The 70,682-nt window shown below is 34.6% G+C and overlaps 7 protein-coding genes and 1 long non-coding RNA gene across 12 annotated transcripts; 5 read left to right on the top strand and 3 right to left on the bottom strand.

The window, feature by feature from the left end:
* The first annotated feature begins 16,555 nt into the window (after positions 1-16,555).
* LOC145031121 (uncharacterized) lies at positions 16,556-18,553 on the top strand. Of its 2 annotated transcripts, none has more exons than XM_078979632.1 (6): positions 16,556-16,801; positions 16,898-16,991; positions 17,150-17,217; positions 17,442-17,498; positions 17,973-18,194; positions 18,301-18,553. In XM_078979632.1, exons 1-6 carry the CDS (start codon positions 16,697-16,699, stop codon positions 18,385-18,387), a joined length of 633 nt encoding a protein of 210 aa, XP_078835758.1. In that variant the 5' UTR covers positions 16,556-16,696; the 3' UTR covers positions 18,388-18,553. The 2 variants fall into 2 exon arrangements, with proteins under 2 accessions (XP_078835758.1, XP_078835749.1); XM_078979623.1 differs by having other exon boundaries at positions 18,297-18,553.
* A 10,834-nt stretch (positions 18,554-29,387) lies between these two features.
* LOC144996946 (dormancy-associated protein homolog 4-like) lies at positions 29,388-30,444 on the top strand. The gene is made up of 3 exons (XM_078956752.1): positions 29,388-29,827; positions 29,941-30,034; positions 30,123-30,444. Exons 1-3 carry the CDS (start codon positions 29,581-29,583, stop codon positions 30,148-30,150), a joined length of 369 nt encoding a protein of 122 aa, XP_078812878.1. The 5' UTR covers positions 29,388-29,580; the 3' UTR covers positions 30,151-30,444.
* An 83-nt stretch (positions 30,445-30,527) lies between these two features.
* Positions 30,528-31,334, bottom strand: LOC145004424 (uncharacterized). Its single transcript, XM_078963342.1, has 4 exons — positions 31,266-31,334; positions 31,086-31,172; positions 30,882-31,001; positions 30,528-30,780 (listed from the first exon to the last, which is right to left on the bottom strand). The coding sequence occupies exons 1-4, from the start codon at positions 31,332-31,334 to the stop codon at positions 30,655-30,657; spliced, it is 402 nt and encodes a 133-aa protein (XP_078819468.1). The 3' UTR covers positions 30,528-30,654.
* Positions 31,335-35,375: 4,041 nt separating this feature from the next.
* On the top strand, positions 35,376-40,527 carry LOC145004414 (ABC transporter B family member 19-like). Its single transcript, XM_078963331.1, has 8 exons — positions 35,376-36,410; positions 36,493-36,547; positions 36,624-36,799; positions 36,891-37,055; positions 37,137-37,432; positions 37,507-37,823; positions 37,907-40,029; positions 40,105-40,527. Exons 1-8 carry the CDS (start codon positions 35,376-35,378, stop codon positions 40,450-40,452), a joined length of 4,515 nt encoding a protein of 1,504 aa, XP_078819457.1. The 3' UTR covers positions 40,453-40,527.
* Positions 40,528-41,400: 873 nt separating this feature from the next.
* On the bottom strand, positions 41,401-45,625 carry LOC145031115 (uncharacterized). Its single transcript, XR_013676855.1, has 7 exons — positions 44,468-45,625; positions 44,316-44,356; positions 44,077-44,209; positions 43,809-43,887; positions 42,990-43,026; positions 42,427-42,517; positions 41,401-42,033 (listed from the first exon to the last, which is right to left on the bottom strand). It is a non-coding gene; the product is annotated as an uncharacterized LOC145031115 (long non-coding RNA).
* LOC145031105 (protein CORTICAL MICROTUBULE DISORDERING 1) lies at positions 45,533-47,268 on the top strand. The gene is made up of 3 exons (XM_078979606.1): positions 45,533-46,281; positions 46,362-46,453; positions 46,540-47,268. The coding sequence occupies exons 1-3, from the start codon at positions 45,616-45,618 to the stop codon at positions 47,216-47,218; spliced, it is 1,437 nt and encodes a 478-aa protein (XP_078835732.1). The 5' UTR covers positions 45,533-45,615; the 3' UTR covers positions 47,219-47,268.
* Positions 47,269-64,820: 17,552 nt separating this feature from the next.
* LOC145031089 (25.3 kDa vesicle transport protein SEC22-1) lies at positions 64,821-66,679 on the top strand. 3 transcript variants are annotated; one of them, XM_078979594.1, is made up of 6 exons: positions 64,821-65,034; positions 65,451-65,653; positions 65,734-65,894; positions 65,976-66,122; positions 66,212-66,288; positions 66,387-66,679. In XM_078979594.1, the coding sequence occupies exons 2-6, from the start codon at positions 65,466-65,468 to the stop codon at positions 66,468-66,470; spliced, it is 657 nt and encodes a 218-aa protein (XP_078835720.1). In that variant the 5' UTR covers positions 64,821-65,034; positions 65,451-65,465; the 3' UTR covers positions 66,471-66,679. The 3 variants fall into 3 exon arrangements, with proteins under 3 accessions (XP_078835720.1, XP_078835711.1, XP_078835702.1); XM_078979585.1 differs by having other exon boundaries at positions 65,420-65,653; XM_078979576.1 differs by having other exon boundaries at positions 65,340-65,653.
* A 35-nt stretch (positions 66,680-66,714) lies between these two features.
* On the bottom strand, positions 66,715-70,392 carry LOC145031077 (protein PHYTOCHROME-DEPENDENT LATE-FLOWERING-like). Of its 2 annotated transcripts, XM_078979557.1 has the most exons (11): positions 69,935-70,392; positions 69,481-69,523; positions 69,319-69,383; positions 69,165-69,248; positions 68,998-69,078; positions 68,778-68,927; positions 68,120-68,697; positions 67,774-68,003; positions 67,562-67,704; positions 67,443-67,481; positions 66,715-67,371 (listed from the first exon to the last, which is right to left on the bottom strand). In XM_078979557.1, the coding sequence occupies exons 1-11, from the start codon at positions 70,085-70,087 to the stop codon at positions 66,847-66,849; spliced, it is 2,091 nt and encodes a 696-aa protein (XP_078835683.1). In that variant the 5' UTR covers positions 70,088-70,392; the 3' UTR covers positions 66,715-66,846. The 2 variants fall into 2 exon arrangements, with proteins under 2 accessions (XP_078835683.1, XP_078835690.1); XM_078979564.1 differs by lacking the exon at positions 67,443-67,481.
* Positions 70,393-70,682: the final 290 nt, after the last annotated feature.

The raw sequence follows: 70,682 nt of genomic DNA, 5'->3' as shown, positions 1-70,682 counted from the left end.
GATCTGCTGAGGATTACGGCTTCTGCAAGCCGTAGTGCTGTCCGATCATCTTCTGAACAAGTGCGTGTATACTACCTTTCATAAATGCAATAATAATACAAGTATGGTTTGAGTGTATTAAGTTTATTGTCGTTTATACGTGTGAATGCGTTGTTACTTTCTCATAACGTATAACTATGAAGTATTTTATACGAGATACGTGTTATGTGTATATTTTGTTGTTATGTGTGTGAATGTATATTCACTTTCTTCTATCTTACAGATCTGATTATTTCTATATGAAATACGTGTTATGTGTGTGTGCCTCATCTGTTATATGGAAAATGTATTGATCAAGCATGCTATACAGGTTTTGAAAATATGTATAAAAATGTATGTTTTTATCTACTAATATGTTGGGTAGAACATGGGTAGATAGTTGGTGTGTAATAAACAGATGAGAGGCCTCGTTGTTGTTTTGATCCAGTCATCTAGCGCAATTTAGATGACAACCACGAACTTTTCTAGACAGTCAAGTGGAACGCTAGCAGGCTCATAATCTGTAGGTGTTAATGAACTTGGGTGTTCATTCGTTGTATTCCATCCCCCTCATGGTTGCCTTATTTGACTTATATTGCTGAGGAACCCCCGCAACATGTGTTGTCACCCCGATGAAAATATTCTTAGATTAGGTCCCTTGTGTTAGTTATTTTAGGGACATAAAGTGAGAATAACGGGAATGGGTAATCTGGGTTATTATTGGTTGATAATAATTAATTTAATTATTTATTGTGGGTTGAAAACCCTATATGCTCACCAGGCTCCCAAGCCTGACCCACTCAGTTTTATTTGTATTACAGGAAGTGGCGCAAGGGCGTAAGATGGATGAACCATCAAGTTGTTTTGTTTACAAGTCTGTATATGTAAATATTTGTTGAATGACTTGTAATGTTATCGTTTATGCTTGTTGGTCTATATCGGAACATGACACCCCGAGTTTTGATTATATAATGAAAAATACATTTCTTTTATGAAATGCTTTGGTAAACATTGTTTTATCATGTTTTGTTTTTGGGAACAAATTCCGCAACTCTTTCAAATCAAAAGGATTTACTCTGAATCTATTTTAAAAGCATAAATGAAAATCGGTCTTTTTTGGCCGAGATTTTGGGGATGTCACAGTTGGTATCAGAGCATTAGTTTAAGCGAACTAGGAAATCGTAGGATTTCTAGACTTAAACTTAGAATGCTAAGTGGAATTTTGAGATGTGTGTCTGTTATGTTTTAGACACGAGCACTAGTTTATTTTAGGAAAGTTGCCTAAAATGCTTTTATGTGCTAAATGTTATATGTTGCCATATATGATATTATTTGTTCGGATCTATGGTCTGTTGCCGACCGGATCTAGAAACCTTATGTGTGTAGGATTCTAAGCGTACGTCTACGATATTAGAGCTAGCATGTAAACATTTCGGAGTGATAAGGATGATTTGATTATCTATCATGATTGAGGATCTAATTTCACCTTATTCGGTGTGTAGATCAAAATGGTGAGAACAAGAAGTGGAGTTGGAAATGCTGACGAAACCAGAAATCAACCACCAGTGATTGAACAAAGACCTGTTGTAGCAGCAGCACCTGAGCCAATTACAATGGCTGGTGTGCAAATGATGATTCAAACAATGTTGGATCGTCAGATGGATGAAACTAGACGGTTGCTTCATCAGAATCGTGAAGAACTGTCAATCCATGTGGAAGAGCCTGAATTAAATGAAGGGCACTCGGAAGGTGGAAACTTTAGTGGGTCTATTGGTCAAGCCAACCCACCGATAGTTAGACAAGACAACCATGATTGAAGGAATGATGGAATGGGATGCAAGTACAAGGAATTTCTAACTTGAAAACCATCGACCTTCAATGGAAAGGAGGATCCGACAGGAGTGATGGATAGGATCTCTGAAATGGAGTTACCCTTCATGACTTGTGGCTGCAGAGGCAAGTTGCAGACTATCTATGCAGTACGTCAATTCCGAGGTGGATCCGTTCATTGGTGGAACACTCTAGGGAAGACTTTAAGCCCAAATGAGTCACTACAATTGTCATGGGCAGAGTTCTTGGTGCAGTTCAAGCGCAAGTTCTGCTCGGCTCAAAATCTGTTGGAATTGGAGAACAAGTTTCTGACACTAACGAAAGGCAGTATGTCAGTTGATGAATACACAAATCACTTCACCGATAAGATGGAGTTTTCCTTGCGTATCGTTCCAGACGAGCTGACAAAGGTGGACCGGTATGCGAAGGGACTTTTATGGGAGTACGAGGTGCCAGTACGTCAGGCACTTACTCTAGAGGCAGCTATCTGGGCTGCCAAGTTTGTGGAGAACATGATCAAGGGGAGAACCACCGACAAGGCTGATGTTGGTGAGAAAAGAAAGTTTGAGGGAACATCTGGTTCCAGTAAGAAGGGAAAATTTTCGAAATCTGATTCGAAAAAGTTTGGAGGAAAAGGAGGCGAAGCAAAGTGGTGTGAAAAGTGTAAGAAAAAGCACTTTGGGAAATGTAGCGAGGATGTGACCTGCTACAAGTGTGGAAAGGTTGGACATTTTGCCAATGAATGTCCGAACAACAAAAGGATGTGTTTTGGTTGTAATGAAGAGGGGCACATTTTGAAAGATTGTCCGAAGAAGAAGGAGGCAGCTAAGCCCAACATTCCACCAAAGCCGAAGGCGAGAGCATTCCAAATGACACTGGAAGCTGCTAAGGATGAAGCTGATGTCGCTTCAGGTACCTTTCTCGTTAACAATTTGCCTGCCCAAATTTTATTTGATTCTGGAGCCAACTACTCCTTTATATCGCATGAATTTGGTAGAAAACTAGCTTTGCCTGTTGATAGACTAGATAATGCTTTATTAGTCGAAGTTGCTAGTGGCAAGTTTGTATCTGTTAGCCATCGTATGAAAAAAACATCTTAATCGACTTGAATGGGAATAAGTTCCGCGAGGAATTATTGCCTATCGAACTTAATGGTTTCGACATCGTGTTGGGAATGGATTGGCTCAGCGCCAATGATGCCGAAATTTTATGCAAGAAGAAGATTGTTAAAGTAAACCCGCCTGGAAAAGATTCGTTTATGGTGTATGGGGACAAACGCCGAGTAAATTCTGGGATCATTTCTCTAATGAAAGCCAGAAAGTGTTTGACCAAGGGATGTACATCGTATTTAGCATTTGTGATTGATGCTAAGAAAGAAAAGAAGGTGATGCAGAGCATTCCAGTGGTGTGTGATTATCCGAAAGTATTTCCCGAAGATCTTCCTGGATTACCGCCCGATCGACAAGTAGAATTTCGTATTGACTTGTTGCCCGGAACCACGCCAATAGCAAAAGCACCTTATCGATTAGCACCGACGGAGATGAAGGAGCTGATGATGCAACTTCAGGAGTTATTGGACAAAGGTTTCATTAGACCTAGTTCATCACCCTGGGGAGCTCCGGTGTTATTCGTGAAAAAGAAAGATGGAAGCATGAGAATGTGCATTGATTACCGAGAGCTGAATAAGGCAACAATAAAGAATAAATATCCGTTACCAAGGATTGATGACCTATTTGATCAATTGCAAGGTTCGAGCTATTTCTCGAAGATCGATCTAAGGTCAGGATATCATCAGCTGAAAGTAAGAGAGCAGGATATAGAGAAGACTGCGTTCAGAACTAGATATGGACACTACGAGTTCTTGGTTATGTCATTTGGACTAACCAATGCTCCGGCAACATTCATGGATTTAATGAACAGAGTTTGTAATCCGTTCCTTGATAAATCTGTGATAGTGTTCATAGACGACATTCTGATTTACTCAAAAAGCCAGGAGGAGCATGGCAGACACTTGCAAGAAGTGTTAGAAGTCTTGAAGAAGGAGAAGTTGTATGCCAAGTTCTCCAAATGTGATTTTTGGATTCGTGAAGTCCAATTCTTGGGTCATGTGGTCAACCAAGAAGGGATAATGGTTGATCCAGCAAAGATTGAAGTTGTAATGAAGTGGGAACAACCGAAGAGTCCCACGGAGATTCGAAGCTTCTTAGGATTAGCCGGATATTACCGAAGGTTTATCCAAGGCTTTTCTTCGATTGCTACTCCATTGACAGCTTTGACCCACAAAGGAGCTACTTATGCTTGGAGTGAGAAGCATAAAGAAGCATTCGAGAAGCTAAAGAAGAAGCTATGCGAGGCACCGATACTTTCTCTACCCGATGGAGTTGAAGACTTCGCTGTTTATAGCGATGCGTCTGGGGTTGGATTGGGTTGTGTTTTAACCCAAAGAGAAAAGGTGATAGCATATGCGTCTCGACAGCTGAAGGAGCATGAAAAGAATTACCCGACTCATGATTTGGAGTTGGCAGCGGTAGTTTTCGCTCTGAAAATATGGAGGCATTACCTCTATGGCACGAAGTGCAAACTTTTCACTGATCATAAGAGTCTCCAATATCTCTTCAATAAGAAAGAATTGAATATGAGGCAACGACGCTGTCTAGAGTTACTCAAGGACTACGACTGTGAGATACTTTACCATCCCAGTAAAGCTAATGTAGTTGCTAATGCTCTCAGTCGGAAAGTCAATCTTGAAAGGAAAAGGCCAAGAGCGTTGAGAATTGAAGTTGTCTCGACCATTGTGGAAAGTATAAAGAAAGCTCAAGAGGAAGCTTCTGAGAAAAATGACCGAAACGAGGAACGTTTGGGCAAAACGTTGGTGTTCGGTGTAAATAGTCATGGACTGAAGGTGTTCCAAGATCGGATTTGGATACCTAAGACAGGAGGAATCAGAGATCTTCTGATAGAAGAAGCTCACAAGACCATGTACTCGATTCATCCCGGTAGCACTAAAATGTATAGGGACCTGAAACCCTACTACTGGTGGCCGACGATGAAGATTGATGTTGCAAGGTATGTGGCCGAGTGTGTGACTTGTGCGAGAGTCAAGACACAACATCAGAAACTGTATGGGAGTTTAGAACCTTTGCCTGTGCCTATGGGTAAATGGGAAGACATTGCTATGGATTTTGTCACTAAACTACCCAGAACAAAGAATGGTCACGACATGATTTGGGTGGTCGTTGATCGATTCACTAAGAGTGCGCATTTCATAGCAGCCAGGGAGAAATGGTCTATGGAAAAGCTTGCGAATTCTTATGTGAAGGAAATTGTAAGACTTCACGGTGTTCCGCTAACAATGGTGTCGGATCGTGATAGTCGTTTCACCTCAAGGTTTTGGAAATGTCTACAAGAGGAAATGGGTACCAAGTTATGTTTAAGTACAGCTTACCATCCGCAGACTGATGGTCAGAGTGAAAGAACAATACAAACACTTGAAGATATGCTGAGAGCATGTACCTTGGAATTCCTAGGTAATTGGGATGAACAATTACAATTGGTAGAATTTTCCTATAACAATAGTTTTCACTCGAGCATTAAGATGGCACCTTACCAAGCTTTGTATGGAAAAAGTGTCGTACGCCGTCTTGTTGGCTTGAGGCTGGGGAAAAGCAGTTTATGGGACCGGAGATGGTTCATCAAACTGCTGAAAAGTTGAAAATAATTAGGGAAAGAATGCTAGCGGCTCAGGATCGTCAAAAGAGCTATGCTGACAAAAAGCGAAGACCGATGACTTTTGAAGTTGGGGATTCGGTTTTTCTTAAAGTCTCGTTGTGGAAAGGACTTATAAGATTTGGTAAAAGGGGAAAGTTAAGTCCAAGGTTTATTGGACCGTTTAAAGTTCTTCAGAGGATTGGGAACCAAGCTTACAAGCTCGAACTACCAGAAGAACTGAATGGAATTCATAACACTTTTCATGTGTGTTATTTACGAAAGTTCACGGGGGAAGTTCCTGACATGATTCCACTTTCGGAGTTGAGGATCGATGAGAACAAAAGGTTGATTGAAGAACCAGAGGAAATTGTTGACCAAAAGACTAAGAAGTCGCGACGCAAGATGGTCGAGTTAGTGCTTGTCCGATGGAAACACACGAATGGGCCGAATCTCACCTGGGAGACGGAGAGTGATATGATGGGTCGCTATCCGCATTTGTTTGTTGATGTGTGATTCCATGGACGAAATCATTCTAAGGTGGAGAGAATTGTAACGCCTGTGTTTCCAGGCTTGCTATTTTTAGCAATGTGATAGTCTAGGTTAACCTTTGTAACCCATTTTGAAATAATAAGATTGTATTATTTGAGTATTATGTGATTTGTGCTTAATTGCTTAATTATGTGATTTGATTAATTAAGAATAAAAATAAGCATCAAAATTTAAGTGTAAAATAAACTTGATATCTTTAGATAATGTTGTAGTAGTTGAAACAAGGTTTCCGAAGATATAAAGAATGCCGAAATCCGAGTTATAACGAGGAAGTTATGACCTGTCGAAGTTTCGCGACAGAACCGGCACCGCTGAATAACGTAAAAAGTGAAATTTACGTTAGAGCGATATTTAGCCTTAGTGATCTAAACGAGAATTGAAGACCTCGTTGTTAGTATCAAAGCAATAAAAAGTTAGGCGAGAACGGACGTCAAACGAAGAAGTTATGAATTTATAACGAAATTTTCTGTCCCGGCCTATTAAAAATAAATAATAAAAATAAAGTCAAAATTAGCCAACGGAGTCTAAACGAAAGTTGTAGAGCGTAGTCTCACCTTCACGTGGATATAAAGAACGTCGAAAACGGAGTTCGTATGAAGAAGATATGAATTTTCGAAGTTTATTAAATAATTAATAATTAAATTTAATTATTTAATTTCGGTATTATCCGAAGGCAAGTCACAAATCTGATCCGAGGTACGCCCCGCGTACAGCCAGAGTGTCGACACTTCGGATGATACATGCAGTGACACATTTCGGAGCCTGTACGCCCCGCGTACGAGGGGGTTCCAGCCTCCTATAAATAGGATGCGAGGGGTCCGGGTTTAATTGCTAATTTCCTCTCGTTTTTGTGCCGAAGCTCTGCGTTTTTACCCCCGAAGCCATCCCGAAGCCCTGGTAATATTCCCGAGCCCCGAGATCCCGAAGATCCCGAGAAGTGCGGTTTCCGAGCCGAAGCTCTGCCCGCGATAAGTTCGATTTTCGTAGAGATCTTCCAGATCTGTTGAGGATTACGACTTCTGCAAGCCGTAGTGCTGTCCGATCATCTTCTGATCAAGTGAGTGTGTACTACCTTCATAAACGCAATAATAATACAAGTATGGTTTGATTGTATTAAGTTTATTGTCGTTTATACGTGTGAATGCGTTGTTACTTTCTCCTAACGTATAACTATGAAGTATTTTATACGAGATACATGTTATGTGTATATTTTGTTGTTATGTGTGTGAATGTATATTCACTTTCTTCTATCTTACAGATCTGATAATTTCTATATGAAATAAGTGTTATGTGTGTGTGCCTCATTTGTTATATGGAAAATGTATTGATTAAGCATGCTATACAGGTTTTGAAAATATGTATAAAAATGTATGTTTTTATCTACTAATATGTTGGGTAGAACATGGGTAGATAGTTGGTGTGTAATAAACAGATGAGAGGCCTCGTTGTTGTTTTGATCCAGTCATCTAGTGGAATTTAGATGACAACCACGAACTTTTCTAGACAGTCAAGTGGAACGCTAGCAGGCTCATAATCTGTAGGTGTTAATGAACTTGGGTGTTCATTCGTTGTATTCCATCCCCCTCATGGTTGCCTTATTTGACTTATATTGCTGAGGAACCCCCGCAACATGTGTTGTCACCCCGATGAAAATATTCTTAGATTAGGTCCCTTGTGTTAGTTATTTTAGGGACATAAAGTGAGAATAACGGGAATGAGTAATCTGGGTTATTGTTGGTTGATAATAATTAATTTAATTATTTATTGTGGGTTGAAAACCCTATATGCTCACCAGGCTCCCAAGCCTGACCCACTCAGTTTTATTTGTATTACATGAAGTGGCGCAAGGGCGTAAGATGGATGAACCATCAAGTTGTTTTGTTTACAAGTCTGTATATGTAAATATTTGTTGAATGACTTGTAATGTTATCGTTTATGCTTGTTGGTCTATATCGAAACATGACACCCCGAGTTTTGATTATATAATGAAAAATACATTTCTTTTATGAAATGCTTTGGTAAACATTGTTTTATCATGTTTTGTTTTTGGGAACAAATTCCGCAACTCTTTCAAATCAAAAGGATTTACTCTGAATCTATTTTAAAAGCATAAATGAAAATCGGTCTTTTCTGGCCGAGATTTTGGGGATGTCACATCCCACCCCATCGATCCTCACAAGGACACAATCTAAACTCTCGTATCTAAAATTTTCCTCTTTACCTGATCCCTACTCACGGATCTAAAATTATCCTCTTCACCCGATCCATACTCACAGATCTAAAACTAACCTTTTCACCTAATCCATACTTACGGATCTAAAACTAACCTTTTCCCCTGATCCACACTCACGGATCTAAAACTAACCTCCTAAGATGATCCATACTCCCGGATCAATAATTGTACCCAATCCATACTCCCAGAATAGGGACAATTAACTATACCTTAGTTCTGATCTAATCCATACTCCCGGATCAATAACTGTGTCGAATCCATACTCCCGGACTAGGGACAATTAACTTAGTCTTAATCCATACTCCCGGACTAATAACAAGTTTTATCTCTTTACCTGAGCCATGCTCCCGGATCTAAAACTAACTTCTTGGTTTAATCCATACTTAAGGATCTAAACCTAGTCTCTTAATCCCATTATCCAAGTCATCCTTTTATCATACACCAACTATCTCATGTACCCATGTTCTACCCAATATATTTGTAGATATAAAATACATATATAGTTTAACTCATTTAAAAACTATATAAAACATCCATTCCACACTCATCTCAAATAAACAACAATATATAAACACATAACACATATTTTATAACATATACTTCATATTTATGTGTTAGAAGAAAGTAACCACACACTCACTTGATTAGAAGATGATCGGACAGCACTACGACTTGTAGAAGTAGTATTGTTCGGTAGATCTGGAAGATCTTCACAAAAACCGGGCTTCTCGCGGGTAGAGCTTCGGCTCGGGAATCTCACTTCTCGGAATCTTCGGGCTTCGGGACTTGATTCGGGTCTCGGGATGAAACCGGGGCTTTGGGGGTACTTCGAGATGACTATAGAGGGTATTGGGAGTAAGAGAGAGGAGTTGGAGCAACCCCAAACTTGGCTGGCCCTTCAGATTTATTTATAGGGTAAAATTTGCCCTTGTCACGTCGTGGTACGGTTTACCACGTCGTGGTGGCTGACAGTTTTGGGGTTTCGCGCCTCGAACTTCAGAAATTCATAACTTTCGCATATGAACTCCGTTTTCGACGTTCTTTATATCGACGTGTAGGTGAGAATATGATTTACAACTCTTGTTTAGACTCCGTTGGCTAATTTTGACTTTATTTTTAATGTATTATAAATATATTACTTTTATATTATTTTTAGTAGGCCGGGACAGGAAAACTCCGTTATAAATTCACAACTTCTTCATTTGACGTCCGTTTCTACCTATCTTTTTATCGTTTCACTACTATAGATGAGATCTTCGATTCTTATTTAGATTGTTTCGGCTAAAAATCACTTTATCTTAAATCGAGGATTCGGTTTCGGACGTACTTTTTATGCACACTTTCAGTTTAACGTATTCTACGACTTTTTTTAGATCAATAAGGCTAAATATTGCTCTTACGTAAATTCACTTTTTACGTCATTCTGCGTCGTGCCGGTTCTGTCGCGAAACTTTGACGGGTCATAACTTCTTCGTTATAACTCGGATTTTGGCGTTCTTTATATCACGGAATCCTTGTAACATATACTACAACTTAGTTAAGATTAATCCTTCTAAATAATCTTCCATAAAAAAGTTATTTTTAACACTTATCGTCTCTAAATTGACTAGTCCGGATCTACGGGCGTTACATAAACCTAAAACCACATTTGAGAAATTTAAGTTGGGTCCTACTAGTCACCATCTCATCTCTCATCATCATCAACTTTTATTTACTTTCCATCTTTAGTGATATTGACGTCTTCATCATCCCTTATTTTTTCAGACCTTTAACTTTGACGAACCAACCCACAACCTACTGTCTCTTCATTGAATTTTCCACTACCACAACCTAATAGAAGGGTGATGGTGTTGGTTCACTGGAGTTGAATGACTGAAAAAAGAAGGGATAGTGAAGACGTTGATATCATTAAAGATGGAAAGGAAAGAGAAGTTGAGGATGATGACAAATAGAATGGTGACTGGTTGGATCAAGCTTACATTTCTTGAATGTGGTTTCTGGTTTAGCGTAAGAAGATACAAATATGTGGGGTCTATTAATTTTTTTAAAAATATAAAAAATAAATACATAAATAAGAAAATTATTTAAAAAATAAATTAAAAAATGGTACAATAATGTTTTGAGGTAAGACAATGACCAAACACACAACAAAAATAAACGGTAGGGATCATCCAAGTTAAAAAAAATAGTCAGGGACCAAACACACAAATTAACCAAACTACAAGGACCATTTGTGTAATTTACTCTTACATTTTCGGTGTGTTAACATATGGGTAACTATCTTTTTTTATGCACATTTAGGTAACGAACTTTTTAGAAGTGTTCACATATGACTGGTTATGACCGGATGTAACCTGCTACAGCCGGTCATAATGGTTATATGTGAACACTTCCAAGAATTTTGTTACCTAGATATGTACAAAAAAAATAGTTACCTATACGTGAACAAACCAAAAAGTTAATTACTATTAAGTCAATTTCCCATTTAACAAAAACACAACCATATAGCCTACATAGTAAAAAAAATCGGACTTCAACTTTCATCATGCATAGAGACAATTTTGTAATTGACTCAAAATAATTATACGAATGAAAATTCATTAGTGTAGGTGTATTCTAACAATTTTGTAATTTACTTAAAATAATTTTACAAATGAAAATTCATTAGTGTAGGTGTATTCTAACATTCATCTCTAGCCATCAATCTCTCTCACACAAACATGCACGGTCTTCTTTCATTACTAAACACTATCTTGTGATCATTGATTCATTATTTAATTTTATTGAAAACTGACTTTTTTTTTTTTTTTTCTTCCGAATGCTATATATGATACTTATTATTCATATATGAAATGCAAAATTATATACTCCATATCCGCATATATGCCTTCTAAAGTACCTTATGCATTAGTACTGCACCGAGCATAACAATTAACATGACATGTGGATTGATAGAGGCTGGACATACATATTGATATATTTTTTTTTCCTTCTTTTATGAAAAATAGTAGAGCATGTAAGATCTAGATTACTCAAGAGATTTTGTATATCCTAAGAAGCTGAAATATAATCTTACTTCTACATTTAAGGATCCGTTCCGTTTGTCAGACTAGCTGAAAAACCTAGTTGGTAATTGATAAGTGAAGGGCGGACCTAGGAGGTGTCCATGGTGGCACCGACAATCCCACACTTTTCTGGCGGCAGTGAAATTTTTTTCAAAAATATTATTTTTTCTACTACCGTGCAACCTCTACTGCAAAATCCTGCGTCCGCTCCTTTGATAAGTTAACTTATGAATCGATAGTGTTTAGTAAAAAATAGTAAAGTTAGATTGTAAATGTAAAATGATATAAATACACATTTAGATATAAAATTAAAAACTAACATTATATATAACTAATGACATATTTGGAATATTGTTGAAAAAACTCCATGAGCTTCTTTAAATCTATTTCAAAATAGTTATCCAAAACTAACTTATAAGCTAATTTATAAGTTAGTTTATAAACAAGTTATTTTTGTGGTTTTAACAAAACATCAATTTACAATAAACTAGTGTATTTTTGTAGTTAAAAGTTACCCGATCAATTAACAACAGTTTTTCATATGAACTAATGAACATGATTTTGGGTAATGTGAGGAGTGTCTAAATGAGATGCATCTGTAGCTTGCTCGCAACTTGCGGATTGATAGCTGCATATCCAAGTTGCATCACACTTTTATTTCTTTTATTTTCCAAAAAAGAAAACCACGTACGTTTCTTTATTGGCAAGTGGGCTTCTTCAAGTCTCTAATGTGAACGACTTTATACTATTTAAAAACAGAACTTTCTAGTCTCAAAAGTCAAGACAAATTATTAGGAGTAAAGAAATTGTAACATCAATTATTTCAAAATAAAAGGTTTACTTTTATTTATTGAGTATTATTATGTTAGATTATTAGACTATAATATCTAACTAGGTTATAACATGTAGAAACTACTACCAATATGTTTAAAATTATTATATTAAATAAAAAATGTTAAAAATTTTCATCATATCATCGATTGTAATTAATTATGAATTAATTTTTTTGAGTAAAATAAACAAAATACTTTATCATATATTTCGAAAATATCATCAGGAAAAAAATATTGTATTTTCAAAATTTGAATTGAAATCGATTTGTAACAAAAAAAAATGTAGAAATCATAGAAAAATATCACATGTCAAAAATGCATGCTAGAAAATTGACATTTTGCATTTTTAGGTTTCGTTTATATGAATAGGTAGATAACCATTATTTTCAAATCGTATTAGAATAGGTAGATAACCATTCATTACGTGGAAACCACGGTCGTTTATTATAATAGGTAGATAATCATTAGTAGATGGCCTACAAAGAAAGATATCTATAGGTTTTTAATTTTTAACCCAACCAAACACTCTTAACTCTTAAGTCTAATATTAATATGTAATTGCACAAATGAATAATTTTAGGAATTTACTATACGGTATGAGATTGCATAAATAACAACCCTATATGACATATCCCAGTGTTATGGTCAAACTGCATGAGTAAAAATTTACTTTTCCTCAAAATCCGTTTTAGGAATTTACTATTCAGTAAATATCAACATACTTCTATTATTCCATTTTCTAGCAAAATAATAACATTTTTTGATATAAAGGTTGTGTCAGTTTTGATTTCCCTTCCTTTCCCGAGTATGATTGATAAACATGGGATTCGAATTTATTGTTCTAGAATTTTAACATCAAACCACACAAACATTGAGGTTGACACAACTAAGATAGGTAGTTTTTTTAAATGTTATGTTGTAATATGAAAAATATGAAAATTGGATGCTATAGTGAAGCTAGAGTAGCTAAAGGAACACATTTAAAGCCGAAAATTGTAAAAATATTTGTAGGTGAGTTAATCTACCAAATTACAGCAATGTCATCAAAATTAAAAAGTAACTTTCATTGTTATAATCAAACAGTTTTCCAAAGTACAATGGCTTAATAAGAAAGACTATTATTGGAAACAATAAGATATTGGTGTTATATCTCTCATAACCTATATATATATAGTTGGAGTTAAACTCAAGTCTGAAGTCTAGTGAGTTGATGGAAACAAATTATGGAGAAAAGAAGTTAGAAACAGGGGAAGGGGAAAAAGAGCACATAATTGGTGAAGTTAGAAATAGAGGAAAACAAATTATATATAAATGTGGTTTATAGTCAAATAAAGTATTTATTTACAAATAGTATAGGATAATAAAATAGAAGTATAAACATAACCCACAATACGTTTTTATATGCTTTACTGCTTTAAGCTTATGGTCTAACTTTATCTTTAAACTTATCGCTCCATATGCTCCATTTCATGTAACTTTAAAATTAGTAATTTGATAAAACTTTTATTCTTTTGCATCTAAATCCCCATTGGCACATTGTAATAACTATCGACATGGGTGTAAAGCACAAAGACATCCAATATAAATAACACCAAAGGAAATAAATTTCAATTTTCATTGATTTTGATCGGTTGTTTTCTAAAGATATCCGCATAAAAAGGCAAGAATATGAAGCCCTTAAGACCTTATGAGTAAGACAATAACATGAACTAAAAAATAGAAACAACAAAATATCTTTATACATGTTAATCATCATTAGAAAATAGGAAATAAAGAAAATAATGAGTAATAGGTTTTGAATTGCATATCAATTTAAGATTTATAAATTACCAAAATAAGATAGCAGGGAAGAGTCCGACTGTGGCTCTTAAAAATCATCAAGGGTTGATGATCCAGTGTACACATATACCTAAAACAAATGTCCAAAAAACCTATGACCTATCCAAAACTATATGAGATTACAATTTAGAATATGAGAAAAACATGGGAAAATAAATACAATTTATGTAAATGTTACCATCAAAAGGTAATGGTGATTGTCGCTCTTTAGAATTATCTCCGTTACAGTTGGTAGGGGTTCATTGAGTAATAGCGCTCGCCAAAGTGTTTGGAAAACTGATTGTTAACTACAATTAGCAAGAATTATCAATAATAGAGAAATCAAATACTAATGTTTTAATAATTGCAATCAACAAACAATAAGAAACAAAAAACAAATAATAGGGTGAATAGAACAACAAACAATTTCCCCCATAGTGATTAGGGTTTCTACGTTATACCCATATGGGCTTCTATAGCAGCACAAGAGTGGTGAAATTTTATTAAAAAAAGCCTAAATAGGGGGACAAATATAAGCACTGGATTCAAAATTTTCGCTTAGAGAAACAAAGAAATTAAATAGAAAATCACATGAAAAAGATGATAGATGGAGAGAGAAAAAAAGTTGAGATACATAAATTAAAGAGAAACCTTATATGAGCATTCACCTCTGTGTCTTAAAACAATTTCGGTTCTATAAAACAAAGTCTACAAAATTTTGTTAATAGCAATCCAAATCTGACCGATATATATATATATATATATATATATATATATATATATATATATATATATATATATATATATATATATATATATATATATATATATATATATAACCTAATATAATTCATGTTCGAAATTAAACATGTAACCAAGCCATACAATCCATGGTGGTCGTAAATGAATTTCGAGAGATCGACGTTAGAATTTGGTTAAAGACTAAAGCAAGTGGCTGGCTGGAAGTATCATCAGCGGTGTGAGAATCATGTGGCAAGTCGATTTCTTAGGGTTTTTAGAAAGAAAAGGAGGCAACAATGATATTTATGGAGAAGATTTTTCTTTTCTTCCACAAAATTTGGGATATTGGGTATAAAAGAAATACTAATTGCTATTCAGATGGAAAGTCTATTAATAAACTCTGTCAAACTTCAAATTTAGAATTAATTTGTTGATTTATAGGGGAGTATACAACAAGTTGGAACGAAATAATGACCAAGAAATAAGCAGGAATTAAAGGGAAAGCTTCATAAGAAGATCCCAAGAGGCAAAATAGAAGTGTAAAAAAAGGACATGTGGCATGTGGTAAGTTTTATTTATTAGAAAAGATAGATTCTAGAAAAACACATATGATTAAAAGAGCTCATAATCCATTTTTAACGAGGTTCTAAATAACATGAGACCTCACGTGAATTTGATGACAATGTCAAAGTTAAACAATGACGATCCTTGACGAACAATAACGTTTTTCAAGACGTGACTATTTTATATACATTAAAAGATAAATCATATAATTATTGAATTTTATCAAATATATCAATTTTTTAAAAGTGTTATATTAATATTTAATATAAAAAAAGTAACATAAACTCAATTATTTTAGGCCTAATAAAAAAAAACAAAAAATTCGTGCTTTGGAAAAAAAAAACTCGTGCCATAATGCGATAAGGCGCACATTGATAGTTATTTGGGCGTTACGCTTAACAAACCCGCCTTAAACGTTTTCATAACAACTATATCATGTTTTGCGTCATGACACACTTTAAAATGCACCGTGTTTTTTAGAACCATGTTTTTTTTTTTAATATCCTGAACAGTTTCTTGGTTAAGAAAATCTTGATTTAACTGGATGATGTTAACTGATTGATCATTTCAAAGGCTTAATTTCTCTTAATATAATTTGGTTGTTCAATTTTATTATAAATTTAAAAATTTTAAAAATTCTATGAAAAAAGAAACAATTGATATATAATTTGGTTGTTCAATTATAACCTTTGAAAGTTCAGTGTTTCATTATTAAACAATTAAATCTGAATATCTAAATACATCATGAGATGATTCGCCAAGATTATACTTCAAGTATTCTAATCATCTTTCATTTCAAAATCATAAAAAATAAAAAACAACTAATAAATTAGTGTCTCCTATCAACCTAGGAATTCAACATTCATGTCAATTGCTTTAAATGGTCCTACACCAACTTCCAACCTTTTCCATACAATTAAACTTAGTGAAAACAGAAGTTTCTCGAGAGAAAGGGCCCCACACAATTACACCCCAAAAATATCTTAACCCCAGAAATCAACGCAAACCGTTGATCTATTCCAATCCAATAGCCCTAATCCTACAAAAAAACTCTACCTTTATGTACACTCTTCTCTTCTGCAACTTGACATATATATATATTTATAGCTTCTTTCTCGAGTGTTCTTGCGACATTCAGCGTACATACCATTCATGGGTGGTGGGTTGGTTGATGCTGACTCATTTCGTCTGCTCTTTATCCCCATATAAGCTTTCCATTGTTTCCGTGTTTTACTCGGTCAAAGATGCTCAGCAGCCTATAACAGCTCTCTGTTATTTCAAGAAGCCAAACGATTGAATTCTGTATCTTTATTTAGAGTATTTCATTGATTTGTAAAATGGGTGAAAATGGTGTAAAAAGTAATGATTTTTATCAAGTTTTGGGATTAGAGAAGGGATGCACCGAAGCAGAGCTCAAGAACGCTTACAAGAAGCTTGCACTGGTTAGAACTTTTATTTTCGAGATATTTTCTCAAATAAATCTTTTACTTGAATACTTTGTATTCTCAAATTATGTGTTTTTTTTTTTTTTTTTACAGAGGTGGCATCCAGATCGTTGTTTGGCGTTTGGTGATTCCAAGCACGTGGAAGAGGCAAAGAAGAAGTTCCAAGATATACAAGAAGCCTATTCTGGTAATTTCCATATGTACTCGTTTTGCTCATGATGTTAGAGATCGATTTGGATTACGTAAAGATGTTTATACTTAAAAAAGACGGATTCTTTTTGAGGTTTTTATAATTGAGTTTCAGAAGTTGTTGACTTACTTCCTTCATATTTTTCTGTTTCATAGTGCTTTCAAATGCCAACAAAAGATTCATGTACGATGTAGGAGTTTATGATAGTGATGATGACGAAAATGTAAGTTCCTCGTTGGACACAATTCATACACAATGTTCCTTTAACTTTTAACCTGAAACTGGGCCACCATACAAAAGAAAGAATTGTTTAATGAGAAGAATTATGATTGGATCTCAAAACATTTTGATACAAGAAACTTTCCATTCGAGTTACATTTCCTAATCTTGAAATTGCCCATAAGAATCAAGATTGTGTAGTTTACTGATAAATGAAACTGGAAGCAGGGGATGGCTGATTTCTTGAGCGAAATGGCAGTTCTGATGAGTCAAAACAAACCTGCTGTAAGTTTACTTTTTTCTACCACTTTTACGATTGAACCTTTTTGGAACCAAAATTAATGGTGGAATAAGCTTCCCACACTTTAGTGATGATAAAATGGTCCTTAATTAGTTGTCGAAACGTAATATAAAGATGGAGGGTGAGGGTAAATTGGTCCAAAACTCCAAACTTTTGGTTCATTGCAATCTTAATTTTAGTAGGCCTTTTAAAGGGTAGTTGGTGGTATACACCTTTTAGCCATTATAGTATAGTAGGCCCTTCTTGATGTTAACTCAAACTATTCATGTCTCTTGCTTGTTATGTTAAATCAACTTAATTTGTAAACCGAATATATTGTGGTCCAAGAGGGTGAGCCTGTGTTCTTCTAGTAAACACTCTTGATATGAAAGATTGAAAGTGACGTGCTTTTGTCAGAATCTTGATTTAAAAAAAAAAAAAAAATACAAAATTTGAAATTGGTTTATGGTGTAAAACAGGAAAATGGGGAGGAGGCTTTTCAGGAACTAAAGGATTTGTTTGAGGAGATGTTTGAAAGTGATATTGAATCACTTAGCTCTTCTTCTCAATCAGGAAGTGCGACTTCTCATTCGTCTTTGTTTTCAAGTTGTGGTGAAAGTTTGACTTCTAACAAGCGAGGTTCCTCAGAGATGTCAAATACCAAGGTTGAAGATGCTCAGTTTCAAGGATTTTGCATAGGGGTTGGTGTACACTATTCTTGGTTTTTTTTTAGTTCAAATCTTGAATTTGATGTGTTAATGAATCTAACAATGAATGGTGTTTTTGTTTGTGGGTGTTTGAAGACAGGCGGGTTGCCACCGGGAAGGTTTGAGGAGAGAGGGAAGGGGAGGAGCAGCAGAAGGGCGTGTTCAAGAAAGGGGTGGCGCTAGATAACTATGCTAGCTTCTTAATTGTCTTGTGGAAGCTCAAAGGAGCATCACTTTAGGCGAATATTGGAGTCGACTTAGTGTTGACTAATTTCTTGTAAAGCTTGATTGAGATTGAAAAACTGGCTGCAAAGTTTATGTTTGTCTAATTTCATTCGATGCATTAGTAGTAATTGGTGCAATTTTGCTTATGTCTCAAGTTAGTTGCAAACTATTTGGGACTTTTGATTTTTATTATGCTCATCGGTGTGGGTGCGATCCAAGACCGTACTTCGTGCTACATAGGACGGGAACATCGCCCCTAGACCACGGTCTGGTGCGGTCCTCCAAAGCCGTGTGTTTTGATTGGTTGAGGCAATATGGTGTGGATTGAGCCGTTGAGCACTTAATTTTTTTTTCTTTTTCTTTCCTATATATATACGTATCAATTTTTTTTTTCACAACACAATCTCTTCTCCCTCTCAAAAAAATCACCACTCTCTCAAAAAAGTCATTTTCTTTATCTTCTGAAGAATTTAAGATTATTTTTGATACCGTTATTGCAAGTTCTCAACTGAGAACACGAAGATATATTTACAGAAATCGTGAAGAAGCCAACCAACGTTTGGTGCAAGATTATTTTGCAGAGAATGTCACTTACCAAGGGTATTATTTTCGTAGGCGCTTCAAAATGCTCAAAGGTTTGTTCGAATGTATAATTGAAGATGTAACGAGGGAGTGCAGTTTTTTCCAACAACGCTACGATGCTAGATGTACACTCGGTTTCACTCCCTTACAAAAATGCACGACCGCACTTCGTCAGTTAGCATATGACATTCCGCATGATGCGTTAGACGAAAGTTTTAGGATGTCTGCTAGGATAGCACGAGACAGTCTCCATTTTTTCTGCAAAACTGTGATTCAGTTTAATGGTTCAAAATATTTACGTAAGCCTACACGTAATGACATCCTGCAATTGCAAGCTCATCATGCTAGTGTGCATGGGTTTCCTGGAATGTTAGGAAGCTTAGATTGTCTCCATTGGGCTTGGGAAAATTGCCTTAAAACATATCATGGACAATTTACCCGAGGTGATCATGGTCACCCAATGGTCATACTTGAAGCGGTTGCATCACAAGATATTTGGATTTGATATGCTTTTTTTGGTTCTCCTGGTTCGATTAACGACATCAACGTTCTTAACTGTTCACTAATATTTAACAACATATACGATGGATCCGCAGCAGATTCTTCTTTTCAAGTGCGTGGAACGCCATATAAGTATGGTTATTATCTGGTCGATGGAATCTATCATGAGTATGATGTGTTTGTTAAATCGTTTTCAGCTCCAGATATTGAAAAAACCAACAACTTATTTAGATGAGGAAAAAATTCAAAAAAAAACCCTGTATACATGTATTATATTGCATAACATGATTATTGAAGACGAAGGAAGAGCGATATGTGTGTTTGACGAGGAAGAAACCATACCGGATACACAACCAATAAAAATTGGCGGCGAAGAGTATATAAATAGGAGAGCAGAGATACGTTGCACTGAAACATTTCACAATCTTCGCAATGACTTGGTAGAACACATTTACGGGGTTCAAAACATTAACCTTAATTTGGATCCACCGGATGACCCCGAAGACAAGTTCTCGGAGAACGACTTTACGTAGTTTGCTTTAGTTATTTTATTTAGGTTTTTTAAGTTTCTAGGATTATTTAAATGTCATGTGTGTGTGTGGTTTTTTTTTTTTTTTTTTTTTTAATTTTTAATTTTTAATTTTTTTTAAGTAACGCAACGTACTATATATATATTAATTTTCAAGTAATGAAAAATTATGTTTTTTTTTATTAAAATAGAAGTTATATTAAATTAAAATAGTTAAAAAAAGGAAGTTTTATTAAATTAAAATACTTGAAAAACAAAAAAATAAAATAAATGAAAAGTGTGGCACCACATCCTTGGTGTGGCAAGAAACCACACTTGAATGGTAAAAAGTGACATGACGCTTATGTGGCGGGGGAGAGAGTGCGGTTTTAGTGACACCACTCCCTCCAGCCTTAGGCTTAATATTCCAATAATAAACTAAAAAGTTAAAGTATATAAATAACCGAGTTATTATATTTTTATTATATAAATGTTTTTTGTGAATATATTTATGATATTAAGTTAATTTTTCTAGTCTTTTTATACGTAAAATCTTTAATAAAATTTCATAATCAATTTCTTTTATTAAATGTTTTTCAATTGACAAAATAGTTAATCAATTTAATATTTGTTGTGATATTAAAGATTTTAAATATTTTTTTAATAATTTTAATTTAGAAAAATTTTCTTTCTGTAAAGGCAAAAGTTACATGAATAGTTAATATAATCTTATAGACAATATATACATTTGGAAAAGAACTAAACTTTTAAATATAACGAACTATATTAATAATTGCTTCACATTTTAAATGTACAATATGTATTAAAAGTTTTAGTTTTTGAAAAAAATCTATATTGTCAATATCTAAGTTATTATCATGTTTTAAAGATCTCAACAATGTTCTTTTAAAGTATTTTCATAAAATGATTTTAGTTTTTTTATACTAAATAGAAAACCAAAAATATGTTTGAACTCATTAAATTGTTCAAATCTTCTTTTAAGCGACGTAATAATTTGATCTATTATCTACTAGGTTTAAAATCCGTGGAAACCACGATTAATAAAGAAAAAAGAATATATATAATTCAAAATCGTAAGGACTAATCAAATATTAAAAAAAAATATTAATTATAATTTGAAACACTATTTATAATTTGAAAACGTAATGACTAATTAAATATTTACAAAAAAAATATATTAACAAAATTCAATGATTCTATTGTTATATTATAAACCTGCACGGTACACAATAACCTCAAAAAATCTTAAATATTCAGTATTTAACAAAGATAGTAAAACAAAAAGTATATTGCCTTTTTTTTTGCATTTAGCCTAATAAGGGCCTAAATGAAAGTGTGTATTACCGGAGTTGATATAAATCCTACGCTTTTAACACCTATGTTAAAACTTACAAGGAAAACTGTAACATCCCAATTGTCAGGTATCATTATTATTCCATTTAGATTTCATGTTTTAAGGTCTACTTGACGAGTTGACGTTGTGACTCGTTAGGTAGCAGCGGGTTAGGACGCGTCATTTAATGAGTGACTCGACGAGTCGGCATGGGGACTCGACGAGTATTAGCTAGCAGAGGAAACCCTAAATTTTAGGGTTTTTGCACCCTATATATTGGGCCATTAGCGCCTCCCACTGTCCTCTATCATCCCTTGAGAGCTAGAAACCCTAATTTCCGTGAGTGTGAGCTTGGAGAGTGTTTTGGAGCTTTGGGAAGTGATTTTGTGAAGGAAACTTGTAGATCAAGAGGCTAGCATCAAGGATTTCGTGTGGATCCAGAGTCTACTTTAACTTTGGCACATTTTGGAGGTAACAAGATGTTACCTTGACCTCTTTTCTTTTAGAATCTTTCATATGTGAAGATTAGGGCTTTCTTTAGCTATTCATGAAGGGATTATGGTATAGGAGCTAGATCTAAAGTTGAAACTTCAGATCTGAACCTCTTTTGAGCCCCAAGTTCATAAAGTTCTTTATAGGGTCATGAAGGAACCCTTGTTTATGAGTAAAGTCCCATTTCAAGCTTAGTATCGGATCAAGAAGGGGAGGAGACAACCGCTCCCAATGTAGGGGTGTTGATCGAGTAAACTTTTCGGGTTTCGGGTAATTCGGGTTTTTCATATAAAAAAATTTACCCGTTACCCTACCCAAATTAAATTCGGGTAATTCGGGTATGGGTAATTCGGGTAATGGGTCGGGTAAGGGTAATTCGGGTATTACCCGATTTTTATTTTTATTTTTATTTTTTAATGGCACCTAAAAATAAATGTAATGAAATAAGTATGTCGTGCTAAACTTTGAACATTGAGATTTTTTACTCAATAATATCTGAGATATCAAGTATTATTTCCAAACTTTCGATCTTGGGTTGAATTCTTTATTTTTTTTCTATTTTTCTTGTGGAACTTGCTCATTGGTTGGGTTGTCAACTTCAATTGTCTCATCTTCTGCTTCAATATAATCATCCATTGGTGACGAATACCAACGAAGAGCGGACGACATATGAGGGTTTTTTGACGTGGGGAAAATAGAACGAGCCTCAACGAGGGAAATTGGGATTTGGGAATTGAGAGGGTTAGATAAACTCATAAAGGGACATTATTTCTTATATATATTTTGGGTAATCGGGTATACCCGAAACCCAAACAACTTACCCTTTACCCTACCCGAAAAAAATTCGGGTTACCCACTTACCCGAAAAAATTAACCCGACACCCGATTTACCCGACCTGATTTACCCGTTACCCGAAAAAATCGGATGGGTAATTCGGGTAACGGGTATTTTTGACAGGGATATCCCAATGTGGTTGTAGCTAAGGAACATGTTCTAAGATCAGTGCACATTGAAAGTGACTATAATGAGGGATCTTCTGTTAATATGACTGAGGCTGAGAAATTTGAAGACCTTGATCTTACTGGTTTTGATCAAGATGACATTCCTGCAACTTTTGGAAAAAATGATGATTTCTTAACAAGCGTAAATCTCAACACTCTGTTGGAGAATGTCAATGATGTTGCTATCCCAACAACGGACACAAGGTAAAAAGAAGACGTTTTTTATTCAACCCCCATTTCTCAAGAGCAAGTGGTTGGTTCTACAACTCCGACGGTGACAGTGTCAGGGATTCCTCCCCTTGACAGTGTTTTGCCTATATCTGAACCACTTCAAGATGATCAATCAACAGACCAGACTGTGCAACCCCCATCCAAAAGAAGACGACGTGATCCTGGGTTCGGGCTTCTGGATTCTAGCCTTTCTCAAGGCGTGCCTATTACTCCAACTACCACTCCAGATACTGTAACTGCATAACCGTTAAGTGAAGGCCCTAGTACCATTTTTGAAACAGGTGGTTCCTCTGTTCCACCAGGGTTTTCTCCCCCAAGGGCAGATCTCGAAGAAGCTTCCGTACGTTTGGCTCAGTTTTTGGCTCAAGAACAAACCGCTGCAACTGCTTCTAAGGCCAAAGGAATTGCCTTTAGATAAGGCCAGTCTAGAGATGAAAATTATGTGATCGACGAACTTCAGAAGAGAGTAAATGTGATGGATCAGAAAAACATTGAGCACAACATCCGAGTTGAAGAACTTTTGAGTGAGAATACTAATTTGAAGCTTCAAATTTCAGATCTCCAAGAAGATAGAGCTACAAAGACCAAACAGATCTCTGAGCTCCAAGCTCATTTCAATCTTTTGACCTCCAGCTATTTTGATCTCATGAAGAAGCTTGAAGAAGATCCAGGTGTTAAGTACAAGACATCTACTGATGAGTATAAAATTAATCTTCATTCTCAGGCTCACCCCATTGTTGTGCCAACTGCTGAGACCTCACGGGTCGTGAACCACTTCAAAGAAGAACCCGCCCATGCTCCACATGTCGCAGAGATTATCAGAGATAGACAAGCTAAAGCCGCTGAGAAGGGACAACTGTTATTCAAGAGGAGTTCCGACAAAAACGCACCCGGGAACAAATCCATAAAAACTGTTACGGATCTAGAGGCCATAAGTTTTAGAGATACGTATGGTGATAGATCGGGAATTATATCTTGGGGTTTTCATGATCCCTTGAAAATGTGGATTGTTCGGAGAAAGAGCGGTAATACGGAGCTCTATAAAGATTGTCATGACTTTAACTCTTAGACCAGGATGGATCTTTCAGAGCTGTCTTAATCTCCTTTCTCAAATCCGACAGATAATCAACAAGAAACTAATTTCAAACACTTCCTAGAAGATCAAGTGAAGAAGGGCTTTCCATCAATGAAGACTGATGAATCCGTGATAAAGCACTATCCAGATAGCCTTGATCCCAAAACTGGTCATCCCATCCAAGTGGTGATGTAGCCTGCTACAAATCAGGTCAAACAAATTCCAGTGCTTCAGAGTTATCCTGATGGATCCTTGAGTTCTATGCTTTATTGGGTATTTGATGAGACCACAACATCTGTTGTCATCAAGCTGAAGGAAGGATGCATTCGTTTGTATGACAGAAGGGATTTGTTCCAGTTTAGAAAATGGGACATTCATCATTTGAGCCATTATCAGATCCAAGTTGCTGAGGAGATATTTGAGTCGGCCGCGAAAGAGTACACTGCTATGGTTGCTGAAATTATAAACAAGAGAATGTGGAATGGAGCGATGTGGCTAGAAGATGTGATGATCGTGAACAAAGATTAACTTCAAGCTAGCACCAAACCAAGGGAGAGATTGAAGGGTCTAATCAATGGTTTGTTCTAGGCTTTCACTATAATAGGGTCTTTTGGTTTAATTTTCATTTTTGGTAGTATGTGTGTGTGTTTATGGCCCAGACCAGAGTTTACGGCCGTAAGCCTATTTACGACTATAAACCCAAAGGCCGAACCAAGTCTGTTATAAATAGGGGTTTGCTAGGTCGTTTATCGGTTGTTGATGCCTCAGAGTCTCGTGTGCTATTCCACAAGTTGTACCAGACGTTTTTGCTAATAGAAGCATGTGCACGCTTGTTGATATTTTGTTCTCTACTCTGTTCTTAATTGTTATTGATTGTGTTTGCTGTTTGATCACTGGTAAGATCCGTTTCAGGACCTTACAGTTAATGATGAATCTAGACTAATAATTAGTCGCAATAAATATTAGACTAAAATTTAGTGGTAATAATACTAGGTTTCGTCGAAGGAAATCATATTGTTACGAAGCGAAGCGTTGCTCGAATTTCGAGTCGTCACTTTAACAAGTGAGTGCATAGTCCCTTTCATGAACATGATTTTAATACACGTATTGGTTGAAGTATTAAATATATGTTTATGTGTGAAATATTTGATGTTTCCTGAAATACGTGTTAAAGAGCATACATGATAATATATGATGATTTAGGATAAAGAGTAAACCTAAATTAACTATGAGGAATATTAGGTAGTATCTTCTTATGAGTACGAGTGAGATATACATGGAGAATAGAAATTTAAGTTATGTCATTGATCCAAGAGCATGGATTAGACATAGTCATTCGTCTCTATTTCGAGAGCATGTATTGGGAAAAGTTATTTTTCATTAATCCGGGAGCATGGATTAATACATAGTCAGTTGTCCTTAGTCCGAGAGTATGGATAGGACATAGTTATTTGTCATTAATCTGAGAGTATGGATTTTGACATAGAAAATTGTCCCTAGCCCGAGAGTATGGAATGGACACAATTATTGATCTGGGAGCATGGATTAGATATGGTAGTATGGATTAAGTAAAGAGATAAATTTTAAGGTCCGAGAGTATGGATAATGTCGTTGTGAGGATTAACGGGGTGGGGTAAGAGTTGTTTATACATGGTGAAATTGTATACTTGTGAGTTCTAATATATATATATATATATATATATATATATATATATATATATATATATATATATATATATATATATATGATATAACATTGTGGGATTGAAATCCCTATGTACTCACTAGGTTTCCCAACCTGACCCACTTAGTTTATTTGTATCACAGGTGTCGATACGAAACTACATTACACGGAGATATTAAAGGAGATGTAAATCACTAGTCTAAAAGAATGTACGGTATGTTTATGCTTATGTGTTTGTATTGACAAAGACATTCCAATGTTTTAAAATGAATAAAATACATTTCTTCGGAAATGCTTTAATAACGTATTTATCATGTTTTTCTAGGAACAAATTCCACAACATATTTCTTTAAAAGATACTATGATTTTCAAAATAAAGCATAAACAAATTGGTCTTTTTTGGCCGTATCCCAAGGACTAAGCTTCTTGGACCAAAAACCCCATAAAGTGAAAAGAAGGAGATTTATCAAGCTACTAAGCAAGGTTGAGGCTTTCTTACCAGAAAACGAAGAGGATGAGATGTTGCTTCTGGATCTACAATCTTCTCCTGGAATCATTTGGCTTCTTCTTCTGCAATCTTCAAATCACACAAAGTTCACTCAAAAATGTCTCACAAACTCACACAAGGCTCTAGGGTTTTGTGGATTAGGGTTTGGGACTTGGAGGCTGGAAATGAGGCCATAAAGTAGGGATTAAGATGCTTAAATAGGGTGCAAAACCCCAAATTTAGGGTTTCACTATGGCAGACCTACTCATCGAGTAGATTGCTTAAAACCCACATCCAAACTTATTCCTACTCGTCGAGTTATTCCCCTTGGACTCGATGAATGGACCTTCATTTGCATAATATCTTTCCTTTATTAGCCTCATGGTTTCCGGGTGTTACACATACCCCTACAAAACCACTCTGTAACATGTAACCAAAATTGATCACTCGATTAACCCTTTCCCGTGTTGCTATCTTTGGATATGTCGACCCATGCCTTTGCTAATTTCGTCTCTTCTTTTTGAATCCATCTTCTCGGATCGGCCTTCCTTTTTTTTGAGGTTGCTCTTCAGACTTGGAATCGAAAAAAAATCGGTTGATGGTGTGAAAGGCGATTGGGATGGAAATTGGAATTGAGTTTACGTTTGGGTTTAGGATGTTATTCAGGGTGGTATGGATTGTAAATGGAATTGTTGTAGCATTCAGAATTGTGAATAATAGCTAGGAACACCAACTACAAATGCTTAGTTTTGAGATAAACTTGATGGAACCATTTGTGGTTGGTAAGGTGGTCGTGATGTCGGATCGTAACCGAAAAGTGCAAATGGGTTGGAAGCATTTTGGTTGGAGGAGTTTGGATTATTGGAAGACATTTTGATTGCTTGTGATGTGAAATGAATGGTAAATATGTATGTATGTATATATATATATATATATATATATATATATATATATATATATATATATATATATATATTGTGGTAAATTTGTTAAGAATAAAAAAGAAGAAGAAGAAAACGATCAAAAAAAGTTGTTTGCCAACGTTCCATTCCTTCCCGTCTCGAACCCCCATGATGGTCCCGTTAATATATATATATATATATATATATATATATATATATATATATATATATATATATATATATATATATATATATATATATATATATATATATATTAACAATGATTTTAAGCTTCTAAAACTCAATAAAAAAATTTATGTTTTTAAGTTAGAATACGTTTTTGAGATGTGATAACATTTTTGTTTTTAACATGTAAAATTAAGTTATATATAACTATTTTTAACCCAAAAAATAGTTTCTTTAAGCCCAAAATCAACTTCTTTTAGCCTAATAAAAAAATATCTCAAAATCAATCGGTGATAGGGGCGGGGGTAATCCATGAATTCGGGACCGCAGGCGGGGGTGGGGAGGCTAGAAATTTTGACGGCGGGGGCGGAGGCGGGGGATGCAATCTCCGTCACGTTTGCCCCCGTTGACATCCTTAAATATTGCCGATCGACCGATTAGAAAATAAGCTAAAATTGTGTCGTTGAATCGAATGACAACAATCAAAGTGTTGATGGATCAATAACGAAAGAACAAGGAAAAGGGAAGAATAAAAATATTGTCGACAAATGTAAAGGAAAATATGAGAAAATCGAGGTTTGTTTAGAGAAATTAGTAGCAAAAACGATTTCAAATACATACGAGGAAGAATGGAAATGGACATTGTTGATAAAATCAAAGCCAATGGATGACTTAGTAAAGTCGACAAGAATTACTTCTGATTTGAAACCGGGGAAATCAGACGATAATGAGGATGATAAAATTGGAGAGAACAATGAGAATGTTATAAGTTTCATTGTTACCCTATCAAATGACAACAATGAACAAAAGATGGAAATAAAAATATTGAAGAAGATTACGCTTAAGAGATTTCCAACAAAGCTGAATGAGCTTCTTACACAACGGAGCTGGAATATTTATTGCCATTTCATCACGACTTATCAATCATATTGTTCATCAGGTGAGAGGAAATTCAGAAAAAGGTCTTCCAGGTGTAATTAGTGGAGCTGGAATTTTGTGTTTCTATGAAGCATCCAATGGAAAGGAAGCGGGTTTGTTACACTACAAAATGGGCAAAAAGGGTGGTGCTAAATCAAGTGACAACAATCAAAGGGTTGGTGGATCAATAACGAAAGAACGAGGAAAGGGGAAGAAATGAATGGAAACAATGAAGTATCAACTAGTTGAATACCACCCTTACCCATGTATATGAAATTGGAGAAAACTAGATGGAGAATTCTTCAATAGAGGTTTGTGTGATGTTATTGACAGGTGGGAATTCCATTCCAAATTATTAAGGTTTATATGATGTAGGAAGGTAGCATTGTGACATTAGGTTTTCGTCTCCATGATTATCTATCATTATGTAGTATGAAACACATAAATTTTGGAAGTCAGTTATAGCTTTATAATGTAATAGAAGGTTGCGATAGGAAAGAAGAATGCGAACGTAATTAACAAAAAGCATAATTGTGTAATTAACAAAATGTGATATGTTGTATTGTATTGAAATTTAGAACTAAGGACAATATTGTCCATTTAAAATGTTTGTTTTTAATTATAATGATTTAAGATTATAAAAAAGAATTATAAATGAATAAAAATTATAAAATAAAAAAAATAGAATCGGGTATATATAATATTAAAAAATATTAAAAAGGACAAATCTATATTAGAATTTAGACGGAAAAACTAGATATTTAAATTTTTTTTAGAAAGGATGTGGTTTAATTGAAAAAAACTCCAACATTCTTGGCTAATGAAAGAGGTGGACATGACTCAGCTGCCTATCCACGTGCATACACCAAAGAGTGACAACTATCACAGCCTGAGCATGGGCCATTTGGTGGGTTTGCTTTTCATTCGTTAATCCCTCCGAAATTATCTACACACCAAGCAAATCCAACGGCCACCATCAAATCTCATCATCAAATCTATATAAATCCCCCATGACTCCCAATTACTCGCGTAAGAACTTCTCCTCCAGTTTTTGTTTCAATAAGTTAACGCTTCTCCTTCTATTCGTAACAGTCGCATTCGGGTGGCGCCACCGCCGGACTTCTTCTTTTTTGCTTAACCCACCTAATTCCGGTTGTTACAGGAAAGAAACGAAATTAACAACTAGTTTATTAATTAATTAATTAGCCACTATTATTATTACTAATAACAATCATGGGTTTCTTTCGTAACCTCTGGGACGACGCCCTCTCCGGCTCTACCTCCGACTCCGGCCTCGGCAAGCTTCGCAGATATAACTCTCTCCTCTCCCGTTCAAATATTCCTCCCTCCGCCGCACACGCCGACGAAACCACCCCCGTCTCACGCAGCATCACTATTCTCCGGACCAACAGCCTCTCCTCTTCCCCTTCTACCCCGTCGTCTCCGGCTGGATCCAGCGCTGCTGGTTCCCCTTTCTCAGGTAGTTCATTATACACTTCTTCTTAATTCTTAAACATACATACGATTGATGACGTTGACATATAATTTGTGTGTGTGTGTGGGTGTGTTTGGAAATTAATTAACGGTGTCCAGCGACGTCGCCCGGCGGGGATTTCAGGAAATTAACACGGAGGAAATCTACTACCGAAGCCCGTAGGGAGTCCAAAAGTCCTACTGGTTATGATTGGTTTGTTCTCTTTCTCTCTTTAATTTCTTTTATTACAAATACCTTCAATCGTTACTATGCTTACGAAAAAAACGTTAATTTTCGTTAGGATCGTTTTGAGTTCTCTGGATCGTTAAACGAAGACCCAATCAGACGACCAATGTGTTCTCAGCAACATCTTTCAGTTCTGTGTGTGTATATGTGTAAATGTATATATATGTATTTATACACAGACATATATAAAAATAACATCTGTGTATAATATGCAGCCCGTGATTTGTATAATATATGTGGCGTAAGGTAATGTAGTATAGTAGTATTTAATAAGATGAGATGCTTCAGAAGTTGCAGATCAATGGAGAGAAAAGAGGAAAACCATATAGCTTCTAGCTGCTTGTAATTGGATCTTTTTATGTTGTTATTTTGTTTCACGTAGATAGATGATCCAGGCATCTTCTGGTTCTGGACATGGTTCTTGAAAAACTCGATCTTATAAAATTTTGATAATGTCAATGAAGCTTCCATCTTTGTATGATAATTAACTTGTGAATATTCATAACATTTTAAGATTTGGACGACCTGCATTTATTTGGATTGACACCCAGAGAAATAATCAGAAAATTTCAACGAAATTATGTTAATTAAGCATCGGCTGCTTTTACTTTCTGAATTAGGTCAGCAGCGTCTTGAACTGTGGAGATGTTCTCAGCTCCACTTTCTCCAATCGACACACCAAACTGTTCTTCCAAAGCCATTAAAATCTCAACCTGTTTGAACGAATTAATTAAGTAAGCAACCATACTTCCATGATAATCATCATCATCATCATCATCATGATCATAAGAAAACTGGAGGAAAAAAAACATACGGTGTCAAGGGAATCTGCACCAAGATCAACGAATTTGGTTGTTGGGGCAACAGTGGTCTCATCGATTGACAATTGCTTGGCAATGGTGGTCTGCACTATCTTCAGAGTCTCTGGTTCAGCCTGTAGAACATAAGATAACGAGGTAAAATTTACTACAATTAAAGTGAAGATTGAACAGAGCACTTGAACGTGATTAATTCTTACGGCTGAGCATGAAACTGTGGTCTTGAAGCAGTGGGAGATCTGCAATGACCTTCTCTGTGATTTGAAGATCACGAGTTTCTGTCCACCCTGCATCAGAATTCAGAAACAATATATTACTATGGTTATTTTGTTTCATACCCAGAAAATTACGGAGAGTATGTCTATGGGCATATATATTACCATGGTGAATTGAGTGGAAGGGAGTCTAGATGGAAGATGGGTGACTGGAATTGTAAGAAGGGACGCCATTGATGGAAGTCGAGAAGAAGCTAGGTAGATGAATGAACGGGCTTTCCTTAGTCCGTTGATGCAGAGATCGATTGATGTGTTATTCATGCACAAATATATACGAAAAGAAACGTAATAATTGTTGGTTTGAAAAGTGACGAAAATAACAATGTATAGGTAATATCTTTTGGGCGGTCAAAACCATGCAAATGTAGTATAACTTACAATAAACCTTTTATTTATATTGAATATTCGGTAAACTTAACTAGAGTTTCTAAAACATGTGAAATTAGTATGAAATTATGTAACATGCTTCGTGTAAAATACGTCATTATTTATAAAAAGATAACTAAGTCAATAAAATTATAAAAAAAGTAATTTTTTTTTAAATGCTATTAGAAGCTCCCAGAAATTATGACGAATGGAAAACACTTGATAGGTTTAATTCAAGGGAAATCGAGTAAAGTAATCACATTTTTAATGGGTATAAGGGTAAAGTGTATAAAAACATTATGTTATCATAAAAATTCAATTTTGATAGTTCGTTATTTTTTGTTATGCTTTAGTCACCAAGTTTTATAATTAGTGTAATGTTGACCACTTAACCGGTCAGCATAGTTAGATACTCGTGTTAATCTTTGGTGATATGACATTGCTGATATGATACTGTTTAGTTATGTGATGTTAATTTGACATGATCATATTTTAAGATTAAAAAATATGAAACATAAAAACACTAAGTTATTATTTTTTTCAATCTTAACATAATTTTTTTTTTAATTTTAACAGTCAATTTTTTTTTTCCAAATCAAAATCTTTTTTTTTGTTTTATTCAATCTTAACCATTTGTTATTTTGAATCCTATAAATATATATTTTTTAATATTTGAAACTGTAAAAATTTATTTTATTACATTTAAAAATCTTATATATATATATATATATATATATATATATATATATATATATATATATCCCTATTTTAATAAAAGAGTAGTTTTATTCTCCTTTTGACATGTGTCACCATATTAAGCTTCATAATTAATGCAAATTTTATTTTTCTTTTCCTATGTTTCACATTATTATCTCTCATAATTAATAAATATCATTTGTCAACATATTGTTTCTCCATTTTAAATTTCAAATTTTAAATTTCTCATTATAATTACATTAAATTAACAACATTAGAATAAAAATTAAACTAAATTTAATACAAGTTATAAAGTAATATAATTTTACATATTTATTTAAATCAATGATTATAATTTTATATAACTAAAAAAACCTCTTAATTAATTAATAATTTATTTAAAATAAGTTATTAATAATTTTAAATTTTAACTATTAACGTTTAATTAGTTTTATAACCGTGGTTCCCACGGGTTATAAACTAGTATATATATATATATATATATATATATATATATATATATATATATATATATATATATATATATATATATAAAGAGAGTGAGAGAGAGGTTTTTTATATATAAATTGTAATCATTATGTATAAGTATATATATTTATATTATAAATGTATTTTCACTAAATATGGAATTCTAATGTAAAATATGCATTTTTACACATAAATATGTAATTTTAATATTAAAATTTGTTTTAAATGTAAATAAATATATGAAAATACGGTAAAAATGTAATAAAAGTATGTATTAGTTGCAACATCTTTTGTAATGAGCATGGTTTATATGAAACAACTTAATAATAATGGAGCCATTGGTAATTAAATCATCCATGTTTTTATGAATACAACTTACATTTTCATTGTTATGTTTGTTTTACTTATTTATTTGTTAGTCTATTTATTATTATAAACGGGAGTTGTTTGATTTCAATGATGAATTATAAAGTTTAACTTAACAATTCATATATATCATGTAGCATTTCTTGTTTGACGTTATCTTCTTGTTGTTATTGTTATTGTTAACCTTATAGTTTGTTTCTTATGAAACTGGTTTCTGTTCAATTTACCTTACTTTATTTGTATTTTATGCTAAAAAATGGAAGGTGAGTATCAATTATAACTTATATATTTCAAGTTTTATGTGTTGAACTTTTTTTATAATATGTAACTTCGACTATATTGCATGGAGTAACACGAAATTATATTTGGGATAATCCAAAAAAAACTTAATTTGGATTTCATGAAATATCTAAAATTCAGAAACACATAGTACATTGCTTTGATATTCTTTAAGACAAGATTATTTCAGAGTATCATTAAGTGAAAAGAAGTGTATTTGTAAAACCAAAAATCATGAATATATACAACAAAAGATAGTTGTTGTTGGTGGTTATTAGGGGAAGTTATGTATGTTAGGAACCAGCATGACATTTGGATGTTGGTGTGAATGTTGGTCTCATCTTTGGATCGTCCATCTTGTGGGGGCATATTAAGTCATAACCTAAGTCATAACCTAAGTTATAACCCGCCAACCTTATTTACCCTTCAGCTATTTAAATTCAAATGTAACTTACATAGTCAAGATAGTTATAGTCTTCCTTATTTATCTCCTAGATTGATTGTACATACAAATATAAATACACATGTATACTCTCAGTAATATTCATTCAAGCAAATCAATAAGCAATTTTTTGCATCTCTTCTCTATCTATTCATATTGATGCGATGCTTCAAGTCTTGAAGCAATCAGAGAAGCATGAAGAAGAGGACAGAGCACATATAAAATCCAACTTCCAAGTTAGTTGTATGCAAAAGAGGAAGATTTCTCAAGAAGTTCTGATGATGAAAACCAGCAAGTCAAATAATAAAGAAGGTGGCAGTTTTTTTGTTCCCAACATTAAGTTCTCTGTTAAGAAGAAGCCATCAAAGTCCAGAAATGGAGTACAATTGTTATGTCAACAATATGACAATGAAGATGAGGAGTAATCAGATCTTATTGTATTTGATGATTCTAACATCCTGTTTGTGGAATGTTCTGTTGATTTTTGTAGTATGATAATCAAAACTTCAAATTGGGACTGAAAAATCATTGAAACTGGTTTCTGTTTTCTGATGTGGATTCCTTTTTATGCACATTTTGTTTGATTGATGTTTGAAGACTTTGTCAAAGTCAAACCGCCATTAGAGCTAAAGAATGTCCTAAAAGGGTCGACTGCCATTTGGCTCAAGCTTCTGCTGTTGAAACTTCAAATCAAGAAATGTAATTAATTAATTTTTTCTATATTTGAGCTTCCCTCTTGTGGTTTGTTTTTCTTCCATGGATGTTTGACCAACCGGTTGACCCGTTTTGCATATTAGCTTCTTCGGCAACTTACACTTGAAGAAGCAAAGGGATTATCAGAGGGTAATAAATCACTTGGTATTTAGTATTTACCAATACATGAAAGAAACATGCAGCCAACTTTGATTATATTTTAGGTTAAATACAAGAAACAGTAACACAATTTCATTGATTCGTCTAATATAGCATCCTACCTCGGTTTCTTCCTATGATAGGCTTATAGCATCTTACTTGAAAAATCTATCCAGTTTTAGCAATGTCATCCAAATACAAAGTCATTTTCACTACTGTAATTATGTAGATTTAGTTTGATCGATGTTTGAAGACTTTGTCAAACTCAAATATCCATTAATTGGAGTTAAAGAATGCACTTACATTAATTAAAGTCTCAGACTGCCATTTGGTTGCTGTTTCAACCAAGAAATATATAATTAATTAATTTTTGCTATTTTTGACATGCAAGAGCTTCTTCAACAAACGACACTTGGACATGTCCAAATAGAGTTGGGTAATCATTATCAAAATGTAAACATGTCATACTCATAACTACAGTACAGGAAGAAGAAGAAGAAGAAGCCACACTGAAATAAAACAAGTTATAATCAACCAAAATGTCAAAACTCAAAAGTATTAAACAATACCTTCTAATTAATAGCGCCTGCAAAAAATATATAACTTTTTAATATAATTCTTTAAACGAATCATTAACCATCTCTCACATACCACTTATGTTTTAAACAGAAACCAAGAAAAAGACTGACCACCTTCTGCATGTCAGTAAGTAAACTCTTTCTTCCATGGCAGAATTTTCCGGCGAAATAGACCACCGCAGCTCCACCCCCACCCACCGACCTCACCACCCAACTCCATCCCGCTCCCACCAGTCTACTTCTCTCTCATTCTACAGCCCTCACACATACCCATTCCCATCTTCACAAAGAACCCGACATAACAACCACCGTGTACCTCCCACCACCCCTTTCGCCTCCGACAATGACCGGTCATGGCAAGCTGAGATCTCGTGGCAGTTTGAGCCGCCTACAGACAACCGTAGCATCGCCGCCCTTGGTGCAGCTCTAAGCCCATGGACCGGGCCCACACCCTCACACTCACCCTCCCCGGCTCCTACACCCGGCAACCGTGTATTCCGCCAGTCAGCTAACGAGTTTTATCTTTCTCGTACTTCTAATAGTCATGATGTTAACTTTCGTAACTTTACAAATCCACATTATGAATATTCCAGTGTGTTGTCTCCTACTCCTGGAAGAATCGAACTCCAAAGCTTTGTCGATAATCATCAGCCACATAGCACTTCCTTCAATGCTGGTTACACCAAGTCTCCTACTTTTGCAAAAATGGGAAATCGTACTCCTAGAAAAAGTAATGCTGAATCTTTTATGAGTGATTATGATGATGATGATATAGAGAATGAAACAGGAGGAAACAAACAAGATCCTCGATGGTTCTCTGTTTCACGTGCTTATGTTGACCATGATCATATGGGGGGATATGATTATGATGGGCAAAATAGTCCTTACGGGATTTCCTTTAGGAGCCATGATTATAATAGTAATCATAGTCAGTATCTTCAAAGTTATGTGGAGGAAGGGGACGAGGTTGATGAGGATGAAGTTGTAGCACCAAAAAGCATCGGGGTTTTTGGGTTGTTTAAGTATTCCACAAAATTTGATATGTTTCTTGTAGTAATAGGGTGTTTGGGTGCTTTGATAAACGGAGGGTCTTTACCATGGTACTCTTATCTGTTTGGGAATTTCGTCAATAAAATTGCTTTAGATAACGACAAGGACCAGATGATACAAGATGTCAGAAAGGTAATTTATTTATTTTTTACTCTTATGTTGAGTTATTTCTACATCTTCATCTAATTTTTTTTTTTTGACGTATAAACATCAGGTATGTGTGCTAATGTCGGGGTTAGCAGGAATAGTGGTGTTTGGAGCCTATTTACGTAAGTTTCTTTGTGTCATGGGATCTTTTTTTATCAATTACAATTATTTAACAATATGATTCTTATAATTTGATAGAAATTGGTTGTTGGCGATTGGTGGGAGAAAGATCAGCTCACAGAATAAGAACCAAATACCTAAGAGCAGTTTTGAGACAGGATATTAGCTTCTTTGACACAGACATTACTACTAGTGACATCATGCATGGAATCTCAAGTGATGTTGCTCAAATCCAAGAAGTTATGGGGGACAAGGTATAATCTTTTTAAGAAAAAAAAAATGATCTATATTGACTAATTTTGTGTTCTAGTTGGTGTTTGACTTGGTGAAATTTGTGAAATGCAGATGGCACACTTCATTTATCACATATTTACCTTCATATGTGGCTACACAGTTGGATTCTTAAAATCTTGGAAGGTTTCGTTAGCAGTTCTTGCTGTGACTCCATTAACAATGTTCTGTGGCATTGCCTATAAAGCAGTCTATGTTGGCCTCGCTACAAAAGAAGTGGTAAGAACTAAAAATTTAATAAAACCATAAAAAACACTCAACATATTTATATTCATTTAATATCTTTTGTTTTACATACAGAACTCTTACAAAAAAGCTGGAAGCATAGCAGAACAAGCCATAAGTTCAATCAGAACTGTATTTTCTTTCGTAGCAGAAGAGAATTTATCAGCAAAATATGATGCAGTGTTGGAAGAATCAGTTCCAGTAGGAAAAAAACTTGGTTTTGCAAAGGGTATAGGAATTGGTGTCATATATTTAGTTACTTATTCAACATGGGCACTAGCTTTCTGGTATGGATCTATTTTGGTATCAAGAAATGAGTTATCAGGTGGTGCAGCCATTGCTTGCTTCTTTGGTGTCAATGTTGGTGGCAGGTAACTAACTAACTAACTAAATAACTAACTAACTAATTAACTAACTAAATTTAATTAACTTGTGTGTGATACAGGGGATTGGCGTTATCTTTATCATATTTGGCTCAATTTGCACAAGGAACAGTAGCAGCTAGTAGAGTGTTTGAGGTTATAGATAGAATCCCAGACATTGATCCTTATAGTACTTTAGGAAGAAAGCTTGATAACGTTCGTGGAAAAGTAGAGCTTAAAGGTGTTTCTTTTGTCTACCCATCTCGTCCAAATGTCCCGATTTTGAATTCTCTAAATTTAGTGATTCCATCTCAAAGAACTTCAGCATTAGTTGGTGCTAGTGGGGCAGGAAAGTCCACCATTTTTGCTCTTTTGGAAAGGTTTTATGATCCTAATGAAGGTAATTAAGAGCTTGATATAGTTTAATTAGTAATTACAATTTGGTTTTGAAGCTAATCTTGGTTTAAAAATAAAAAATTACAGGTTTGATAACGGTGGATGGTGAAGATATAAGAAGTTTACAAGTGAAATGGCTAAGAAGTCAAATGGGGATGGTGGGTCAAGAGCCTGTCTTGTTTGCAGACACAATTCTTGAAAACATTTTAATGGGGAAAGAGAATGCAAGTAAGAAAGACGCCATTGCTGCTTGTGTTGCAGTGAATGCACACAAATTCATATCTGATTTACCACTAGGGTATGACACACAGGTAGGGGACAAAGGAAGCCAGCTGTCAGGGGGTCAAAAGCAACGTATTGCATTAGCTCGTGCTATGATCAAAGACCCTAAGATTCTTCTTTTAGATGAGCCCACAAGTGCTTTAGATTCAAACTCTGAGTCTCTTGTTCAACACGCCATTGATAACATCTCAAAAGGAAGAACCACAATTGTGATTGCTCATAGACTCGCAACTGTCAGAAATGCTGACATGATTGTTGTTCTTGAGCAAGGATCTGTTGTGGAAATTGGTGATCATAATCAGCTCATGACAAGAGAAGGAGCTTACTTTTCTCTCATCAAGCTTGCATCTGAAGCTGTTTCAATGAGCCCAGTAGCTGAAAAGAGCGAAATTGGTATTATAAATCATGAAGCATCGGGTACTTATGATCTGTTGAAATCAAATCATGTATATGAGATTTCGTTATCTGGGTACATGAAATCCGTTCAAGAAGCAAAACAAGTGGAAACACAGAAAGTATCATCATACGGGATTTCTCAAGTATGGAAATTACAGAAACCAGAAGCGAGTTTGCTTTTTGTTGGTGTAATTTTTGGTATACTTGCAGGTGCGATTCTCTCCTTATTTCCATTGGTTTTAGGTCAAGCGCTAAAAGTCTATTTCAATCCAGAAAAGTCAAAATTGAAGAGAGATGTGGGGTACCTTTGTTTGGCATTGATCGGATTAGGGTTTGGGTGTATTCTCACCATGACGATGCAACAAGGGTTCTGTGGTTTGGCGGGAACAAAGCTCACCAAGAGGGTTCGTGATGTTCTTTTCCGGTCGATACTGAAACAAGAACCGGGTTGGTTTGACTCAGACCAAAACTCAACCGGAATACTTATTTCAAGGTTGTCTGTTGACTGTATAAGTTTCAGATCAGTTCTAGGAGATAGATACTCTGTTATATTCATGGGGTTGAGCTCAGCTGCTGTTGGACTTAGTGTCTCGTTTTATCTTGAATGGAGGTTAGCCCTTTTGGCTACTATTCTTACTCCATTTACACTTGGCGCTAGCTATTTTAGCTTGATTGTCAACATTGGTTCGAAGCTTGATAATGGTTCTTATGATAAAGCTAGTGGTATAGCTTCAGGTGCAGTATCAAACATTCGTACAGTGGCAACTTTTGCAACTCAAGAAAAGATCGTTCAGTCTTTTGAGAAATCTTTGTTGGAGCCAAAAGCAACTTCTGTGAGAAGATCGCAACTTACAGGGATAGCATTAGGGTTCTCACAAGGTGCAATGTACGCTGCGTATACTCTGGTTCTGTTTTTTGGGGCTTACCTTGTGAAAGAAGATTACACGACGTTTGGAGATGTGTACAAGATCTTCCTGATCCTTGTTTTGAGCTCGTTTTCGGTTGGACAATTGGCGGGTCTTGCTCCAGATACTTCAATGGCTTCTACTGCAATTCCAGCGGTTTTTAATATTCTTAATCGTAAGCCATTGATTCACGGGAAAGACAAAACGATGGAACGATCAAGGCCGTATGATGTGGAGTTTAAGATGGTGAGTTTTGCTTATCCGTGTAGACCAGATGTGACTGTTTTGAGGGATTTCAGTTTGAAGGTGAAAGGTGGAACCATGGTGGCGGTCGTCGGAGGGAGTGGTTCTGGGAAATCGACGGTCGTATGGCTTACACAACGGTTTTATGATCCGATCCGAGGGAAAGTTTTGATGGGAGGAGTGGATTTGAGGGAGCTTGATTTGAAATGGCTGCGTCTTCAAATTGCTTTGGTGGGTCAAGAGCCTGCTTTGTTTGCTGGCACCATTCGAGAAAACATACGATTCGGAAACCCTAATTCTTCAATGTCGGAGATTGAAGAAGCTGCTAAAGAAGCTTGCATTCACAATTTCATCTGTGGTCTCCCTCTAGGTTATGAAACTGAGGTATAATTCTGAACCAAATCACCATACATTTGTAATTTAAATTGTTGTTTACCTTTAACGATTGCCGGTTTTCAGGTGGGTGAGAGTGGGATTCAGATGTCAGGAGGTCAGAAACAACGGATAGCAATAGCTAGGGCAATAGTGAAGAAATCAAAGGTGTTGTTACTAGATGAAGCAACCAGTGCACTGGATTTGGAATCGGAGAAGCATGTTCAAGAAGCGCTTAGGAAGATCACCAAACGGACCACCACCATCGTGGTGGCTCACCGCCTCTCCGCCATTAGAGAAGCCAACCTTATAGCGGTGGTTCAAGATGGTAAGGTGTCTGAATATGGAACCCATGACACACTCATGACTTCCCATGTTGATGGTGTTTATGCCAGCCTTGTTCGAGCTGAAATGGAAGCCAATGTTTTTGGTTAATGGAATCCCCCATTAGTGTTGTAAATAATCTTATGAACTATTCAGCTAATCTTAATGAACGATTCAGTTTTGGTTTGCCGCATATTAACTACAACGTTTCTTTCGTGACAAATCTTCAAATATGAAATCAGCCATGGTATTGAGTTTTTATTGAATAATCTTAAAAAATTAAAATCGATGAAGTTATCTAATAAAAAAATTAATTTGTTTAGTATAAATTGACTATCAATTTTAATTGCAAATTGAGAAATTGTATGGATGATCTTCGATATTCTTCATCACAATGAACTTAAAAATAATATTTTTTAAAATAAATAGCTATTTAAAAAATAATATATATTAAAAAAAATTATGCTAAAAAAGTCAATTTTAAACTCTTTTGATTTGCGGTCCTAACAATTTGAAAGTTTTTTTTTTCATATACATAATATAACCAAAATATTTTATTTGTTTATTAATAACATAAATAATAATTTTTTGAAAGGCTTGTAAAAATACATGTCTTAAACTTTATAAGCTTATCAATATATTGTTTCAAAAAAATTATCCTAATAGCTTATATGTAAAATTAATAAGTCATCGAATACTATTTTATAACAAAGCTTACATAACATGATAATATATATTACATAATAAGATAATATATGTTTTTTTTTATATTGTCTATGACCAATTTTGGTGGTGGATACTAGGGCTTAGCAAAAAACCGCACAAACCGCCCGCACCGCACCGCATAATGCGGTTTAGAATTTCGCGGTACGGTTTGCGGTTCATCATTTTATCAAACCGCACTATGCGGTATGGTTTGCGGTTTGTATTTATAAAACTGCGGTTCAAACCGCACCGCATGTTATATATATATATATATATATATATATAAGTATATTTCTTACAATAACCAAATATCTATAACGTAACATTAAATCACTATTAGATCAAGATCTCATGGTTTACAAGAATATATCAATTATAACGGCAATATAAAGCAATAACAATGATACTTACAAAACTATAGTAACATGAGTTACAATTTATTAAAAACGATTTAACTCAAAAATTGTATTTGTTTTTATAAAATGAAAGCAATCATTTTTTTAATCCGGTCAGGTTTTTGGTTTTTTGATAGATTTAATGTTAAACAACTCATCAAACCGCATAAACCGCCCGCATCAAACCGCACCGCATCATGCGGTTTTGAACATTTGTGGTGCGGTTTGCGGTTTCTAAAATATTCAAACCGCATATGCGGTTTGGTTTGCGGTTTTGACTCGAAACCGCACCAAACCGCACCGCGCACACCCCTAGTGGATACGATTAGTTTGGCAGATGGTCACTATAAAAAAGACAAGTATTAGCGGCGACGTTTTTAGAGGCGGTTACCGCTATTAGCGCCGACAACCAACATTCGCGTTGGTTATCACCACTAATACTCTTCAACCATGATCCATGTCAAAGTTTGAGATTACACCTTATCCGTCGATCTTGTTGCAAATCCAACGGCCTAGACCTCGTTGCGTACATTACATAAAGGTTTACCCAATATTCTTATGAAAAATCCATTGAATCTCTTTTTATATGTATCTGCGATTCAACAACATACAAATCCATTAGAAAAATAATGCACGAAAACCCATTGATCAACTTCCCTCTTATTGGAAAACTAAGAAATAATCACTAAAAAACAAAACTTAGAATTTATCTCAAAAGATTTTGATTTGTAATATGTGGAAAAAAACTAAAAACCAAAATACAGGGGTAAATTTGTCCATTTGATTTCCCAAGCCAAAAGGAAAAGACTGGCACATAAACTACCAACTTAGAATCGGATACTCAAAATTTAGCCATTCAGCTTAATAAAATCGAATAACCCACAAATTTACAACACTAAAATAACGGTTTAATCAATTGTTATTCTAAAAAATAATAAGATTAACACACAATTATAAATAAATATTTTGAAAATTGAGGGCTTACTACTGTCGGGACCGCTAAAATTTAACAGTTGATCTTTCTTAGTGGCGTAGCCAATGCAGGATACATGTGGAAGCCAACCATGTAACCCACTCTGCTGAAAACAAAATTAGAAAACAATAAAAACGAAAGTAGAAAATTTCATAAAAACAACTAAAGCATGTTCAACAAAGCACAAGTACAGCAAGAACCTACAAACATGACTTAAAGTTCCAACAGAAGAAGCATGGCTTTTATTGACAAAACTCACATCAAAGTAATAACAATCATCAACCTATATAAATTTTATGCAACTGAACCTAATTTCTAAAATATAGAATGGTATAAAAGATGTTTTTTTTACTGCTGCCTAGTTAATAGGTACCAAAGAGTCAAGGTTTCAACATTGGGTTGCAACTTACAATACATGTAAGTAATCTACTGGAGAAATTGATTGTTACTTTTCATGTGAAGAGGTACCAAAAAAGTTTAACAGAAAAGTAAATTTTCAATCCACAGAGTTTGAAAGAATTAAACATGACTATATTAGCAAAAGAACGGACAAAAAAGTAAAATACTGAGCTTACCTTCCAAAGAGGCCAGATTGCCAATCTTTAATGTCACCTGAGATTAAACAGAAACACTAATATTGTTTCAAAAAATAAAGCCTAATTGACAGAATCACAGTTTTAATAAAAACATTAAGATTCATTTCTATTCTATTAGTGTAAATCTTTGTGCATTAATACCGTCTGCAAGCAAGGAGGCAGTGAATTTGATTTCTATAAGTAGTGGTTTTAAATTACCATTTTGCCCTTTCAGAACTGCCTAATAATATAATATGCAATCATATTGAACACGTTGGCTCTTTGTTAAAAAAAACTTCATTAAAAACACACCATTTATGCAATACCTACTTTCATTTGGTGAAGCTATATCACTTAAATCTCTCCTTTTAACATCATAGTTAGTGTCTTAGTAGGAAACTTAAATGAGTTCATCTCTCAGTAAGTCATCATGCCATGAAGGATGGAACTCCACCTGGTTCACAACAGGGGGAATACCAACCATTTTCAACAAATCTCCTATTTTTTTAAGAAAAAATGCTACATTTGGCCTACAAACAATCATTCCACAACTTTATGCAAACTCCATCTCAAATTCATACCTTCAAGAGTCTCTAAAATACTAAACCTTATCAAATTGAAAACAAAACAAAGTAGACAAAAACACAAATATAATCAAACCCTAAAAGCAACCCCAAACTATCAAAATCACTAGATGAATAAAGTTAGTTTTTGTGGATTCGATTATCCATACACATAGGAAATCAAAACCTCTATAAACCAACATTGAAATGTAATGTATATAAGGAAAAAATCTTAAATTCAAATTGTGAAACATACATGGAGTCAATGCAACGTCAACGTGGCGGTGGATGTAATAAAGCATATGAAGATGACAGGTTGAGAAAAACACCACGATCTGAAAATCACAAAAGGAATCTTAATCACTGGTTGAGAAGAACTCCATGGGAGAGACATTGTGACCAGTAAGAGCTCACGGTATTTGTTAGAAATCAGAGCAATAACTTCAGTTTACAAATTTTTTGAAATCGAACTATCAGACATTCAAACCTAAATAACAATCAGAGAAACACATATGAAAAAATACCTTCAATCCGGAATGGTGGTTAGATTCAGTCAACATATTAACATCCCAGATGCATAGAAGAGATATCTTAAATGATAGTTCATAAATTCGGAAGGATATCTTGAATGATAGTTCATAATTTCAGAAGGCTTCTCTGTGCTCAAATCAATATAGGAACAAACATTTAATAAATATGAGGCAAAATAACAAACACCTGGTGTGCATATTATTTGTATAGAAAACCAAAACTAAAGGGGTACCTTAGCTGAAATTCAAAAGCACATATTCATGGATTCTAGGGCTGAAATTTCATATTCAAATTGATAAAAGAAAAGCACAAAATTAAATTTGAAGGTTATAAATGCCAATTTTAAAAAAAGCAGAAAACCAAAATATTATGCCTGAGACCTACCTCAATCAGGTTCTTGAATGCATCAACCCAATGTAGAAAATCAAACTGGCAGTTGTGAGGGAAGAACTTTCTGTAGCAATTATGCAGACGAGAGATGGGAGGACATAAATTCCCTTCTGATAAGCAGGTGGAGAAAGCGATGGAAAGAAGAGTCGATGGCGGACCGGTGCTAAGATCGGTGGGGAAGGCGAGCAGGAGACGTACAAAAGAAAGAGAGGTATTTGGAAAGAAGGGGGAGGTATTGATCGGTCGATGAAAAGACGAAGGCAGACGAAAGAAATGGGAGCCGGTGGAAGGAAATGTATGTGATTGGGCAAAGGAGGCGGTGAGGAACTGTGAAAGAAACGTGGAAGACCGCCCGACGACATACAGAATGCGAGGACTGATAGGTGAGGCGGTGATTATCCAGATGGGAGAAAGAAATGGCAAGCTTCAAAACGGGGTAAAAACCGAGGACTATAATCCATTATAGAGATTAAGGATGAAGGCGGTGGGAAATACCTAGAAGGTAGAAGCAAACGATACGCAAGTCGGTGAAGAAGGAGAATGACCCATAGAAATAACAAAATAAACCAATGAAAAGTATAAAAAAACAAAAAAGAAAAACAAAAAAGAAAAAGACACCAATCAAAGGAAGTCCTCTTCAAGTGGACCTTTAAAAGTCCTCTTCAAGTGAACTTTAAAATTAGTATGTACATATAATTTCACAAAAATTGATCACGGTTTTGTCTTTTATTAATGGGAAAATGGTGTTTTAGATTTTGAATATTCTAAACACCTAGCGATTAAAACATTGCAACTTATTCCCTCTCTAATAGAACCATTTGCTCTTCCAATAAAGAGACAGTCGACCACGAACAGAACCCTAGGCTGGTAATGTAACCAGTCTAACCTTCTCCATCGCTGTCAAAAAGCTAGTTTTAACCAGTCTAACCTTCTCCATCGCTGTCAAAAAGCTAGTTTCTCTTTCAAAGCTTCATCAACAAGCAAGTGAATTCCCATGCGGAAAAAGTTCCCTTTGCTTAAAAGCCAAGTCAAAGTTGCATTATGGTAAGGTACCAAAAATTTGGCAAATAGATTCCTTTCTTCTTCATTTTCCATTTTCATATTTTAATACTGATGCTTCACATCTACTTTCTTTCAAAAAAATGGCATCTCTTACACCAGGAGTGCTCCTGAAACTACTTCGAACTATCAATTCCAACATAAAAGTTCGTGGCGAACATCGATCCATCCTCTTGCAAGTGATCAGCATTGTTCCAGCTCTAAACGGATCCGAACTATGGCCAAACCATGGCTTCTTCATCAAAATCTCAGATTCATCTCATTCCACATACGCATCACTCTCAAAACAAGACAACGAACTCATTTTAAACAATAAACTGCAACTGGGTCAATTCTTTTGGATCGATAGAATGGATGTTGGAACTCCAGTTCCAGTTCTTGTCGGAGTTAGGCCTGTTCCAGGAAGACATCCGTTTATTGGGAACCCTAAAGATCTGATGCAGATGTTAGACCCATCTGAAGCTTTGAAATCCAGTGATCAAATGTTGGAGGCGAAAGAGACGATAAAAAAGAAAATTGTGATCAAAGAGGAGAAAGTTACAGTTGCTTCAAGGTATTTGCAAGGTATTGTAGCAAAAAACGATGGTTTAAAGAAAGATGAGAATGAGTGTGTCAAAGAACCATTAACGATTATGCAAGAAAACATCAAATCAAACTCGCTGCAATTGCCAAGAAGGAGAAACAAAAAAAGTTCTCCAGAAACAGTTTCATGGTCCTCTCTGCCTTCTAAGCTGCTAAATCCTGCCAAGGTATCTTTAGAAAATTTATCCAAATTAAATTATTTGAAAATTAAATTAAACGAGTTGTTTACATGTCTGAATATAACAAGGGAATGATTCGAAGGAGAATGTTAGCTTCTCTTGTAGCAGATGAAGCTCAAAAGGAAGCCATAACAGCAGCAAATCTTGTTAAATGCCTCCAGTAAGTTGTTTTGTATGCAGTTTAATTACAAGAACTGAAAAAGAAAATCAATCTAACATTTTTTTATTGTAAAATTCTCATGTCAGAATGTTTGGTGAACTTTGTTCATCCGCATCACATGCAAAACCACACGAGTCTCTGACCAAATTCTTTTCACTTTACGCACTGATAGAAGTCAAAGAACAAGAAAATGACAGTATTGTCCCCACGAAGGACAGATTGTTTCATGATCAGTTTTCGAGTAACTCAGAAGCGCCAGAAAATACAGAAATATCTGGAAAAAAGATAGGGATTGCTCGAGGTAAAAGTATACCAAAGACTCCAAAGATCACTTCAATGGAGCTAAGTGTTTCTGATAAACTGGAATGGGCAAAAGGAGATGGTTTGAAAGAAGGGAAAGAGGTAAGAGAGATTTTATTAGAAGAAACGGAATCATGGTTTCTAGAGTTCTTGAAAAGAGCACTAGATGTCGGGTTTCAAATGGGGAATCTTGAAACAGTAAAAGGGAAAGGGAAAATTAATCACAATAATAATGTCGGAAATAAGACTGAACCAAATAGTCAGATTGCTGTGACATTGTGTCAACTCAAGCTAGCAAATGAGTGGCTGGATAAATTAAGAAGCAAGATGATGATGATTTCAGAGAGAAAAGAAGTTGTGGTGGAGACCATTGATCGTTTGAAGCAAAAAATATATACTTGTTTGCTTGTCCATGTAGACTCGGCTGCTTTTGCTTTAGAAAAAAACAGATTAGATCGTGTATAAACCAATGGACTCACCTTAATTTATTCAAAGTAACTTTTATATTACATGAATTCTTTATTTCTTAACAAAAAATCAAGATTCATGACTAATTGACTATATACTACTTGTATATTTATGATTTGTAAGGATTTGTTTGATCATACCTGTGATTCCATTGTGAAGAATCTAAGGAAAAAGGTTCAAGATGGAGAGCTAGTGTACATGCGAAATCACATGATTGAATCAATTTGATCTAGCATGTACCCTGCTTCTCCAGCATGAACCGTCTCCCTAGCGAAGAAGTCCTGGAAGATACTTTAGACAAAACGAAGAAGTCCTGGAAGATACTTTAGACAAAACAAACATAGTTGATTAAGTAGATTTGATTTACGTGTGTTATATAGAATGCAATGTTAACTTTTTTTGAGGTGGTAGTAAGGAATTGGAGGTAGAGAGGTTAGGTGTGTTGGTGATAGTGTAGTCTAAAGCAAGTAGGTGGGGGTGTTAGAGGAGAAGAAGTTATTAGGTTTGGTGAGTGTTGAAGTTTGGTTGCCAAAAAAGGGAAGTGATTAGTTATCTTAGGCGTTTATTAATAAAATTCGGCTAGACCAAGGTCAGGTCCACACCTACCATTCACATCCTCTTTTTGCTAAGATGATTAAACACATCTATGGGTTATTTAAAAAAAAAAAAAAACTGTTTTTAAGTTTTATTAAAGAAAAAACTCTCCTAGACCATATCAAATGGTCAAAGGTTATATAAAAAATGCACGGTTCATATGATTTGGATATAGGTTTGTTTTTCTACCTGATATATGTGGTCTATAGGAATTGATAAACACTAAGGACGTGTTCGGCACGGAATGTTTGGAGCGTTTGAGAGCTTCTAGGTAACGCTCTGTTTTGAAAAGAAAATCTCGTTCGGCACTACAAACTTCTAGCATTAAGTTTAAACAAAACCCTCCAAATTCAAATGTTACTTCACGTAAAACGTTACAAGCTAGAAGCTACCCGCTACCAACTATTTTTGTCGAACACACCCTAAGTGGACTTGGATGTGAGACATGATGTTTTATGAAATGCTACGTAACCTATTGAATAGGTTAGGCCAATCTTTAAAAGTTTGTGTGAGCTTTATTCGGTTTGAAAATGTGGTGCGCTGATTTTATCGGTTAGATTTATCATTTATGTTGTTTACGTTTGAAAATGTTTAACGACTAATTAATATGATCACACAGTAATAATGAGCTTAAAGAATAATCAAAGATGATATGTATGCATCAATCGCAGTGGCGGAGCTTGAAGTTTTGATTGGGAAGGGGGGGGGGCGAAAATAGAATATTTATAAAAATTGAAGAACACAGGGGTGCTAAAGTCAAATTTTATAGTTTTAGGCATAATATGTAACTTTTTAAATAGTTATGGACTAACTGTTGAAAAAAAAATTGGGGTGAGCATGGGTCGGTTTTGACCTAAAATCAAACCCAAAACCGATAGCCTCGGTTTTCAAACTTTTAAAACCCAACCCAACCCCATGGGTGTTTTGGTTTTTGGTTTCTACTTGGGATTCTCGGGTTCGGTTTCGGTTTTATACCCAATCCTCAAGCAAATTCTTACCCTACCTCAAGTCTTCTTTTATAACCATGAAGTTAATGTATGTCTTGATCCTTAAGTTGATGTGGGACTCAAAGTTGACATCAAATAAAACATGTAGATAACCAACCAGCACCTTAACCATCAGACCAAGAATCCTGTTTGTGTTTATAAGTCATGGTACATATGCTTAATTTGTTTGGAAAAATAAATCAAGAAGAGTGTATGTGTCATGTTTCAAAGCTAAGGCGTCGGTTCAAAGAATTGTCGTGTTCAAAGAATTGTCGTGTTAACCATCTGAACCACCTGCTACTTTTGTTATTTCACAAAACATATTTATATTATGTAATATATATATATATATATATATATATATATATATATATATATATATATATATATATATATATATATATATATATACACACACACACACACATTATATATAATCGGTTTGGTTTGGTTTCTTTGGGTTTTACCAAATCCAAAAACCGAACCTAAACTTAAATTTTCGGTTTTTGAAAATCTAAACTCAAACCATTGGTTTATGCTTCGGTTTTAGTTTTGTCGGTTATATACATTTATTGTATAGTTGTAACCCAATTGTCTAGCCTTTGAATAACGACCTGAGGTCTTGTTTCCCTTTTATGTATATTGGGTAATATACTCATTATATATGTTGCATAATTATACCAAATATCATAGTAAAAGAGCAATTCTAATCCTTACCAATTTTCTTTGAAAATTTCTACGTTATTTATCTCTCTTTTTGACTGAGTCTTCATCTTGGCTTTGGACCTCCTCTTTTTGTATTCATCAACTAGTCTAACTTTCGCTATTATCGTCGTTAGTCTCCATAGCCGAAGCACAACCATAACAAACAAGGTTTTTGGCATCACCAACATCAACTCTCAATATCCCTTTTCTTCTTGATCTAGTACGTCTCAACTATTACGCATGGAGAGAAATTTTCTCCACCCCTACTATAATGTCCCAAAAATATGATCCAAAATTTTCATTTTTAATTTAAGCAAAACAGTATTCCAACATCATCCATACCTCCCAAATGAAAAAAGTGTATCAAATATCATAAAATCATAGTGAAATATCAAGTGCGGAATCCATGTGGTGTGTGCGATGTAGTCATCCTGAGCTCTTCCCCTTGGAACCAGAAGTACCTGAAACATAAATTGAAAACCGTAAGCACAAAGCTTAGTGAGTTCCCCAAGATACTGCATACCAACATATATAACATATAACAGGCCCCACCCTAAGTCGCATAACAGACCCCGCCCACATACAAATCATATAGCAACCATTAACATACAAGATAATCATCGGGCCCCGCCTAGAAACATACAAAAACTAGTGTCACACAAACAAGGAGTATTCTAACAGCTCATATCATGGGTCCGCATTGGTTCCTTCGACCCGCTATAAATAGTGAGGAAACTCACCTCGAATGATGAATCTCACTAAAGATCGCAAGTTGTTGTCCTGACGACTCCCCAAGCTATCAGTACAAAATAACACCCAATTAACACTTGGGTTCTAAACTATATCCAATAATCCATATTTGGGGGTAAAATAACCATTTTACCCTTAACCCAATTTGATCCAAGACCAAGGTCCAAATCCACAAACCAAAAGGCACAAAACCAACTGTTCCACAACGCCCACCTATGGCCCAATTTTACAAATTGGGCCCAAACCCCCCATATGGGCCTTACCCTAAAGCCCAATAATTTACCTTAGTCCAAATCTTGATTTCAGATGGCTCAATAAGGCCCAAAGCAACAAGGTCCAAATAAGTGGCCCAACCGAGGCCCAAAAGTTGCAAAGCCCAAACATACTGAGTATGTGGGGCGTACTCAATTGTACGCTAAACGTACTCGTTGCAGGGCTTGTATGTTGCGCGTACTGACTTGTACACCCAACGTACTCCTTCATTAAGACATCTTTTCCATTATGCTCTTAATGCTTAAGTTCAACGGTCCAAAACACAGATATGAGTCTGAGTCCGAAAGAGTATCTAGAACCATAAAGTCACTGACTTGGTGACTTTGCATGCCCCAAATGAACCCAAACTCAAAATATAACATTCTACTTCCATGAAATGGACTCAAACTCATGCATAGGTGAGATCCAACCCAAAAGATGCTAACTTTAAGGCTTAGAACCCTCAAAACGTCAAGAGGAGCAACTTATAACTTTTGGTATTGCATTAAGCCACCAAAGCTCACTCATGGGACCAAAAGTTAACCAAAACCAAGCTAGAACTAGATCTAAGCTATAACACAAGTTCAGAGCTTTATACCTCTAATGGGTGCCAAAAGAGTTGGGTTATGAGCATAACAACAAACCTATGTGTTCATGCAACCCTAATTGCCTTAGATCTAAGTTTCTCACTATTAAACGTGTAAATTGAATTCCAAAGCAATAACCCTAGATCTAGCATATAATTTTGAAATTCATATACAGAATAGGGTTAGAAGATTACCTCACTTGCTATGTAGTAATAACAAGATAGCCTTTGAAGATCCTTGACTCTTGAAAGCTTAGTGCCCCAAATGTTGCACCTCTAATGGTTCAAAAACACCCAATGCAACAAGATGAAAGGAGAGAGAGAGGAGGGAATACCCTAAGAATTTCGGCTAGGGTTTCTATCAAGAGTTATTAGTTGAAAATCATAGGTATAGGGATTCTTATATAACTATGGGTTGCTAGGGTTTTTGGAGGAAACCGTAATTTCCTGCTTAAGGCTTAAGCAGTCCATGGACCTCTTACCAGTAGGCCTTGGACAAAACCTATAGGGCCTCCCTATATGATTTTGTCCACTCCTAATTATGGAGTCCATCAGCCTAGTTTTACAACTATCACTGATTTGCAAAATAGTCCCTCTATTATTAATCAGTTTCTTTATCCCAAAATTAACATCAAATTAAATTCTGATTAAATACTAATTAATAATATGATTTCCAAATAATATATTAATCGTATAATATATTAATAAAATCATTTTGAGCACAATTTATTATTTCAAATAATAAATTCTACCCTCTCTCCACTAGTCATCCGTTCAAGTTGCATAAGTGAAGGCAGCCCAAAAGGACCATGCTACTATCAAATCAAGTACATACCAATAATAGTTATGGGCTTAGACACCTAATCCAACAGTCTTTTGCTTAGATAAGTCTAATAACTATTATTGCAAGTATGACCTCAAAATTTGACTAGCACTCGTAGCTCTCAAAAGCCGCTGTCAAACTCTGACCTAGTCAATGACGTGTCCTTAGATAAGTGATCAAATATCCCACTGTTCTACAAGATATCGTATGGACATGAGACATGGATTATAATCATTCGCTCTGTCCAAGGTTTTTTTCCTGATTTCTGATTTATGACGACTGACTAATTAAACAAATCAAATCAGTCTAGCCTTGGCCAAGCGCTTTAGATGTCATCACTAAATCATCGAGGGGCCTACTGTGACAACTGGAAAATTTCTAAAACAAGCAAGTGTAAACTATTACCATGTGCAAATGAGTTCACATCATAACATCTACTCCTAATAAAACACTCTCTAGACTGCCACATGGCTCCTTTTTACGCCTACTCTATGCCACATGTCATCTCCTGAAGAAACTATTTTGATGTTTCCCGCTCAAACTATTAATCTGCTATCTCCAAATCCGATTTATCTTATTACTTTTGAATTTTGAATTTTAAATTCGGATTTTTCTTATAACAATAAGTAGGAAACTGATGATAGTTTCCAATTTAAAGCCGAGAAATCAGCTACTCATCCCCGAGAATCATGACCGCCAACCTATTCTCTCCATCGACTTTCAAAAGCACATAAAACCCTAGAAGCGGGTTCTTGCTTCACCATCTCAGAACTTGTTCTGAATTTCACACATTCATTTATCTTGAAGGAAATCCCATTTGATTTTCATTCATATATCGTCTCTCCTTCTCTCCAACCCTAAAGGTCGTCGGCCACATCTCACGCATCAGAAGGTTCGTGCTTCTTTGTCATAGCTTTCATCATCTTCAGAGATTAGAGATTTTATTGGTCATCTTTGTTCTGTTTTCCCATTGATGTTTATTTTATGGTTTTATGTGGTATGTTCTTCAACCCTTTCTCTTCTTATTGGATGTTTCAGGTAACAGGCTAACAGCATTAGAAGGAGGTTTATTGGAAGAAACTTTGCTAGGGGTTTTGTATATAAAGTTTTATGGTAATTTGGTTCCTGAGAAGGTTAAAATTAGGAAAATTGCATCTTTACGGAATACTATTCCTTCACTGGATCCATAACACTAACAATCCGGGTTATTTTTATGTCATTTATTGTATTTAATCGCACTTCACGTTATCCGCACAAAGTGACCATTGATAAGCCCCTGATTCTGTCGACGTTAAAATATACGACATAATCGTTAAAAGTGAGATTATTCTTAATGATAATATTCTGCTTTTGTATCTAGAGGAGTAGCACTGATCTTATTCCTTCTTTCTCGCTCTTTCCCAAAGCAGATAAAGATAAGTCTTGATCTGAAGTCTTGGGTTGTTACCAAAACCTTAAATTAAAAGGAATACTGCAAATCTAATTTGGATGAAAGAAGAAGCATATTAGGCATTTGAACACAAGAACTTTGAAGATTTTCATTACTTGTTGATCAGGTTTGTAGATTTTTCTTTTTTCTGAAATTTTTGGCATATAAACCATTTTGCGTTGCTTTCCTGCCTAATAACTGTTTTGACATGATATGTAGTTTCATTTGGGTTTTAACGTCTTATTTTTTCTGGTTTTTTCATGATTAATCTGGATTTTGTGCTTGAGGTTTGTAGATCTTTTTGTGTTTTTAGGTTTTGGTGTTTCTTGAATTGGATATTTCTTGTGCTTTGGGTTATGGAGTTTCCCCTGCATATCGATTGCAATTCAATCTTCATGTAAATCTTGTCTCCTGGTATTCTTCGGGTGAATAACATAATTGATAGTAAGCACATCTATTTCTTACATTTTTCTTTTTGAACAAAAAGAGTGACGACTGAGGTGATGCAATTTATAGGGAAATTTATAATTAATGAAAATAAATAAGGATGAGAATAGACACAAATGTGGTTGGCCATATTAATAAGGAAAATGCCTAATGTTCACCAGGAATATATATATATATATATATATATATATATATATATATATATATATATATATATATATATATATATATATATATTCATTTATAACATATTTATAAATTATAATCTCAGATCCATGGGTTATTGCATTTTTTTTTTGGGATCAGTGAGGAAACAGAAGCAAAAATTGAAGAAGAGGAAAATGTATTTTCAGGAATCTTGGATGGAAAAGGAAAGGATTGATACAAAATTAATCAACGCAGCATGTTGTGTTGAAATTTTCAATTGCAACCATTGCCATAACGAAGCCTACGTTTATTGCTATTTGGCTTTGGTACAACTCATATGAAAAAGTTATTGTCAATTTATTTAGCTACTAACTTTTTACTTCTTTTGATAAAACATATTAATTGATCCTGCACATCGCCACAATGTTCCTGAACATCAAGTTAATAATGTAGGTTTTGTGTTCTGTGTTTCCATTCAAGATTATTATATTATATTCAACTTCTATTACAATCCTCTTTCTGTTTAATATTATATTCATTTATACTTAGCGCCCTTTAGTTTATATATAAACTTCATGTTACATCTTTTTATAACATTTTTCATAATTTCAATTTAAACCCCTCATTATATTTTTAATTTATAAAAAGTAAATAGTGAAAATATATATTAACTGGCAAAAGAAACTATGTAGATATGTATTTTAATATTTCTACTTAAAATATATTTATGTGTTAGTTTAATAGTACTTGTGATTTAATCATACATGTCTTATTGGATGAGCTATTATATATGCTTGTGATTGGATCACTCATACTTTCGAAGTACATTGTCTTTTTTGCTCTTTTATGTTATCAACTTGTGTATTACATGATTTTGAACTTATATATGAATCTTAAATTTATATTTTGTTCTATAAATCATAATTATATTAAATGTCTTCATATACATAAAATATATAAGACATTCAAATAAAAGTGAATATTAATTTTAAATAATCAATATAAAATATTAAACAAGACATATATCTTATTAGTTTAATAAAATTTTATAAAACTTATCTGTGGTTTCCACAGGTTATAACCTAGTTAATGCAATAAAACTATGAATGCCATGAAGCATGTTTATATAAGTTATAATATACATTACTTTGAAAAACCATGTTAGAATAAACCTTTGAAGTCAATACAAGTTAACAAGACATTAAGGAGTCAAAGGGGTCAACAAAAATTAAATGAATGACATTGTTTTAATGATTTCGACTTCTAGGCTCTATACCTTTGAATTTTCGGCCGCATAGGACTGAAAACAACTTCATAAACTCACATAGAGCCGAAAACAACTTCAAGGAACCAATCTTAGACCGAAATCTCTAAGTTAAGGCCCATTAAGGCCGAAAACACCACAAGTAAGGACCGAAATCACTTGTGTGAAGCCATTTGGACCGAAATCATCAAGTATGGTGTGTACCAAGGGATTTCGGTCAAGCTAGGACCAAAATCTACTTCTTTAAGGCCGAAAACTTTTTTAATATTAAGATAAGGTGCCACTTGATTGGGTAGTTAGCTTTCAAAGAGGATAATTACATAAACATCACCTCATCTTATTTTTCCTTCTTATATATATATATATATATATATATATATATATATATATATATATATATATATACATATATATATATATATATATATATATATATATATATATACACACACACGAATGAAATCATTTCCAATCCCATTTTTCTCATAGAAAAATCTCTCACATTTTTCTCATAGAAATCAAACTTATTTTCCCTCAAAATTCACCTTCAAACATTCCCACTGATCAAGCTCTTCAAGCTAGCTCTTATATATTCGATTGTAAGTTCTTTCCATTTTATCTAGTGTTTATTCAACACTTTATCTATTAGTTCCTATATTCACACATTATTATGTGTTTTAAAACCATTAGGATACGATGTTCTTTACATATTCTAACTCGAAGATAATCGTTTTTATCTCGTTATCTAACTGCAATCCCACACCTAAACTGTTAGCAACAGTTAGATCGGCAGGTCTGGGGTGACAAATGTCATAACATTCTGACGCCTAAAGAACGTCGTAATTTGGCCAACTAGTCGCTAGTATGGTTGTAATAAATCACATGGGGTATTAACAATATATTTTGGTTTACGGGGCTAACAAACACTTAAATTGTTTTATATACGTATAAAACTATATATACTATTTTAAGTATGTAAAATACTTATGATTTTGGTCTTGGAACATTTAAGACTACAAACGGATTACAATTCATTTCAAAGAAAATATTGGATTTTCTGGAACAAACACTATCATTTTACGAACAACGGCTTACGACTGATTTTATGGAAAATATCGGATTTTCTGGAAACATACACAGTTACTTTACACGGAAAGGCATACATTTTCTCATACAAAGCGCTTATGAACTCACCAAATTAATTTTTGACATTTTTCAAAACCACTTGTATTCTCAGTGAATTAGTGATACAGGTAATCATCAGCTTTTGAGGACGGGACGCTAAGGCACCGGTTCAAAACTCATTTTGTCATCATATTATAATTTATTCGGAAACATGTAACTCATGCAACAATGTAACTTTTTAAATTATAATCATGATGGTTGTGTTTGCTTTCTTTACTATTACTCAACTATTATGATACTATATATGACGTCACCCGCCCCCGAATGTTTCCGCTGTTCTGGTTTGGTAGTGTGACAGATTGGTATCAGAGCATTGTTTATAGTGAACTAAGTATATCAAACCACGTAAGATATACAAACTATAAACACAATGGGATAAAAACTCTCTGGCGTAACATTTTCATACAAGTATACTTTAAAATACTGCGATATTTTTATAAAAGTATAAGTACAATCATACTTACTGTTCTGTGTCGTAACAGTAAGAAAACAAAAAGTATTAAGATAAGTATGATTGTACTCACACTTACTTACTGTTCTAGAACTAAACATAAAAATGTAAAATACTATGGGAGTATTTTATGGGAACCGTAACAACAACATCTAAGACTCGATATTTATTAAAACTAATAGTCGTAAAGAACCTTATCACCAAAATAAATCAAATCCTTCATATAAAAACTAAAGACCCTTACTGGTAGATCTATAATTACAAAGGGCATACGTTAAGGTTATATATAATCAAGATTTTATAGACTTAGGATTTGTGATTCCGCCTTAAATCGTGTTCCTAGTTTAGTTATGGGTTTAGAGTGGAGCTACTTATCCTACAGTCTATTTGATCTTGAATATATACAACATGTATGCATTAAGTAATTATAAGAGGACTTGGTATGCATCGTAACGACACTGACTCAGAACCAGAGGTCTACAATCTACCCCAGGCTATCCGAACCCCGCTCCCAGACGGAACTTTCATGGCCCAGCGCCTCGATGGGCGGTAGATTTGAAAAGATGGAGCCAAGAGCAGGGCCAGTGCCCACCCTATGGTATGGAACGAGGTTTCTACAACCTTGACAGAGGGATCTCAGCAGACAGGGATCTCCCTACCATAGTTCATCGCATCGCTCGCCATGGTAAATAAGCAAGAGCATCCGCCAACCACATCATGGAAATTGACGCCGCCACTGAAATCATTGCAGTTCACCTTCGTCGCTTGGACAAAGACCATGATCAGACTAGGAACCACACCAAAGCTCTTCAAGAAGAAGTGATCACAGCTCGGGCCGAGGTTAGAAGGTTTCGAGAACGTCAAGCCACACTAGAAGGACAGGTAATAGAGGTAAAACGCCAAGTGGCAGAATCCAGTGCAGAGACCAGGGCAATGCAAAATTGAATGACTTCATTTCATAGCCCTCGGAGCAACCCCTACCACGAGTAGTTCATACACTACTCATATTTTGATATAGACTAGATTTACGAGTAAACGTTGGTGCTACTCTTTTCTACATATATTTTCAACCCTACGATTAAGTGACTACACTATTCGAAGGGTCATGATGCTGTCAAAATTTTCCCTTACATTGATGTAATGTAGACCTACATCAAGATCAAAATTTTCAAAACACTATGTACTAAATTATATTAATGAAAATGGCATGCATTTTATTTCACTGGGGGTGTTACCACAAGTTTTCATAACATTGTTTGTACAAACGGTTTACTGAGGGGGATCTATGGTCGCTTAATGTATACGTAAAAATCATATATATAAAAGATCCTATAGATTTAGGATGTGTGGGTTCGCTTTAAGTCTTGTTCCTTGTTTGGTTGTGGGCTTAAGGTAGAACCACTTATTCGACAATCTATTCAATCTTAATTATATATGACTTGTATACACCTAGTGAATGTAGAAGAACCTGGTACGGATCAAGTCACAGATTTTCATTTGGGGCATTACTAGTAAAATTTCATAAGTTTATTTTACATAGACTTCTATTATGAATTGCTCGCAAATACTTTAAATTTGGAACACAATACATATAGAACTGATATAATCTAGTTCAACGATATTCGATTTATAACCACTACTGAAAACTCACCATCCTTTCATCTTTAAACCTTGTGGTAAAAGAATGCCACTGTGCAAATCTAACAGGTGTTTCAACAACACCACAACATCAGCACCACCACCACCTCCACAACTCGATAATGCCGTTTACCAAGCTGTTGTAATAGCTGTTGCGGCGGCTGCCATGTCACAAATCAGCACCAGTGCTACCAGTGGGGCAGGAAATGGTGCTACAAACTTTAACCAGGGGGACAGTCAGGGATGCTCAAGAGAATTGTGACATCCCCATTTTCACGGCCAAAAAAGACCGATTTGTTTATGTTTTATTTTGAACATCAGAGTAACCTTTTAAAGAAATTTTTTGCAGAATTTGTTCCCAGAAAAACATGATAAATACGTTATCAAGCATTTCCGAAGAAATGTATTTTATTCATTTTTAAAACATTAGGATGTAATTGTCAATACAAAAACATAAGCATAAAAAAAACTTACATTCATTATCACTAGTGATTTACATCTCCTTAATCTCTTAGTGTAATGTAACTTCATATCAACACCTGTGATACAAATAAACTGAGTGGGTCAGGTTGAAAACCTGGTGAGTACATAGTGTTTTATGCACACATAGTACGTAATTTATAGCAAGTATACAGGTTATATGCCACATAATACGTAATTTAAATAATATACTTCATATCTATGTGTAAGATGAAAGTAACTATGCACTCACTTGTCAAAGTGATGATTCCAAACTCGGGCAGCGCTTCGCTTCTAACGATTTTATGTTCATTCGACGAAACCGAGTATTATTATCGCTAAGTTTTAGTCTAATCTTTATTGTGACTAATTATTAGTCTAGATTCATCATTAACTCAAAGTCTACTTTCATGATCTATCAAGTAAGGAACAACCAGGTAGTATCATATCGGAGGTAGCGTCCGTTTGGTATACGAAGTATACTGTTTGGAAATCCCACTTTAAACATCTCACTAAATCAAAGCCTAGACATCATCCCCGTAAGTAGATCAATTAGTATAACGAATTGGAATCACTGATAAATCTTGTTTATAAGTTCATAATAACGATAATGAACTTAAACATAAGTTATACTTACAGCAGGGTAAGCATAACTCACTTACAGTGAGTTTTTCTCAAAACCAGGCTTCGCTGAAGCAGAGTTTCTGAGCCGAAAGCTCTTCTTCTCGAAGCCTTTGGGTGCTCCGGGGCTTTCCTCTAGTTCCTTGAGGCTACTAGGGCTTTAGGAGGGTTTTTAAGGGTTTAGAGAATGTAGAGAGAGAGAGAGAGAGAGAGAGAGAAGTGGGTTTTGGTGTGAAGAATGAAGGCACTCTCGCATGTTATTTATAGGCTGAAATACAGCTAAACTCGTCGATTTGGGCCTCCAACTCGTTAAGTTGGGTGCCACATGTCACCATCTGGTGGCAAGACTTGGGGAGAAAGCAATGGCTCAGATCGCGCCACGCCACCCCCTTCGCAACAACACACTTCCGACTTCTAAACCCCGTAACTTTCGCATACGAACTCCGTTTTCAACGTTCTTTATATCCACACGTAGGTATTCACAAGATCTAAAACTCTCCTATTGACTTTGTCGGCTAATTCTCATCCGATTTTAGAATTTAACAGTATGAGAATATTACATTATTAAATGACCGTGTAGAATTCATAACTTCTACATACGAACTCCGTTTTCATCTATCTTTTTATCGTTGAGCTCTTATTAAACAGATATTAAATTCTCATTTAGGTTACATCGGCCAAAAATCGATCGATCTAAAATTCGAATTTCAGGTTGTGCACTACTATGCCAAATCTTAGAAAAATCATAACTTCATCATGCGAATTCAGATTTCAGCGTTCTTTCTATGTATGTTCTCGGTTTAAGTATACTACAACTTTAATTTAGATCTCTAAGGCTAAAAAGTAGGTTATAAAAAAAAAAATCACTTTTTACAATTCCCGGTGCCGTGCCAATTTTGCCGTAAAACTTCAACAGATTATAACTTCATCGTTATAGCTCGAATTTTGGTATTCTTTATATGTATGAACCCTTGTGACATATAATATAACTTGGTTAAGATTATTTATTCTAAATAATCTTCTATTAAAAAGTCATTTTTTACGCTTATTTTCTCTAAATTGACTACAAAGACTTCACCAATAGCAAACCCAAATCCTTCAACGGAAGCGGAGGTGTCATCACTCTAATGAAATTGTTCGAGAAAACTGAATCAGTCTTTGAAATATGTGCATGCCCCAAAGCAAGCAAAGTAAAGTTTGCAGCTTGCACTTTCGCCGACAAAGCCCTTACCTGGTGGAACGGCCATGTCAAGTCCTTGAACCTTCCAGTGGCTAATTCAATGAGCTGGGGGGACTTGAAGATATTAATGCTAGAAGAATATTGCCCGAGGGGTGAAGTGCAAAAACTAGAACAGGAGTTGTGGAACCACAAAATGACCGGCTCTGACATCGTAGCCTATACTGCCAGATTCAGTGATCTAGCAACATTATGTCCCAGGATGATCACCCCGGAAGGTAAAAAGGTGGAGAGATACATTTGAGGACTATCCCCCCAGATCTAATGGAATGTGTTAGCTTCAAATCCGATTACTTTTGACTGTGCTAAACGCTTGGCCCAAAGACTCATCGATCATGGAGTCCGCCAAGGAATCATGGCCCCCATCCCTGAACAAATGAAAGGGGGCAACAATAAAAGAAAGTTCTGGAACAAAAAGAGGAACCAACAAACACAGGACCCTGCCAAGAAGCAACAAATTTTTTTTGTTCACGCTGCCACCACCCTTACAGCTCCAACGCCATTAAGACAATATGTCGGGAACTTACCAAAATGCAACAAGTGCAACTTCCACAACATCGACGCTTGTTGGGAAATGCACTGCAATAACTGCAACAAAAAGGGGAATACAACCCGCTTTTGTTAGGCACCAACCCAATAAATTACCCAAGCCACCGATACCGGAGTAAGCCGAGCCTACTACAGCTGTGGAGATACCGAGAATTTCAACAAAAAAGAAAATAATCAACTTTGTGAGAGTGGGTGAGAGAAAAGTGTTGGGTTAACTTACATTTTGGTCGGATTCAGTCTAGGTACACATGATCCATGTGTTCGGAAGGTTTGTCGTAAACCGAGACCTAGTCCATAAGTTTCAGTACTTCACAGCTTTAGGCCATGCAACTCTTTAACACTTCAACAATACAACCCCTTCACTTCTAGCATAATTACATCTCAATCTTGCAACTATAAAAGCATTGCGGCTGTAGTCCTTTAAGTCTTGTGTCTTTGCATATTTAATTATCATTGTTTCCACCTTTAATCCTCGATCCTTGATAAACCAACATTTTCCCACTCACTTTATTTCTTTTATACCTTGTTTTCGAGTCTGACTTAAGAAGAGAAGAGAAGAGAAACAAAGAAACTAGAAAAAAATAAGAAATTATCTTATTTTGAGATTGTTTTTGGGAAGGAATTGGAAAGAAGAGAAAATATCTTGGTTTCTTCCCATTCTTTTCCTTCCTTCACTAAATTTCAGAAATTAGGTGTTACAAGCAAACGTACAAAAGAAACTAACATAAATTATTATATGATAATATTAGAAATTTTAAGGATGTTTGAGATTTAATTTAAAAATAATTTACTGATTTTTTTTAAGTCAGTAAATCAAAAAAAGTGTTAGAGGATATAAAAAGAACTTTTGAAATAATTTTTTATCAACCTTTCAAAAAAGTGATTTTAATATGTTATGATTTTAACTTTTTAAAACTTGTTATGTTTTTTTAGGTTGTGAAAGATATAAATTTTCCTTTAAAAATATATAAGCTAAGATAGACACTTAACAATAAAATAAAATAAAAAACTTATTGACTTTTCTCATTAACAAAGTTAATCCAAACATTTTTTTAAAAACTTTTTTATCATCACCATAAATCAATAATTTTTTTTTTTTTTTGCATAAAAGTCTTTTTAAGATTCAAAATGAAATCCCAAATACTACAAATATTTTCGAAAATTAGGAAACATTCTTTTTGAAGCTAAGAACCAATAGTGCATGTTACCCTAAATCATAGGGACCATTCGTGTAATTTTTTTTTAATCCCTCCTCTTAAGCCCTCCACATCAACCATCATTGAAGTCATATTTAGAAATATCAAGGTGAAGATCAAACCATGTATCCATCGTTGAAGTGAGATCTAACTAAAACACCAATCTACAAATGTGTGATAACGAATATACCTAGTGAACCCCAAGACCGAACATAACCAATAAATACAATAGAACTTGATAATATATTTAAGATCAACATGATTGGTCATATATACATATAACATAATTCTCTTATTACAAACAGTAGAACTTGATAATATATTTAAGATGAATATCATTGGTCGTATATACATAGAACATAATTCTCTTATTATAAACAAGAATTATGTCTTGTGTATTTTTCTAATAAAAAATTATATGTTCAAGCTCGGCACATGACCAACCTAATGGGTATTAGGTTCAAAAAATAAAAAATTAAATAAAAAACTTTTTATTTACCGACAAAATATGAAAATTAAATTCTTTAGCGAATACACAATAATTTAATGAATGTTAACACGATTTGGAAATTTGCGTTTAATTAGTAGAGTAAATAGCATAAAAAACACTAAGTTTACATCAAAATTCTAATTTGACATCTGTGTGTTTTCTAATTTTTTATAATTCTGACCACTTGATCTGTCAATTTGGTTACCTGCTGACGTTGTATGATTACATGTCAGTTTTTGATGACGTAACATGCTAACATGACATGTTGACGTGTTAAAATTGAAACTTTTATCCCATAAAGACACTAAGTTTTTTTTTTTTTTTTTTTTCGATTTTGACACTGAGTTTAATTTTTTTTCTTTCAATTTTGATATTCTTTTTTTTTGTTCCAAATCAAACATCGTTTTTTCAATTTTATTCAATGTTGATCATTTTTCATTTGAAACTGTAAAAATATATTTTTTATCACATTTTAAACCGTATAAATACACTTTTTTCCATTTAAAAACCATATTTTTATTTAAATACAATGTCTTTTTACATTTAAAGCATAAATATGCATTAGTTATATCATGAGAACCAAATTAACCATAAATTTCGAATAAAATATAAAATTTTTACAGGTTGCAAATCTGACCTCAAAGCCTTGATAGATTACATGTCACCAAACCTCAAAACTTATTTTAAAGTTGCTTATTTAATATAAAATATAGTTTTTATATAACAATATGTATTTATACATAAAATTATGATTTTCAATGTAAAAAAAAAAAAAAAAAAGTTTAAAAAAAAGGACCTTGTATTTATACAAAAACATAGTTTTTAAATGAAAAAAAATATATATTTATACGATTTGAAGTGTACTAAAAATATTTATATTGTTTCAAATAAAAAATGGTCAAACATTAAACAAAATTGTAAAAAAAATGATGTTCAATTTGGAAGAAAAAAATAATCTTAAAATTGAAATAAAAAATTAAACTTGATGTCAAAATCGGGAAAAAAAATTTGAATTTTGCGGAAAAAAAATTCAATTTTGACACATAGCATGTTATGTCGGCTTGTCACGTGATCAAAACTGACACGTCGGTAGGTAAATAGGTTGACCAGTCAAGTCATCAGAATTAGGGATATCATAAAAAACAAAAACATAATAACCAAATCGAACCAAATGAAGTTTGGTTCATTTGATTCGAGTTATTTGGTTTTCAGTTAATTTGGTTTGCTTAACCGAATAATGATACCTTATTCGGTTTGGTTTTTTGTTAAATTTTCATTGTTTTGGATGACTTTTTTAGTTATTAACCAATAAAAAGTTATAATTGTTTTATATTTTGCATTAAAAAACAAAAATAAATTAACCAAATAACCTTTAGTTGTTTATTTAATTTTCATATAAAATTAAAATTATATTAACCTATCACTACAATTTTGAATATAATATTTTATAAATCAATATAGTTTTTTTTGTTTGGTAATAGTTTAGTAACTTTTTTTCTTTTAGTTTTAATATTTATTTTTACATATTGAATTTTATTCGGTTTAACCGTTAAACCGAACATAATAAACCATAACCAAATAAATCGAATTTTATTTGGTTTGGTTATTGTTAAATTTAAAAAAAAATAAAAAAATAAAAAATAAAAAATAAAAAATAAAAAAAAAACCGAACCGTTTTAATTGAAAACCGAATAACACCCCTAATCGGAATTACAAAACTTAAAAAATACAATCTCAAATTTAAGGAAAAAAACGATGTTAAATTAAAATTTTGATTTAAACTGACTTCTTCTATTTGGGTATTCTGCGTTTCTTCGTAGAGTCGTTCTCCTACTGTATCCCCAAATATCAATTGCCCTTCCAAAAACCCTATTATCGTCTTCGATTACCATTCAATTTTTTAGGATTTTGAACATTCTCGTTGTATATCAAATTTATATCCGTAGATACGATCCACTATAGATTGGATCATCAAAACGCATGATAAGTACTTGAATAATTCAGGTAATTTTTCTGTTTCTTATTCTATATGTTTCAACTATTCTTATTTGCATTAGAATTTTTCTCGGATGAATATGAAATTATACTCATCTGAATCGAGTTGAGTATCAGTATATGCTTGATCTCGATTCTAATTCATCCATAAAGGTTAATTCCTTGCTGCTTGGGTTGTAATTGTTCTTTAAATCTCTAATGTGTTTGATCGGAGTCAACTGCTCGTTTGATCTTGGTTTCTCTATGTCTAATTGATGATACTACTATTTCTTTTCCTTCAAAACGATTGATCTATTAAGCGTTCAATTATATAGGGCGTCTTTGTGAAGAACCTGCGTTAGCATCTCAAACAAATTTCTATTAGCTTAATCTGCTGTAAAACTCTTGACGACAGATCTGTAAACGAATGCTTGTGTGATTGATAGCTTCTCAAAGTAAAGATGGTGAAGCTGACAATGATTGCTCGTGTCACTGATGGCCTTCCGCTAGCTGAAGGACTGGATGATGGGCGTGATATGCAGGATGCAGAGTTCTACAAACAGCAAGTCAAGGCATTGTTCAAGAACCTTTCAAGGGGACAAAACGAAGCCTCAAGAATGTCTATCGAAACTGGCCCTTATGTTTTCCAGTATCCTTCATTTACTCTAAACTTGATTTCTCCTTTCTACTACTTTCAAATTGTCCCATTCCTTAACCTAGTTTTATCAGCTATATAATTGAAGGGCGAGTATGTTATTTGACAATGTGTGATCGTGCTTATCCAAAGAAACTTGCCTTCCAATATCTTGAAGATCTAAAGAACGAGTTTGAACGTGGTTATGAAAATCAAATCGAAACTGCTGCAAGGCCATATGCTTTCATTAAATTCGGTAACTTTACCTGTTCTATATTTCATTTACAGGTAATCTCATTATGTTAACTAACACTCTGTTCTTCCATTTGTTGAATAGATACATTTATACAGAGGACTAAGAAACTGTATCAGGACACAAGAACTCAGAGGAACATTTCTAAGCTGAATGATGAACTCTATGAAGTTCACCAGATTATGACTCGTAATGTGCAGGAAGTTCTTGGTGTTGGTGAAAAATTGGACCGTAAGTTTTTTCTCTTTAGCCTTGATTTTTAGGGTTCTTAGTTGAAAAATCTATTATTTCTTATCCTAAATTAGATTTATAAACTGCAGAGGTGAGTCAAATGTCAAGCCGTTTAACATCAGATACTCGTGTATATGCTGATAAAGCAAGAGACTTAAATCGACAGGTTGGTTATAATTTGATGAGATCTTTATTCTTGAAGAATATAATTTTGGGGTGTAAATGTTAAAACCTTATGTTGTGTGTGTGTGTGTGTGTGTTTAGGCTTTGATCAAGAAGTGGGCACCTGTTGCAATTGTCCTTGGAGTTGTTATCATACTGTTCTGGCTCAAAGGGAAGATATGGTGATATATCATGGCATTGGCATGGAAATGTTCTTCCATTTTTAATTAGTTCCATTTACAGAGGGGTTTTAAGTTAATTTCTGTTGCGTTATCCATCTGCACCTTCAAATGGAAATTTTTGTTTTTATATGAATTTGTTCTCTTATATTATGTCTGTAATGTTTTTTTATCAAACTCTTTTAAATTTATTCTTAACATACCCCTTTTATTTAACAGTTAGTATTAAATACTATAATTGCAACAAAACATGAAATCAATCCAAACTTTATTTAAAGTATACTGAACCAAGCATTTGAGTTCTTATCATTTTGACCTACAAATGTACTTGTCAAAAAGTTGCATAGCTTTTTACAAACTGAGATCTGATATCTCTCAACAGTTCACAAATCCATCCTACCACTCATATGAGAGTGATGTGGCATTCCAATAGATTGAGGTGGCAAATGCAACTGGTTCATATACGGGTTCCTTTGCATAGGATTCATACCAATACCATGATAACCCATCACTGGAAAACCAGTGATATTACCAGATTGCCCTCCAGTAACATGTGTTTTACTTTCATGTACCATCCTGTTAGCCATGATAGCAGCAGCCTGTGCTTGTGTTAGTTGTCCCATTCCCATCATCATCATCATCTTCTTCTGATTTTGAGCTTGTTGCTGTTGGTGTAAGATCTGAAGTTGTGGTGGCAACCCCTTATAATCACCCAAGTGGTGAATGTTTGAATTCGAATGAGGCAGTGGATTTGATGATCTTTGGAGGTGGTGTTGATGATAAAGAGATGATTGTTGTTCAGCTTCAAGAACTGGTTGAATCTCAGTTTTGACCAAGTGTCCACGACCAGTGTTGGGTTGACCACCCTGGACATGGTCAACTTCTACATGATGTCCCTCACGCAACATCTGCATCAACAAAATTATAAACAAATTGCTAATTTCTAAAGAAAATGTCATGAACTCGATGACATACATACCTGGGAGCAGAACTCTGCTGCAAACAAGTCCGCAGTACGCTGTTTGACCAAGTCAAACCGTAACACAGAATGATGTCAAAATTAAATAAAATTTAAAACCAAAAAAAAAAAGTACTCACTGTATTCGGAAGTGTATGAAGAAGTTGTTCTTCTGCCAAGTCATCAGAATCATCCAGCTCACCATAATGCACTGCGACAGTGCCACCACTTGTTTTTTCAGATAACATCAGTCTAGTTCGCAACTTGGGAACCAATCCATTTTCTGAATAAATAAATGATGAACAAATCATATAATAATTAAGGGCTACTTGAGTACAAATTTTCTAGTAACCTTGTGACACATAACCAGCCTTGACGAACTTCAAAATCCTAGTCTTGCAGACGTTCATGCTCCCACCCACAAGTGACATGGACAGTGGCATTTTACTTTTACATGTTTCATCTTTCAAACTGTTGTCGTTATCCTCATCATTCAAAAGACAATCAAACAGCTGTGGAATTGAAAAACGTCTACTTCTTTTGTATCCATCCATATTCTTCTTTTTTCTATTCCGCCTAACCCTGAAACACTAACAATAAATCAAAATATGCTCAAATTACCACATATATATATATATATATATATATATATATATATATATATATATATAATTCAGAGACAGAAAAACAAATGATACCTTACACCCAACATCTGGAGTTTGGAAAATCTATCAAACACACTTCTATCAATCTCTTTTCCAACATTAGAAGGAGACCCTACTCCACTTATCGCCGCCACTTGTCCATGGTGGTGCCGCTGCATGCCGCCAACTGGGTCTTGTTTCACAGGCATGTTTTTCCAGCGGGATTCAGGTGCTTCAATACAATCCATGTGTGATGATATCCGTTGTGTTTGATTGCTATAAACACATGTATGATTTGACTTTGACCTAGCTCTCTGATTTACATTCCCTATGGAAGACAAGTTTCCATCTTCATTTCCCTTCTTACCATGAACAGGAGGCATAATCGAGCTTAAACTATCACTGGTTTTAGGCCTATTTTCTGGAACATTCACATTATCAAGCTTCCCCTGTATCTGATTCTCAGATACAGTAACAACTCCATATATTTGCCTCAATCTCTTCTTTCTTATATCAGGAATATTCAGATTTAGATTTAAGGAAGTTGGCTCCTTACAGAGTCTGTTTAAGTTTGGAGTCGGATCTAGACAAAGTGTTGGTTTTAGGGCTTTTAATATCCGCGACTCCGCTTCCTGGAATCCGATTTTGGATTAAAATGTTAGATTCTTGTGTATTTCTTTTAAAGAAATTGGAAAGTGTATCGAATGTTTACCAATAAATCACCATATGTCCAAGCACTATCAGAAAACTGATCCATATCTTTCACCACATTATTCAATGACATCTTAAGAGATACTTTGGTAATACATGGAGAAACAACTGTAGAAAGACCATTAACTCCTTGTTCACAGAAGTCTCGCACCTTCAATAATTTCAGAAAAAATGGAAATTTTTTAAATAAAACAAAAAAAGTATGAATTATGATTACTTGCCTCGCACACAACTGCTCCATTACTGAATTTGAAAGGTATATGATCCAAAAAATATGCAGGAAGTCTTCCACATTCGATTGCCTTCAAGTATACAAGAGAAGTAATTAATGAAAGGAATGAAAGGAAAAGTTACTTCAATATGAATACAGTTAAAACAAAATACTTACTGCAAACAGATTTTCAGATGTCCTATCATAAGGGAACAAAAGCTTTGGGTCATTTTGTACAGCATTTTGATGGACAATGTTAACCTAAAAGTACATGCAGAAAGGAGTTAGTAGTAAATGGAATGTAATATAAGTTAAAGAATCCAAAACAAACCTCGGATGGGTTTTTGATTGTATATCCATCTGGGAAGATGTTTAATATAAAGGATACTTCTGCATCTAAGAAACATAAAATGGAAATTTAGAGAAACATATCTGCAAAGGGAAATAGTTTTAAAGAAAGAATGCAAGTAAATATTTCATGATGCCAAAATACCTAAAATTCCAGCAACATCGTCATCATCCTGGGTGTCATCAATCTATATAAAGAATAATGTAGCTTTCATTATCGATCTTTCACAAAATTATTTGAACTGCAAAATTATAAATGGTAGAACGCATACTACTAGCAAGTATAAACTTTCTAATAATCATCAATTTTGCTAGATCATAATTCATAAGCATGTCGGTGAAAAGGGAGTTTTACTGAAATTCATCCATGCAAGATATATTACTATATTCTATACAATCTATTCAAACAAAATAGATACTAACTACTTGGAGCAATTCATAAATCCAATGATTCAAACCGATTAAATGTCTCTATACTAATAAATTTTGGGCTAAAAAATCCGTGGGACAGAGTACAATTAACACAAACCAGTTACGATCCTCTCTAAAAGAGCGTTAACTGATACTTAATTTGAACAGGGAAAGAACAATCTATATACCGATCTCTTTCGCGTACTAGGGGGGTGAATATGAGGAAGTTGAGGAGGAGCATCAACTTTGTGATTGTCTTCTAGAGCAGAAGAAGGGGATTCAGGTTTGGGTTTTAGGCGAAATCGGGTACCTTTCTTTGACACCTTGAAAGAAACCGCCATTGTAATACGGAAATTGGAGGGGAAAAAACTATATTTGTCAGTTGTGATCGGAGTGTTTCACAAGTGCATCGATAAACCCCGGCGATGAAACCGTATGAGGGTTCGTAATTACAACACCGTCGCCATAGATGGCGGAAAGTCCGAGATTTGAATTAGATGGGCGATTTGGGGTTTTTGAAAGGAGCGAGTGATGCAACTAACTAATGTTTGGATTTTAGAGTTGGATTCTGCATGTATTTTCTTCAACCCTTCGCCCCCAAGTTTCATACTTATCCCACGACAAATATAAAAAATAAATAACTAAAAAAAAATAAAAAAGAAAAAAAAAACACATATATATCTATCATTTTAATACAGAGTAAATTTGGTCATTTAGCCTTAAAGTATTTTTTTTCTTGGAATAGTTTTTACGAAACATTTTTTCTTATGGTACCTCATGAGCTAACATTGCACACAAATGATCTTTATGACTAACACCGTTAATAAATTATGTTAGGTGATTGTAAATGATGAAAATATCTTTTGTTTTTTTTAACACAAATGATCGCTCTCTCTCACACACACATACACAAAGTTGTTTGAAGATTCGTTCATT

Source organism: Lactuca saligna, chromosome 1, assembly GCF_052625555.1.
Source record: "Lactuca saligna cultivar CGN05327 chromosome 1, ASM5262555v1, whole genome shotgun sequence".
NCBI lineage: Eukaryota > Viridiplantae > Streptophyta > Magnoliopsida > Asterales > Asteraceae > Lactuca > Lactuca saligna.
This window is presented reverse-complemented; position numbering and strand designations above follow the sequence as displayed.

What these genes read in the sequence shown, in the direction of transcription:
- LOC144996946 (XM_078956752.1), top strand. Translation starts at nt 29,581, where the DNA reads ATGGGTTTCTTTCGTAACCTCTGGGACGACGCCCTCTCCGGCTCTACC. An exon ending in TGCTGGTTCCCCTTTCTCAG is followed by an intron (nt 29,828 to 29,940) that starts GTAGTTCATTAT and finishes AACGGTGTCCAG; the next exon opens with CGACGTCGCCCGGCGGGGAT. An exon ending in AGTCCTACTGGTTATGATTG is followed by an intron (nt 30,035 to 30,122) that starts GTTTGTTCTCTT and finishes AATTTTCGTTAG; the next exon opens with GATCGTTTTGAGTTCTCTGG.
- LOC145004424 (XM_078963342.1), bottom strand. Translation starts at nt 31,334, where the DNA reads ATGGCGTCCCTTCTTACAATTCCAGTCACCCATCTTCCATCTAGACTC. An exon ending in CTTCCACTCAATTCACCATG is followed by an intron (nt 31,173 to 31,265) that starts GTAATATATATG and finishes ATTCTGATGCAG; the next exon opens with GGTGGACAGAAACTCGTGAT. An exon ending in GTGCAGATTCCCTTGACACC is followed by an intron (nt 30,781 to 30,881) that starts GTATGTTTTTTT and finishes TCGTTCAAACAG; the next exon opens with GTTGAGATTTTAATGGCTTT.
- LOC145004414 (XM_078963331.1), top strand. Translation starts at nt 35,376, where the DNA reads ATGGCAGAATTTTCCGGCGAAATAGACCACCGCAGCTCCACCCCCACC. An exon ending in GGTGTCAATGTTGGTGGCAG is followed by an intron (nt 37,433 to 37,506) that starts GTAACTAACTAA and finishes TGTGTGATACAG; the next exon opens with GGGATTGGCGTTATCTTTAT. An exon ending in CTCTAGGTTATGAAACTGAG is followed by an intron (nt 40,030 to 40,104) that starts GTATAATTCTGA and finishes GCCGGTTTTCAG; the next exon opens with GTGGGTGAGAGTGGGATTCA.
- LOC145031089 (XM_078979594.1), top strand. Translation starts at nt 65,466, where the DNA reads ATGGTGAAGCTGACAATGATTGCTCGTGTCACTGATGGCCTTCCGCTA. An exon ending in ATATGCTTTCATTAAATTCG is followed by an intron (nt 65,895 to 65,975) that starts GTAACTTTACCT and finishes TTTGTTGAATAG; the next exon opens with ATACATTTATACAGAGGACT. An exon ending in CAAGAGACTTAAATCGACAG is followed by an intron (nt 66,289 to 66,386) that starts GTTGGTTATAAT and finishes GTGTGTGTTTAG; the next exon opens with GCTTTGATCAAGAAGTGGGC.
- LOC145031105 (XM_078979606.1), top strand. Translation starts at nt 45,616, where the DNA reads ATGGCATCTCTTACACCAGGAGTGCTCCTGAAACTACTTCGAACTATC. An exon ending in AGCTGCTAAATCCTGCCAAG is followed by an intron (nt 46,282 to 46,361) that starts GTATCTTTAGAA and finishes GAATATAACAAG; the next exon opens with GGAATGATTCGAAGGAGAAT. An exon ending in AATCTTGTTAAATGCCTCCA is followed by an intron (nt 46,454 to 46,539) that starts GTAAGTTGTTTT and finishes TTCTCATGTCAG; the next exon opens with AATGTTTGGTGAACTTTGTT.
- LOC145031121 (XM_078979632.1), top strand. Translation starts at nt 16,697, where the DNA reads ATGGGTGAAAATGGTGTAAAAAGTAATGATTTTTATCAAGTTTTGGGA. An exon ending in CTTACAAGAAGCTTGCACTG is followed by an intron (nt 16,802 to 16,897) that starts GTTAGAACTTTT and finishes TTTTTTTTACAG; the next exon opens with AGGTGGCATCCAGATCGTTG. An exon ending in TGAGTCAAAACAAACCTGCT is followed by an intron (nt 17,499 to 17,972) that starts GTAAGTTTACTT and finishes GGTGTAAAACAG; the next exon opens with GAAAATGGGGAGGAGGCTTT.
- LOC145031077 (XM_078979557.1), bottom strand. Translation starts at nt 70,087, where the DNA reads ATGGCGGTTTCTTTCAAGGTGTCAAAGAAAGGTACCCGATTTCGCCTA. An exon ending in ATGGAGCAGTTGTGTGCGAG is followed by an intron (nt 68,928 to 68,997) that starts GCAAGTAATCAT and finishes AAATTATTGAAG; the next exon opens with GTGCGAGACTTCTGTGAACA. An exon ending in GGACATATGGTGATTTATTG is followed by an intron (nt 68,698 to 68,777) that starts GTAAACATTCGA and finishes ATCGGATTCCAG; the next exon opens with GAAGCGGAGTCGCGGATATT.